The sequence below is a fragment of the Podarcis filfolensis genome (genome assembly GCF_964270895.1).
Source record: "Podarcis filfolensis genome assembly, chromosome: 10".
Classification (NCBI taxonomy): domain Eukaryota; kingdom Metazoa; phylum Chordata; class Lepidosauria; order Squamata; family Lacertidae; genus Podarcis; species Podarcis filfolensis.
This window is the reverse complement of record NC_139612.1, coordinates 2,776,139-2,836,092: the sequence shown is the minus strand read 5'-3', so window position 1 is coordinate 2,836,092 and position 59,954 is coordinate 2,776,139. Positions and strand designations below refer to the sequence as shown.

The 59,954-nt window shown below is 46.2% G+C and overlaps 2 protein-coding genes and 1 long non-coding RNA gene across 9 annotated transcripts; 2 read left to right on the top strand and 1 right to left on the bottom strand.

Moving 5' to 3' along the window:
• Positions 1–1,465: 1,465 nt before the first annotated feature.
• DMTF1 (cyclin D binding myb like transcription factor 1) lies at positions 1,466–31,320 on the top strand. 3 transcript variants are annotated; one of them, XM_083575166.1, is made up of 17 exons: positions 1,466–1,583; positions 8,162–8,278; positions 10,405–10,527; positions 11,048–11,142; positions 11,672–11,786; positions 12,487–12,563; positions 14,241–14,398; positions 15,868–15,900; positions 18,914–19,023; positions 19,993–20,221; positions 21,098–21,249; positions 22,742–22,957; positions 24,552–24,637; positions 25,866–26,024; positions 27,261–27,647; positions 28,864–29,008; positions 30,141–31,320. In XM_083575166.1, the coding sequence occupies exons 2-17, from the start codon at positions 8,170–8,172 to the stop codon at positions 30,248–30,250; spliced, it is 2,304 nt and encodes a 767-aa protein (XP_083431292.1). In that variant the 5' UTR covers positions 1,466–1,583; positions 8,162–8,169; the 3' UTR covers positions 30,251–31,320. The 3 variants fall into 3 exon arrangements, with proteins under 3 accessions (XP_083431292.1, XP_083431290.1, XP_083431291.1); XM_083575164.1 differs by having other exon boundaries at positions 1,468–1,583; positions 8,162–8,301; XM_083575165.1 differs by lacking the exon at positions 8,162–8,278 and having other exon boundaries at positions 1,470–1,583.
• TMEM243 (transmembrane protein 243) lies at positions 31,037–49,832 on the bottom strand. Of its 5 annotated transcripts, none has more exons than XM_083575401.1 (5): positions 49,681–49,832; positions 47,516–47,855; positions 34,376–34,426; positions 32,353–32,400; positions 31,037–31,675 (listed from the first exon to the last, which is right to left on the bottom strand). In XM_083575401.1, exons 2-5 carry the CDS (start codon positions 47,591–47,593, stop codon positions 31,553–31,555), a joined length of 300 nt encoding a protein of 99 aa, XP_083431527.1. In that variant the 5' UTR covers positions 47,594–47,855; positions 49,681–49,832; the 3' UTR covers positions 31,037–31,552. The 5 variants fall into 5 exon arrangements, with proteins under 5 accessions (XP_083431527.1, XP_083431524.1, XP_083431526.1 ...); XM_083575398.1 differs by having other exon boundaries at positions 32,296–32,400; positions 49,681–49,830; XM_083575400.1 differs by having other exon boundaries at positions 49,125–49,764.
• LOC310744286 lies at positions 42,863–47,507 on the top strand. Its single transcript, XR_014539495.1, has 3 exons — positions 42,863–44,736; positions 45,101–46,632; positions 46,860–47,507. It is a non-coding gene; the product is annotated as an uncharacterized lncRNA (long non-coding RNA).
• Positions 49,833–59,954: the final 10,122 nt, after the last annotated feature.

Sequence of the window (59,954 nt, the reverse complement as noted above, 5' to 3'; positions counted from 1 at the left end):
TTGGAAGGAGATGTATTGTTTGCAGTGAGCAAATGTTCTCCAAAAAGTATGTGAATAAAACATGGCTGATCCACAGTCAATCATGCCCATGGCAGAAGTCTTCTTCAAAACAGCAGACTGTAGCTCGGAATTTTGTTTTTCCCCCTTTTGTTTTGTTTTGTGTCATTAGACTGCAAGCCTGAAACCAAGAACTGTTACACCATTGATCTTTATGAGATGCTGTGGGAATATTTGTGGCCAGAGTAGAAGGACACCATCGCGGCTTCTAAATCTTTTTGTCTTTGTCTTCAGTGGCACTGGAAGAGGATGGAGCTGCACATCAATGGCCACCCGAAAGAGCACACATGGAGACTCCTGGGCAGCCAGCAAGGAAGACGGGCTGGAGCATTTGGACTAAAACCTGGAAAGCCAGGATCTGAATCCACACCCAGTGATGAAGACCACGGGGTGGGGGTGGGGAGCTTGGGCCAGTTGCCATCTCTCAGCCTCACCTACCCCAAAAGGGTTGAGGCAAAATGGAGAAGGGGAGAAGCTCCTGGGAGGAAAGGTGGGATTAGGAGTGTAACAATATCAAATCATCTGCCTCCACAACAGCACATTCCCACCATTCCTAAAAGAACAGTGGCAACCGGCTCATATCGCTCTGTAGGTACGGCAGGAGCCTCTTAATCTCGGGTGCTTTTGTCGCTGGGCATTGCAGAGGGTTGGACTAGATGACCCTCGGGGGTCCCTGCCAACTCTGCCATTCTATGAAATGTCTGCAGATTCCTGTGCGTGGTCCCGTTGTGTTCAATGTGGCAGCCTTAAGATGCTGCAACACTTTTTATATATTGCTTTTTAGAAGGAAAAGAGAGAGGCTGTTGCGGTAGATTCTCCTTTAGAGGGAAGGAAACTCTGCCGCCTTTCCGTTGGGAGTTTTGTTCTGAGGTCGAGGGAAACTTGGGATATTTTCTGTCACGTTCTATGATTTCATACTCATTCACAGAAACGCTTGATTTCTAATATATATGAGAACTTGCTATATATCCGTAATAAGTCCCTGGAGAGGCTGCTTCCTCCTCCCGCCCCAGCAGAAAACACAGTACAATATTATCCTATCCCCGCGTCTTCTCCTCCTCACATCCCGGGGGAGGCCCAGTCCCCGCTTCTCCTGCGCTTCGCTGAGGGAACAGCCGAGGCGGCGGCGGCGGCGGCGCCATTTTGCGAGGGGCGAAGCGGCGCCTCTTTCCCCTCCCCCACGGGAGAAGAGCGACGGGCGCGGAGGCGACGAGGCCGCCAATGGGACGGAGGCGGAGGCGGGCGGACAGGAGGCGCGCGACGCGGGACCTATTTCGCGCGCTTCCCGTCGCGCGTCTCCCGACCCCGCTGGGCGACTTTTGTGGCGCCGGAAGCCGTAGGCGGGACTTCGCGGGCGGCTTCCTCCCCCCTCCCCCCCCCCGCGCCTTGGCCCCTCCTCCGCCCCTCCCTCCGCTTCTCCTTCTGCGTCCGCTCGAGGCGGGCGGGCGGACTCGCTCTCTCTCCCTCCATCCTGGTACTTGGCGCCTCCATCCTGGTTTCTCAAGTGCCCGGACCCAAAACAGGAAGTAAGCGAGGCGCGAGGCGGGCGGGCGGGCGGAGAGGCGGCCGGGGATCAGGCCGGGCGGAGCGGAGGCGGCGGTTGGGGGGCGGGGGGGAGGGAAGGGGCCTTGGCTGCGCCCGAAAAGCGGCGCCTCGGAGGGGAGGGAGGTCTCGGGGGGGGCGCACGGGAAGCGCCTCCGTCCTCTCCTGGGAGCCCCTCGGGGCCCCGCGAGGCTCCCTGGGCTTCTCCTTCCGCCCTTGAGCAGCGCTGTGAGCGACCCGAGGCCTTGGGGCACGAAGGGCGCTCTGCGCACTCGACCAGCGGCAGCAGCGACAGTCATGCCGGAGTCTCCTTCCCCCCGGGGGGCTCCGGGTCCAGGTGGGCTTGCGCTGCCCAAGGCTCCTCCGGGGCCCGAGGGGGAGCGGGGCTCAGGCATCCCCGCGCTCTCACGCGCCCCCCCAATCTCCGCAGCACCGGGAGATTCCAGGATTAGGGTCCTTTACTCTGTGGTCACATTGGAGACCAGGGGGTCCTTATGATAAATGGCTTATTGACACCATATCTACCACCTGAGCCTGCCACCCCAAAAGGCACCAGGCTGGCACCCGACTTGTAGTTTAACATGCTAAATTAGATGGGGAGCCCAGGTACCCCACAGACTACACCCTCCGAGAAATGCATACATTTGACCCAGGTGTGTCTTTAACAGCTCTCCTATAGAAAAGTAACGGGAAGGTTCCCACTTCTGACATCCTCCATCTCTGAGGGGTGTGAGGTTCCAGGAGGTCCAGGGGTGCTTGCCCAGGGTTCTTATTTGGACATTGAGGCCAGTGAGGGGACTGTGGTGTTTATTTGATAGATGGTTTACACATATATACAGCCTGAGCCTACGACGGGGGCCTACAGCATTACGCTCTCAAAGAGTTCTTGCTTCTCCCATGGCTACAGTCTTCTTATTTGGACATTGAGTCTACACAACATTGGACGTACAGTCTACAGAAATCAGCCATAGCCCTCTATCCCAGCTCACTGCCTGCAGACTGACACCTTTTTCTTAAGCTCACATCAAGGAAACTGCAATCCTAAAAACAGCTTTGACTAACAGAGCTGGAGGAGGGGGCCCACTGCTCTGCTACATGGTACAGAGTCTGCTAAGGGCGCATATCCCTGCCTTTATTTTCTCAATGGCTGCCATGGTCAGCCATTGAATCCCTGCTGTATCTGAAGATTCATGGGACTTGTTTAAATTCTAACTTTCCTGCTTCCAGAAATTTTGGGGAGTCTTTCCTCCCCTTCACAAACTTATAACAATACCATAAAGAAGGGGGGGTGATCATACAATACATCAATATATCCTCTATCATCTCATTTATAAAAACCCAAAACACCCGCCATATAAAAAATAATAACAAACAGTGTTAACTTACATTGCCCTGTGAAATGAATTTTGAGGCAGTTCACAGGGCCATGGAAGAGGAGCATGAGAATAAAGCAGATGGGGGAGACAGGGATAAGATGCTGTGCAGCATCTATTTTATAATGCAGAAATACAGTGTGCTTATGTGTCGGGGTGCCATAGGAGAAGAGGAGGAGTTTGGAGAAAAGGTTGTTATCCCATAAGTAGCCAGAACATCATCCTGCTAATTATTCTTTACTCCTTTCTCCTGTTGCACCCCTACACATATGCACTGCATTTCCATATTATGTAACGTTGCACGGCTTCAAAACTCACACTGTCTCCAATTGTTCTGGCACCTCCTGTTCTCTACAGAACTTGGAACAGAAAAAGAATGTAGCGCTGCCAGTTTATCCCCCCCACCCCCAGCCCTCTTCTTTTGCACCCCTGAAGTATTGCATAATGCTGTCAGAATGTAGTGTGACACCTCCCCCCACTCCATTAACAACTTTTCTCACAAGCTGCACCCCATCCTACAGAAAATATTAACGCTCCAGCATTCCATTCCTCCCTCCCTAGTGTCAGGCTGGTTTTCCAAACTAATGGTATCTTTCCATCTCAGTTTTGTGTGCCCTGCCCATAACAGCAAAGTCCTGTGGCACCCTAGAGGCTGATCTACTCTAGGTTCAGTTTTCAAATTGTCTTATGCTTATGGGTGGGGGTTTCATTCCCTCCGAAGGACCAGGCAGTTGGGGAGTGCAACTGGACCAACCTTTGCCAGTGGGTCTAGCCACTGTTGCACATGCTGTGGTCACATCTGGACTGTGTATAAAGGCTATTTTTGAAGAGATCTCGGACTGCAGCTAATGCTGAACACTGCTGCCAGGTTACTGGGGGGTGGTCATTATTCAGAGCTCTTACTTCAGTTGTGTTCAATCTGCGCTGACTTGTGATCCATTTCTGAACCCTGCTCAAAGTGTTCATTACCATCTTTAAAGCCCTAAATTATTTGGGCCCAGGCTTACTTGCTTCTATATGATTCTGCTCACCCATTAGCATTGTTGGCCATGAGGAGGGATTCTGCCTGGCATCCTGTCTCTTCCTGAGTTATGTCGGTGGGTATGCTGGTAATGCCCACCGGTCCTTTGCTGGTGATGCCCAGTCTTTGGAGTTCCCTCCTTTGGGAGATGGGCCATACAGGGCTGTCCTCCTTGCAGGCTTCCTATAAGCATGTGGTTGGCCACTGTGATAGCAGGATGCTGGCCTAGATAGGCATTTGGTCTGATTCAGACAGGGCTCTTAGGTTTTTATTGGTATGCTATTTTGTCTGTACTGTATATTTTGTAAGCTGTTGTGAGGTCCATCTCTGGTTGAAAAGTGACGCAGACATTGTAATGTAAAATAAGTAAGTAGTGAGATCTTCATATACAACACCCTGAAGTCAATTGTTTCTGTTTCACTGCAACCCAAAATGCACAGCATGTCACTGGCTTTGCACCCTGGAGCAGAAGTAGTTAATATGGTGCCCTCCAAATATTGATGGACTGAAGCTTCCACCATCCCTGACCGTTCAGCATGTTGAGGGAAGCGGCCGGCCTTGTTCTGCATTCACCTACTGATGAATGAATAAATAACGTTTCTAAAAAATCTTCTCTTCTGCACAGAATCTTACATGCTGTATTGTATTATTGTGGTCACACTTAGTGCTTCAGAAAGAGAAACCCTCAGCATCTTTGTATGCCCCCTTCCAGGATGAATCCCTTCAATTAGGTTCTGTTTCCTCAAAAAGTGTCACACAAAACGTAGCCACTTCCTGCAGAACTTGTAAAGTCTTCAATTAGCCCAAATGGCAAAGAGCCTCATTGCATTTTGAAGACATTTACTGAGATATTAGCATTCATGGGCCAGAGTCCGCTCTGCCATTTGCATGATCACCATAGACTTAATTATTAGCTCATTGCATTTCTTTTTATATCTTATAGCAGAATAGAACTGTTCCACTATAAAAAAGTGGAGGCAAATCCGTAATAGAAGCAGACATTGATGCAGTTCTGATAGGCTGTTCAAGAAATAATTAAGGAAGAAATGAATGAAAAGTGCAATGAGGACACTGCCAGTTAACTTTGGAAAGGACCTTTGCTGAATAGGACTAATACAGATAAACATAGATAATTATTAATGAATAAGGCTATCAATGATGGTGATGGCTGCATAATTGAAGCATTATGCGGTTGAATACCTAAGGCAGGGGATCATGAATTGTTGATCCTAAATGCTTTAGCTATGGCGAAGGGCAGCGCTGAATAAGAAACTGCTCTCTTAAGGGCTGGGGGGGGGAACCTCTGTTTTAATTCTTCATTCATTTTGGAAAAATAAAGGGCCATGATGTCAAGGGGACCTCATTATTCAAACTAGTATTCTGTCCCCACTAGTGCACTATATTTATACATGTGTTACCCACAACCATCCTCTGCCACCCTATAAGAATACACTCTGCCCAAATACGCCTGTGCATTCAAAAGCCTTTGTTACTACTTTCTCATTGTAATCTCTCATGCCCGTTATCCATATTTTAAAGGAATTCATTCTCCCTATAAAAAGGTTCTATTATGAAACTTTTATCCTCCATTTTTTTATATTGCTTTGCACATGGGATTTTTAAAAGTCAAATTCAGTGAAAAATGCACTCCTGTAAAAGTGAGCATTGTGATTCTAAAAATACTATGAAGGGGGGGGGGAATAGCTGAAAGTTCTCACAGAGTTTTAGTTTATGCTGTCTTAAAATTCTGGATACTTTTGCATGCTTTGGCAAAAGCCCTGACAGTAAATAAATAAAACTATGATTACAGTAGGCACAAGTCAAAATATTCCTGCTACAGAAGCAAGAATCCCTGTACAAGTTTAGTGAGCTCCAGAACCTGCGATATTGCAGAGAATTCCAGATCAGAGCCTCTGTTCATGCAGGGAGAAACACTTAAGATCTTGAACTCATCTGCTTCCAGCATGGTGGAATCCTGGCTCTGTAGACAGCTGCTGAGTCAGCCCTGGGTGGCATTTTGTGAAACATGAATGACACTCATTATATAACCTGTGACAGAATAGTTACTCAAAAAGAACCGTAAATAGTACAATGAGGGGGGGGGAGTATTTGATCCCCTGCTAAATTTGCCTGTTTGCCCTCTGATGAAGAAATGACCAGTCCATAATTTCAATGGTAGGTTTATTGTAGCTGTGAGAGACAGAATAACAACAGGAAGACCCCCAGAAACCCAGAAGACAAAAGTCAGAGAGTGATGTGCATTATAATGAGTGAAATAAGTATTTGATCCCCTATCAACCAGCCAGATGTCAGACTACCTGGTATCTTCACTGTATGTAATGAGCTGAGATTAGAAGCACCTGCTGTAAGGGAGAGGTCTTGCCTGTAATCCCAGCTTGTTACAGTACCTGTCCAAAAGACACCTGTCGACAGAAGCAATCAATCCAGCAGATTCTAAAGTAGCCACCATGACCAAGCCCAAAGAGCTGTCCAAGGATGTCAGGGACAAGATTGTAGACCTGCACAAGGCTGGACTGGGCTACAAGACTATTTCCAAGCAGCATGGTGAGAAGGTGACAACATTTGGTACAATAATTCACAAATGGAAGAAACACAAAATAACTGTCAACTTCCCTCGGTCTGGGGCTCCATGCAAGACCTCATCTTGTGGAATTGCAATGATCAGGAAAGCAGAGATGAAACAGCCCAGAACTATATGGGGGGAAATTGTCAATGATCTCCGGGCAGCTGGGACCATAGTCATCATCAAAACAGTTGGTAACACACTATGTCGTGAAGGACAGAGATCTTGCAGAGCCCGCAAGGTCCCCTTGCTTCAAGAAGCACAACTGAGACTGCTTTCACAAGAATGAAATAGACATTTAAAACAATATACAATAACAGCTTATAGATTAAAATTAAAATAGTTGCATGAACTCAAAAAGACCTAAGGTTAAACTAACATGCAGATTGCCTCTGGGATGCCCAGGAGGCCAGCTATGGCAGTTTTCCTAGCGATCTATTTGTTCCAGGGGGTGTTCTACGCCTACAAATCTGCGCGCAGAATCTGGTGACCATCTGGGTCATTTTTTGATCTTTGTCTAAGAGGAGAAAAGTTAGTTTAGGCTTGTCCGGAAGGTCAGCAAGCCTCACTAGATGGGGGGTCGATGGTATCTCTACGTGCCTCATCGTAAAAAGGACATCTAAAAAATAAGTGTTCAGGGCTTCCTGTTTCCCCTAATGGGCAGGCACAGTCTCTGAGCATACGGGACTTTCCCACAAGATCCTTACAGAACCGGCGAGGGCAGAGCCAAACTTCTGGCAAGAGTAAAGGCCCTTCTTGCATTTCTGGATACGAGGAAATGGAGGTGTGCTGCCGGGACAGCAACATATCTCTCGTGTTCTGCAATTATATAATCGGGGAACCTCAAGCAGTCCTGTTGCACTAACTAGCGTTCAATCACCTTCCAAATGAGACTTGTGGTCAGATGTATTTGCAGTATTGAAGTACCCTCTATTCAGCAGCTCTTGGTTCCTGGGAGAAAACTAAGTGTGACTTGGGGTGGGACTCCTAAAGGAGTTTTGAGAACACAGCTACCCTGCTTTCTATTCTGTATGATGTATTTTTTTATGGTTCATGAAAGTGCTACTCAGCATTCCAAGGTTTAAGCACTGCTGCTCACCTGGTTGCCCATGGCAAATAAGAAGAGACTTTACCTAATCAGACTGTGCAGTGGGGGGGGGGGCTCCTTTTTTAGGCCAGAAATGTGCGTCTTTGTACTTTGTCCTGAGTTTCTTTCTCTGTTGTGCCTCATTTCCTTTCCTTCCTCTTTTGTGTGGTTAAGACCTTTAGAGGTTTGGGCTGCAATCCTAACCCCACTTACCTGGGAATACTTCTACACAGACATAGTTAGGTCTGCACTGAGAGTAAGCATGGCGTGTGCTTTGAGTTCGTTGTCCTCCACCACAATGGTAGTGGTTGTGGCTCTCTTAGCCAGGTCTGTGCCTTGGCTATAATGTGGTGGTTCTACCTGGCAGGCATGTTTTCTGTACCCAGGATTTAAGCAGCACATGAGATCATGTTGATTCTGGGATAATAGACAGCTTACAGACTCAAAACAGGTGTGGTCATTTAAACATTACTAATCTGTGATCTGTTCTCATTCAGATTTGAGTATGAGCACAGTTAAAGAAGAATCTGACACAGTGACAGTAGAAACCGTGAATTCTGTGACTTTGACCCAAGACACTGAAGGAAACCTTATTCTTCACTGCCCTCAGGATGGTATAGACAACTGTTATTTGACTGTATGCTTTCTCCATATTATTTCAAATTATAGTTAACCAACAAACAAAGTAGGATGGGATCTGTTTAATATTTCCTTTGGATATTTGTGTGCTGCAGTTTAGGTAGAGCAGATTTTCCTGTGGGATTTTTGCTCTAGAACAGTGGTTTTCAAACTGCTGAGGGTTCCCTGGAAGCTTTTCAGCAGCTTCTAGATGCAAAGATCAGCCCTGGTTCCCTTTAGGAAGCTGCCTTATACCAGGTCAGACTGTTTCTTCATCTATCCAAGTTTTGGCTTCTCTGACTGGCAGTGACTCCAGAGTCTGTGCAGAGATCTTTTCCATCACCTGATCCTTTAAAGCTGTAGATGTCAGGGATTCGCATTTGGACCATGTGTGCTCCACTGAGCTACCGTCCTTCCTTCAGAGACAGCTTGCCCTCTGCTAAGAAAGCGCCCTTGCAATGTACAGCTTCTGGGTTTTGTATGTTGTGTTCTCAGAAGGTGCAGAGCAATGCCTGGCACACGACCCCCTCAACTGGGGATTTATGCTAGAATTGGTCTTGGATTTCTTAGATAAGAAGTTAGCATACAAAGGGTTTCATGAACAAAGTATTGTGGAAATTACCCAAATGTATATAGATTTCTGCACAAGCTTTTCAGTCTGATAAACTCTTCACTAAACATTGGTACCTTGGTTCTCAAACTTAATCCGTTCCAGAAGTCTGTTCCAAAACCAAAGTGTTCCAAAACCAAGGCGTGCTCTCCCATAGAAAGTAATGCAAAACGGATGAATCCATTCCAGACCTTTAAAAACAACCCCTATAACAGCAATTTAACATGAATTTTACTATCTAATGAGACCATTGGTGCATAAAATGAAAGCAATAATCAATGTACTGTCTATACAATAAATAAGACAGTATTGTAGATGATAAAAAAAAAAAATTTAAATTAATTTCAAGCCAGCACTGATGATAGTCATTGTTTGGGGGGGGGGGGCTTTTATCCATTTCCGCAGTCACACAGTCAGTCAATCAATCAATCATAAAATGAAGAATCAGTCACAAAAACGCAAAAGCCACACAAAAACGCAAAAAATAGCAAAAACAAAAACACCAAATATAAGCTCCAAATATCACCTCAGAACACTGCAATAGGAAACGGAAGGCTTTGATTACAGTGCGGGGGGGGCGCAAATTAGCAGCGCAACAGTGAAAACAGAAGCTCAGGAGCACATTCAGCTTCTGAAGCAAAGTTCACAAACCGGAACACTGACTTTAGCAGCATTCAAGTTCCAAGTTGTTCAGGAACTAAGCTGTTCGAAAACTGAGGTACCACTGTATAGCATGGCCTTTTCAACAAAGCTTCCACTTGGGTTTCTTTTAAATATCAACTCATTGTTTCACTTACCTAATGTGCATAGTGTGATGTGTAACATCCATTGGAGTTCCACAAACCAGTATACGAGGGAGTGAGGAGAAACTGTTCCTTATTTCTTTAGAGCAGCTAAGTGGTATACCCTTTTCATTCAGAGTTTAAAATTTGTAAATAATTATTTTAATGTTGTGTACAGTATTAAAGTATTGTCCACAGGAGTCTCAGTCACATTGCCATATAGAACAGTGGCTCTCATCTTTTTCGAGTATGGAGACCCCCTAGCTCAAATTCATTTGCTTTGGTGATCCATCCATTTATTGTCACATGAATTTTGGTCTTCCGTGTTTAGCAGCCATTGGTTTTATGTATTTTAATTGCAGGTTTGTGCCTGTTTTAGAAGCATTGTTTGAGACATCCAAGCAGACATACCGTACTTGATGCCTCTATTGTGGAATTTATTGAAATATTTATAGTACTTACAAAGTTATTTACAGTTGTGTTCATAGGTATGTAAGAATACCATCTAACAGCAAGATACCTGCTCCAGAAGCTTTAAACATTTATTCTAAAAGCATAGTTACTCAAGCGATTTTATATATAGCAAACTATAAATATTTTCCAAGCCACAGGTTGGGAATTGCTGATATAGAAGTTACCGTACTTGCAAAAAGCATTTAAGCAGTTGGAAAGTGCTCAGCAAGCTTTCCTTTTAAGTTTCATTCACAGCATTTTGTGTGTGTGTGTTTAGAGGCAGATGAAGTAGACTCTGAAGACAGTGTCGAACCTCCACATAAAAGGCTTTGCTTATCATCTGAAGATGACCAGAGTCTTGATGACACGACTCCATGCATTTCTGTTGTTGCCGTTCCAAGTAAGTCGGTCACTGCTAATGGAAGGCTGAAGGAATGCAATCCGGAGTCCAGTTCAGAAAAGGACTTGTAGGAATATGGGCCTTGCTTCTGCAGGTGAGGGGTGGTTTAGTTTCAGATAGGGCATTGAAGTGGCAAGAAGGCAAGAGGGTGATGCCCATGCCTGATGACAAATGGTCTGTGGTTGGACTTCTTTCTGTGAGCTGCACAAGGATATTAAATGAGTGTCTTGTAGTTTGAGGAGCAGCTGGCAAGGAGGCATGACCCCAGTGGGAGATCATTTAGGGAGCACAGACCTCACCCTGCATGTAGGAGAGGGAAAAATGAGACCCTCTGGTCTTGGTGGGATATTAGGATCTTGCTACATAAGATTATTTTTAAAGCGGAAGCATGCTTACTCGGAAATACATCGCACAATATTCAGTGTGAGACTTACTTGCAGGATTACAGCCTTAATGTATGCCATAGGTTGCAACAGAGATGCAGGTGCTGTGCTAATTTCACATTTTGCATATTCTTAAGTTTCAGAAAGTGACCAGAGCTTTGAGGTGACTATGACAGCTACCACTGAGGTAGCTGACAATGAGGTCAACGAAGGGACTGTGACTCAGATCCAGGTACTGCTTCTTTATTTAGTTGCAGGTTTATAAGCAGCCAGCTGCTACTAAAGTGGTGTGCAATAAGATAAAATATAAAATGCCGCATGGAACAGTTGCCCCTCTCCTTCCCCCATGCACTGTTCTGGGGGCTCTTCGATTTCAGGGGACGAGCGGGGAAAGCCATGCTGGGCCAGCAGGAGTCCTTGCACAGGGCTCCCGTGGGTGAAACACATCAAGTGAATCCCACCCTAAGACTTCATGTTCCATCTTCTTCCTCTCTAACCAGCGTGGCCTAAATCTTGGGGATGCTGAGAGTGGTTGTCCGACAATATCAGGAGGGCCAAGGGTTCCCCATACAAGGCAGAATAAATGTAATGCTTAAGGTTGCATGTTTGATTCAACATAATCCGTGGGGATTTCAGTGTGAAATAATTCAGAATGTAAGTGCTTGTGAGGTGGCTGCATCATCCTTCATTCATGATTCTTAAGGACTTCATGAGAGCAAATGTCAATTTGGAGATCTCCTTTTTTATTTTACCTTCCCCAGATTCTCCAGAATAAACAACTGGATGAAATCTCTTCTCTAGGCAATGAAGAAGTGTCGGCAGTTAGTCAGGCCTGGTTTACAACCAAAGAGGATAAGGATTCATTAACAAACAAAGGTAAATTCACATTCTCCTGTTTATCTGTTGCGTTTTGATGTGACATCAATTGACGTGTGCCTACCCAGAACAAACTTAGTTGGTCTCTAAGGTGCTACTAGACAATTTATTTATTTATTTCAAGCACTCTTGGGCGTCACAAACATTTATCATATACGGCAAAAACACAAGAATTTTTGTAGGATTGCTTTGATACAGAATGGCCATATGCTTCGTTATAATCATTCAGGGAAAACATACTAAATTTGATTTATATTTTACTCGCGTAAGCAAATGGAATTTTATACCTTCTGTTGCATTGGTTTCAGCCTTTTTACTCCTTTGCTACTGTTTGGCAACGTTGGAGGCTTCTTATTTACGAGTATTAGGCACAATCCATTGATGTTAGAAGCTTCCATTTTCTCTACATATAGGATTTATTTTTCTGAAGATGTTGTGTGTGTATGTGATAAGCCTTGTTGATAAGTGTTTGTTGGAATCAGGACTACAGATGTAATGCTGTTCCACATGGCACCTGCTTGGAGAATGATGGGAAGGTTATGCTGTTTAATTTATTGCCCTGTTAAGCATTTTTTTCCTTTGGCTAGTAATGGAAATTTGCTTCCTGATTTCTTCACTGGCTTACCTAGCTGTTCTTCCTGATGCTGAGTCCTTCCAGTGATGTGCAATTTGCGTGATAGTGTCTTCTCCATTTTTTAAGGTCATAAATGGAAGCAGGGAATGTGGTCAAAAGAAGAAATAGACATTCTGATGAGCAACATAGAACGCTATTTAAAGGTTTGTTGCATTCAATTAACCTACTGGTTTCAGTAGCCGAACGGGGAAAGTGCCATTGGCTAAGGGGCCTTTCACTTGCGCAGGATCTTGATACAAGCTATTAATGTTAATATTTTAACAGCTTCCTCAAACAGCCTTTGAATAATTTCAGTCCTTTGAAAGTACACGTTAGGGAGAAATGTACAATTATTTTGATAGACAATATTTTTAGTAGGCCTACTATGCCTCAGAATTTAAGTTTTTCAAAAAGGCTTTTTTTAAAGCTTTAGCATAACATTGTAATAAATTGCTGGTCATCGTCAGCCATAGGAGAAGAAGGAACATGTGGAGGGAGCATTGCAGGCAGCCTCTACTCTCTAAGCAGCCTTAGTTCTCTTCCAAGCAACTTTTAAAATTCCTCCGTTGTTTCATTTTCTTATTACTTTCTGTTGTCACAGAGATCCAAACAGCGTTCTATTCTAATCTGCCACAATTTATAGAATGCAGCCAGTTTTCTTTGTGTCACTTTATCAGTATTTGCAATCTCACCATGATAAGATGTTTTGTCTACCCAAGAACCATCATGCCTTGAGGAATGGGAAGGTGTAGCTTTCAAAAAACATTTTGGTACCTTGTAGCTCTTTGCTTTTTTACCATTTTTAACTTAGGCTTGTTTAAAGTTTTTATGTAAACCCCTTTTGTGAGGTTCATTTGACAAACAGTATATAAATATCTTAAATAAATAAATGGGTGACTGTAGAGTCCTCTGTTTGTTCAGGGGGTTATTGGTTGTAATAAACCAGTGGATCCTAAGATAGGATACAATGGTACCTCGGGTTACACACGCTTCAGGTTACAGACTCCGCTAACCCAGAAATAGTACCTCAGGTTAAGAACTTTGCTTCAGGGTGAGAACAGAAATCGTGCTGCAGCGGCGCAGCAGCAGCGGGAGGCCCCATTAGCTATAGTGGTGCTTCAGGTTAAGAATGGACCTCCAGAACGAATTAAGTTCTTAACCCAAGGTGCCACTGTATTGTAATATTTCCAAGCCTTGCATCCAGGGATAGTCATTGCAAACAACTTCCCTTACTTACTGTTTTCTTAGTTTAACGACCAGTTTAGACAGACTTCTTTCTTAGGCTTTCACTAGTTTGCACCTTACAGTAAGCCATGGTTAATAACTGTAGACAAGTGTTCTCCTTGTTCATGGTAAGCCATTAACTGTGGCTTATCATGATTTGCAAACTGGTCTGATATATTTAACTTTGCTGATCTCAGGTACTGAAAAATAATATTAGTTATATGAGCATCTTATTAAATGGGCATTTAGAACCTTAAATGACCATATATATGCAAGTTAACAAAAACCAACATGAGGCACAGGTACAGAACCTTTCTCCTGTCCTGTCCGTTTGTTTATAAAATGTAAAAAGAACAAGTGCAGTCACTTGGGATCTCCTGCATCACTTTTTTTTAAGTTCTTAAATGCATTGTAACTTGTTTTCCAAATTTTGAATAGAAACTGGGCATTTATAGTCATATTTAATTTTTTTGAATAGCTAATGATAAAAAGTCATTTGGTCACATTTTCAACATTCAATACATAGTTTTGCAGAGCTTGATAATAAAGTATCAGTCTTGATCTATTGTAAGATGTTGGGAAACTTAAATTTGTCGTCCAAATCTTGATGTGACTAGGCACGTGGAATAAAAGATGCCACTGAAATCATCTTTGAGATGTCAAAGGATGAAAGGAAAGATTTCTACAGGACCATTGCATGGGGTCTGAACCGGCCTCTCTTTGCTGTTTATAGACGAGTACTTCGCATGTATGATGATCGAAACCACGTTGGCAAGTATGAAACCTCCTAACATTTGACCAAACGGTATGAGAAGGGTTAAGAATGGCCTGGGGGCCCTTTTAAGTCCTAGCACCATGTTATGTACGGCCAGAAGAATCAAGGTGGGGGAAAACAATGTTGAGCCATGAAGCCTCGGAGGAGTACATTTCTCCAAATTAAGCACTTGCTTAATGTTCACCATTAGTAAGTTGACAGTCTCATATGATACTTGAACTCTGCTTGTGGCAGAGCCATGGGAATGAGTCATACAACATTGCCATTGCTGCAGCAATAAAACTGCTAGTATATTTGCAAAGCTGAGCCGGGTCCATCATGGTTTCAAATTGGGTGGGGGAGCATGTGTTGAGATTGCTACATTGCAGGGGGTTGGACTAGATGACCATTGGGGTCCCTTCCAACTCTACAAGTCTATGATTCTGTGTAGGACCACACCCATATGTATGTGTATCCACTGTGTGTTGGACAAACTGCACTCAGATTCTTGATCAGATACGAGGTTCTCTATAGTGGAGGGGTACATGAGTCCAAGACTGGCTCCTGGACCCCTTCATGTGTACAACCTGCATGATGGGGACGTGTGTGGAACTCCCGGGCCTTTTGGCTCAATATAAGGGTTATCAGTGCTGCTTTTTATCGTATGCCCAAATAGATGAATAATTGGTAGTTTATACCAACACAGTGGGTGGCACTGTGGTCTAAACCACAGAGCCTAGGGCTTGCTGATCAGAAGGTCAGTGGTTTGAATCCCGGCGATGGGGTGAGCTCCCGTTGCTCGGTCCCTGCTCCTGCCAACCTAGCAGTTCAAAAGCACGTCAAATTGCAAGTAGATAAATAGGTACCCCTCTGGCAGGAAGGTAAAGGGCGTTTCCGTGCGCTGCTCTGGTTCGCCAGAAGTGGCTTATGTCATGCTGGCCACATGACCTGGAAGTTGTACGCCGGCTCCCTCGTCCAATAAAGCGAGATGAGCGCCGCAACCCCAGAGTCCTCCACGAATGGACCTAATGGTCAAGGGTACTTTTACCTTTACCTTTCACCAATAGTTACATTATTTTTCTGCTCACTTCAGAAGCTTTATCTAAGCACATACATGGATTTTCATCTTTAATCATGACGCTGGGCACATGTGACTATAGTTTTGAATAATACATTGGCAAGATTAATGACCATTTGGTATGTCTGCTCATTATGGGTAGGGAATCCTACAGAACTTAAGAACCTTGTCAAAGACTATAAAAATTGCTTTCTCTTCTGTGCCTTAACATCAGGTTAGTGTTGGTAACAATCCAGTATGGCATATTGCACTTTGAAATTCTACTTTATTCTGAAAGTTGCAATTATATTTGCCTTTGTGAATAATGTTACATATTGTGTGCTGTGCTGAGTCCTAGTGAGGGGAATTCAAGAAATTGATAGAAATTCTATGTGTGTCTGTTAATTAAATGTGCTGTATGTATATTTCACAGGTACACTCCTGATGAAATTGAAAAGCTCAAGGAGTAAGTTTTATTTTGCATTAATCAGTGTTTTGTGAACAGTTTGGAAGAACCTTCAGTTCTCTTTCCCCAAAGTTGTGTGCAGTTGGCAGCCAAAGGCCCATGAGTTTACTCAGGCTCCTTAGGTTGCCATTTCCCAAGCACCAGCTTATTTTATTTTATTTTTTGCAAAAATTTTATTAGTTTTTACAATATCAATGACAAACAGAAACATAAAACAAACAAAACATAAATCATAACCTTATTGAAAATAACAGTTATTTACTTTGTAAAATGACTTCCTCGTTTCCCCTTAGTTGAATTTCATTGCATATCCTTATAACGGTTTTCCAAATCCCAATTTTAATACCCTTAAGCTTCTTTTAAGAGGAGCCACAGTGTAGTTTGCGGAAGGGGAAGACACAGGCAAGGAATAACAGGAGTGGGCATGCAAAGTGAGCATTCCCAAGTCCTTTTTGCAATTGCATTAAGCTTTCAGGGCAGGCTCTCTTTTTTGTGTGGAGCAAATAACTACCGTATTTTTCGCTCTATAGGACACACTTTTTCCCCTCCAAAAATGAAGGGGAAATGTGTGTGCGTCCTATAGGGCGAATGCAGGCTTTCGCTGAAGCCTGCAGAGTGAGAGGGGAGACCCCGCCGCCAGCCCCGCAAGCTCCGGGGACAGTGGGGAGGCGCAGCGCGTCTCCCCGCTGTCCCCGGACCTGATCTGAAGGCGGGCGGAGGGGAGAAGAGCGCTTCTCCCCGCTGCCTGCCCCGCAAGCTCCGGGGACAGTGGGGAGGCGCAGCGCGTCTCCCCGCTGTTCCCGGACCTGGTCTGAAGGCGGGCGGCGGGGAGAAGAGCGCTTCTCCCCGCTGCCTGCCCCGCAAGCTCCGGGGACAGCAGGGAGGCGCAGCGCGTCTCCCCGCTGTCCCCGGACCTGGTCTGAGGGCGGGCGGCAGGGAGAAGTGCGCTTCTCCCCGCTGCCTGCCCCGCAAGCTCCGGGGACAGCGGGGAGGCGCAGCGCGTCTCCCCGCTGTCCCCGGACCTGGTCTGAGGGCGGGTGGCAGGGAGAAGAGCGCTTCTCCCCGCTGCCTGCCCCGCAAGCTCCGGGGACAGCGGGGAGGCGCAGCGCGTCTTCCCGCTGTCCCCGGACCTGGTCTGAGGGCGGGCAGCAGGGAGAAGAGCGCTTCTCCCCGCTGCCTGCCCCGCAAGCTCCGGGGACAGCTGGGAGGCGCAGCGCGTCTTCCCGCTGTCCCCGGACCTGATCTCAAGGCCGGCGGCGGGGAGAAGAGCGCTTCTCCCCGCTGCCTGCCCCGCAAGCTCCGGGGACAGCTGGGAGGCGCAGCGCGTCTTCCCGCTGTCCCCGGACCTGGTCTGAGGGCGGGCGGCAGGGAGAAGTGCGCTTCTCCCCGCTGCCTGCCCCGCAAGCTCCGGGGACAGCGGGGAGGCGCAGCGCGTCTCCCCGCTGTCCCCGGACCTGGTCTGAGGGCGGGTGGCAGGGAGAAGAGCGCTTCTCCCCGCTGCCTGCCCCGCAAGCTCCGGGGACAGCGGGGAGGCGCAGCGCGTCTTCCCGCTGTCCCCGGACCTGGTCTGAGGGCGGGCAGCAGGGAGAAGAGCGCTTCTCCCCGCTGCCTGCCCGCAAGCTCCGGGGACAGCTGGGAGGCGCAGCGCGTCTTCCCGCTGTCCCCGGACCTGATCTCAAGGCCGGCGGCGGGGAGAAGAGCGCTTCTCCCCGCTGCCTGCCCCGCAAGCTCCGGGGACAGCTGGGAGGCGCAGCGCGTCTTCCCGCTGTCCCCGGACCTGGTCTGAAGGCGGGCTGCGGGGAGAAGAGCGCTTCTCCCCGCTGCCGGCACCACAAGCGCCTGGGGGGGGAATAAATTTTTTTTCCTTTATTTCCCCCCCAAAAAACTTGATGCGTCCTATGGGCCGGTGCGTCCTATGGAGTGAAAAATACGGTAAGCTGCAAGTGCTTCATTGATCTCTTGCACAGCTTTTGGCGCTCTCTGCAATTTCACACTACATCTCCAGTGTCTCTTTCTTTCCCCATTCCTTGTTAGTAGCAGTGGCCTAAGAACGACATAGGACATGTGAACACCTTCCTGTGTAATCGAGGCCCCGTGATATCTGATAAGAACCCTAACATCCTTTGAAATTGGTACCTATTATCTTTGGCTGCATTACCAGATGCAATGGTCTTTATTCAAAATATAATGGGAGGAAAACCCTTCAGCGCTACAGATTCCAAAGCAGTAGTCAAAGGATATGACCAGCTAGTCATTTCAAAATGAAATGCAGCAATGCACTCAATTGAGAAATACAACAATACAGAACTAAGGGTAAGATTCTGTATGCTCACATGCAATAAATACAGTGATGGTTGGCTGAAAATATGTTCAACTTCCCTTCTCCAAAAAAGGAGTTTAATGCAAGCTTTGGGTTCTAGACCTCACAGGGTGTCCTGTGAGGCTTCAGAGTAAACTCACTGTGGAGTGCAGGGATTGACATGTCCTTAAGCACTATTCTATGTCGTTCTTAGGCTACTGTGAGTGCAGCATTTCAAGGAAATCGGTTTTAGAATGATTTGATGTCTGTATGTGTTGTCAGAGAACAGAATTCCAAAGCAGGTTAAAGATAAAATATGAAGTAATCAATTATTTGATCATTACAGACAGTTTGAGATGTAGAGGTGGTTGTTTAAATGGGGTTGCTAAATAGGCCCCCTATACCCAGCCATTCCTTGAGGGGTGATCTGGCTATGTTGATGTATTAATTTGATCTACAGATTTGTGCTTGTTTTAAGAATGTGATTTTATTTTTTATGTTGTGCTGTTCAACCAGCATGCTCATCAAAAACCCAGAACTGAACAAACCATTAGTCAGAATAAGCCCCATCCGGAAACGCCCTGATTCTTAATTATTTTAAGTGGGTTATATTTGTATAGAGTTGGGACCCCCTGGGCTCCTCTAGCGGATGGGCAGGACGTGGACCAATTGAAATGCTTTGCACTCCATGCTGAATGCACTTTTCCCCTTTAGGCTACGGATAAAGCACGGCAATGACTGGGCGACTATTGGAGCTGCCCTCGGAAGAAGTGCTTCTTCAGTAAAAGACCGGTGCAGGCTGATGAAGGACACCTGCAATACAGGTACAAGTATTACAACAGTTGGCATTCCCAATGGATGCACAATTGACTTGCAGAAAGTGTATCTCATAATCTTCAAGACTGTACATCTCAGGATTGCTTTAGAAATTTGTTCTGTCATTACTAAATAGCTAAATAATTGATTCAAACTATTGGAGGGACAGGGAGAGGAAATTGTTTATTTAATTTGTATCCTGTCCTTCCTCCCTGAAGAAGGGTCAGGTGTGCCTGTTTCAGGGACTCTGGGCAGCAGCATCTAGTGCATATTCTTCCCCAAGTCCACCAGCGTTTGTGTGGGAATCACCCGTATCCCGTGAGCTTCCTCTGTGGTTTGAAACGCCCTTGGCGGTAATGGCTCTGGCCGTAACTCAGAGCACATCTAATTTAGGACTTCACACTTTTCAATGCACATATATTGGTTCTTGTACTAAACTTCATCTGCCCCTTTGCTGCCCATTCTTAAAATGTTGAAAGAACCTTTTGCACGTTTGCAAATGGTACAACAAATATACCTCCATAGAAGGTTGGCTAAATTGTTGATGTGATACAGGGAGCCTCCAGTCCATTGCCAGGCTTCTAAAAGCACATTTCTCTCAAATAGGCCATGGGAGAGGTCAGAGCAGTTTAAGAATCTGAAGAGGGATTGCTGGAATCAAACAGAGATAGGAAATTAAATAAGAACATAAGTGCCCAAGCCAGTGTGATGTAGTGGTTAGAGTGCAGGATTAGGGTCTGGGAGACCCTTGTTCAGATCCCCATGGAGCTGTAAAGCTCACTGGGTAACCTTGGGATAGTGACTGTTTCTCAACCTAATGTACATCACAGGATGGTTGTGAGGATAAAATGGGGAGAGTCGTCTGCATGCCACTTTGAGCTTGGAGGATAGGCCGTATATACATCTAATTTTTTATTTTTAAGGGAAACTGTGCTTTTCATTGCCATGTATTGTTTCCTACTTTTTTCCCCCTTCAGGGAAGTGGACAGAAGAAGAAGAAAAGAGACTGGCAGAAGTGGTACATGAATTAACCAGCACAGAGCCTGGGGACATTGTCACGCAAGGAGTGTCTTGGGCTGCTGTGGCAGAGCGAGTCGGGACGCGGTCTGAGAAGCAGTGCCGTTCCAAATGGCTCAACTACCTAAACTGGAAACAAAGTGGAGGCACCGAGTGGACTAAAGAAGATGAAATAAACCTAATCCTGAGGTTGTGCCATTTTCTTGGAAAGCACATCCAGGGATGGGGCAGCAGGGCTGGGGGGAATTTAAAAAGACAAAATCAACATCTCTGTCACTTTGATTTAATACTTTAGGCAACTCTTTAACAATGGCCGCTGCATTCCTTGTTCCCAGATACATTAATCTTCTTGCTTTGAAAGTATAAAGATTGAAATCATAGAGTTGGAAGGGGCACCAAGGGTCATCTAGTCCAACCCCCTGCAGTGCAGGAATCTCAGCAAGAGCATCCATGACAGATGGTCCCCCAGTCTCTGCTTTAAATCCTCCAAGGTTTTTCTGCTTCACCACACTGGGCAGTTACAGTGCAGGCAGCTGACAATGTAAGCTTTGAGAGGAGAAGAGATAAATCCTTGGACACTAAGGCTGCCTATAGTTACTAGTCATGATGGTTATATGCTGCTACCTTCAGACTCAGAGGTAGCCTGCCCCTGAATACTAGATGCAGGAGATCAAATCTGTGTGTGTGTGTGTGTGAGAGAGAGAGAGAGAGAGAGAGAGAGAGAGAGAGAGAGAGAGTTACTACCCTCAGACTCTGCTTGTGGACTTCCGAGACTTCTGGTTTGCCACTGCAGGACGGAATGCTGGAGAGGCTCTTGTCTGGGTTTAAGCCATTCACTCCCTCAGCCTTTTCAGGCTTTGGGCCTCCAGTGACACTGCCCAAAAGGAGGTACGGTGGCGGCTTCTGTGATGTTGACCACAGTCCCCCAGGAATCACTCTTGAGACCACGTGCCATTTGTTGCTGTGCAGTCTTACTAAATCTTAAAGCAGGAGCTACATAACATTCCCTCTGCGCTGGAAGCTGTCTTCTCTAACACACACTTCTTTCCCATGTAATCCTGTCAGAATAGCAGAGCTAGAAGTATCTGATGAAAATGATATCAACTGGGATCTGCTGGCCGAAGGATGGAGCAGTGTGCGCTCACCCCAGTGGCTTCGTAGTAAATGGTGGACGATCAAAAGGCAGATCGCAAACCACAAAGAGGTTTCGTTTCCTGGTAAAGTGTTAAAGGGTTACCTTACCTGCTCGCTGTTTGTTTGCTGGGAGGGTGGAAGAGAGTAGGAAATAACAGCGCTTGCATAGCCCTTAAGAGTGCTCTGCCTGATTTCCATATCTTGTAATCCTTTCCACAGTCTTTTGAGGTAGTTTATTATTCTCCCCAAATTTTCAGATTGGAGGCTACATTTATCTTAGAGTTCATTACAAAGGTGAGATTCAAACCTCGAACTTTTGTAGAGGTTCTTCCTCTAGGATTGCTGCTACTAATAGATGTAGCTTTCCCGAAAGAGGAAGGAGAAGACTTCACGCAGGAAACGGTAACAACAGAAGACTACTGGAGAAGCGTGTTGAGGACTAGACAGATAGGAGCTTTGAATAACCTATGCAGTTGTCCTAAGGCTGTTTTGTGCAGTTATCTCCCCAGCCATCCTTGTTGTCTAAGATAAGGTATTAATTTTTTTTATTAATTCCTGTGTTGACTCATTTGGTTTTTTTATTGCCTTTCTCCAGTTTCAGTGGTCCTGACATGGGTTACAAAATGCAACTAAAAACTTTGAAAAAGCAAAGGCATAAAGTGAAATCTTTATTTTTGGCTGGCTCTTGACATCTAGGATTGAGATTGTAGTGTTTTGAGGTTTTTGTGTTTGTTAAACTTCTCCATATTTAAATGAATATTGCATGTATACATTTTCATAAAGTTTGTTTCCTTAAAAATAGCACATGAACACACACTCATGCATACATACAAAGTAATAAGAATAGGGCAAATAACAAATTTAAATACATAAATAGATATTGAGGGACATCTAACTTTCAATGGGTGTACTTGTGAGTATGACAAATGTTGGACCCCACCCATGGCGGGGTGGTGACTCTCTTGTCTCTCAGGTTGTCAAAAGAAGTCTGCCACTCCCCAGTGCCATAGCTTGGTGGGGGTTAGCCAGGACTTTTGCTAAGTGACGCCTCTGGGGTGGGGGGCGCCTTTGAGGCTCCTAGCCTACCTGCCATTGTACTGTCTGGGCTTCAGGCAGAGTGGCTCTCTGCTCTGTGGGTGAGTGACTGAGTGGGCGTGAAGAGGAGAAAGGGAAAGAAGAGAATGGAGTTGGCTTGCATGCCCAGCCCTGCCCATTCCTAAAAGTGAGCAACCCTCCTCCTCCTTCCCCTTTCCCAAAGATGGGATCCCCTGTCTGGTTTTGCAACGGTGAGAGTCTTCTGAAGAAAGGTTCCCCGTCTTATTTGCAAACAGTTCAGGAAGAGGATGTGGGCAGACTGATTGATGTGCTTGCCTCTGACATTAGGAAGACTAGGTCATTTTGATTTGCCTGATGCACGAAGCTCTTTACTCGAGGTTTTCTTGGAGGGGAATAAGTTTTAATAAAGTTCTCATGAGGTTTGAACTCTTGTCATACACACAGCTTTTTTCCAAACACTTCTCTATGTCTTTTACGTCTAGGAACATTCTGAGTGACCCTTTTGTTTCCCCATTTCAGTTCTTATAAAAGGTCTGAAACAGCTTCACGAAAGCCAGACGAACGCTGCAGGGCACCAGCTTTCAGAGACGAAACCTGTACCTGGGTTGCCAAATGCTCATTCCGGTTCTGGGGTTCAGCACGTGCAGATTCGGGTGGCTCGCTTGGATGAGAATTCAGGCAATTCTCCAAGCCCTATGGCAGCTTTGCAGATTCCAGTTCAGATTACCCATGTCTGTAAGTACCTCTGATCCCTCACTTGTTCCTCCTCCCTCCGATCATTGCCCTTCCTCAAATCAAGGGGTTTCCTGATCTTCAGAGAGAAGAGGATCTCTCTTTGTTCTGGCAGGAAGTTGGCCTGTAGGCTACCCCATACATAACATGCATATGCAGCAAAGACAGAACACAGTATGTACATCATGGTTTATGCGCCATCGCCATTCACGTGGCGCAAGCAGTGAATATGGGTAACCATAACTATAGCCATGAGAACGTGAAAAGTTGGGCAGGCTTCTTGCGTTCAGGGAGGAAAAGGAAATGGCCTTTGGTTTGCTGTGGTCAGTTCTGCCCTGTGTCTGCTCCTGGTAAGGAAGGCAGTAGATTTCATGGCTATGTTATGCCACGCTGGTAGCTTCTAAGACGGTGGGGGTTGCTAGTGGGGGTTTTGTTCCCACCCCACCCCACCCTTTGGGATAAAGTTGCATGTGATTCTAAGAGTGATACGGGAAGAAGGCAAAGGAGGGCAGCAAATGCAGCACTGCCAGTGATTTTTTTAATTTATTGAATGGGGGGGCGGGGCGGGACAACGACGATATCCTGCCCTCTCAGTATTGCTTTCCAGGCAGCTAATGTAAAAAGTGAACATGCAGAAAGTACTAAAACACCTGATTGTTTTATAGCTGCTGCACAGCACATTATATTGGATATAATCTATTTAAGCACTGAAGATTTCATCCAGTAGAGGACAGTGCATGCAGCCAGCACCTTTGGAAGAATGCAGAAAATTGAGGTTGAAGGCCAGCTACTTCACCCACGTTCCTGCAGGCTGAACAAAGGCAGACTGTTGCTGCTGCTCACAAAATAGCCTGAAGACGCCAGAGTGATTCCCTCTACTGAAACTAAGCAGATTTGGCCTTGTCTCTGAACCATACATAAGCTGCTCAGAGCAGTGTGGAGGAAGAGAATCATAAACAAGGAAGGCACCCTTTTCCCACACAGTTCATGTATTGACACACATGCCCCTGCTTTTTTCTGCGGCAATGAGATTTTATATCTGTATTTCTTAGTATGTTACTCGTGTGTAAGTAGTGATACCTCCTCTCCGTGTTGAGCAGCAGACCAAAACCATTCAGGAGTCGGGTGCCTCTTTGGGCCACTTCAGATGACCCCACAGTGAGAGGGAGCCATGAGTTGTTCACACACAGCTGCTCACATGGATTTGGTGACACCCACCATGAGAGCCTACGGGGGGGGGCGGGTGTTTGTCCTGGAAATGCTTGTTTTAAGTTTTAATTAATCTCTGTGTAGTTATCATATGTATTTTTATCAACTGTTTTCCCAATGTAATTAGTAGTAAAAAAATTAGTGTTTCCCAGCTGAAGGATCACAAACAAACTGTTAAGATGCCCACTAACTGCTTCATTGTCCTGGCAGTCCACTGTAGCCTTTGTCTTTCAATACTAAATTATGTGATTGTCTATCAGTTAAATACACCTAGGGCACGCGCGCTCGCGCGCGCGCGCGCTCTCTCTCTCTCTATATATTATTCATTCATTTATAAATAAATAAATAAATAATAAAAAGGGTATGTTTCTCCCTCTTACTCCCATAGCTTCTGCAGATTCCCCTGCTGCTTCTGTTGACTCTGAGACGATAACTCTAAATAGTGGGACACTGCAGACCTTTGAGATCCTGCCAGTAAGTTCTATAGATTCCACACCTACCTGGTTTGATGTTTTGTGTTTTTCAGACTAAAGTTTGAGGAAAGGAGCATCTCAATGGTGTCCTTATGGCAACATAAAGTATTATAAAATGTGTGAGGTTCAGTTAGCAGGATATTACAGCATAATATAACTGGAAGCTTTAAAATCATGCAAAACAACTTACTTTATGGTGTCACATTATCTGCATACACCAGGGATGGGTAACTGGATCCAGCCAGCCCTCCACTGGCCACTTTGGGCAGGCAAGTCAAACTTCAGAGGAAGAATCAGGAGCACTCTGAAAAGTAGGATTGCCATCCCTATGGCTGGACGACTGGCCAGTCTCTTATGGAGCACCTGGTTTCTGCAGGGCTATTGGGATTCTCATGGGAGAGTGTTGGATCACTCTGGAGTTTGGTCTGGTCCAGAAAGGTGCTTCTTATGTTCTCAGTGCTTGGAATCATGAAACAAAAGATGTCTTAATGTTATGACTTAACATTAAGAGGTCCTAATTATGCACATCTTTCTTTTCGAAATGTAAAATGTATTAGTAGACCACTAAGATATTAGTTGTTGTTGTTTTAAAGGCCATACAAACCTAAAGTCCACCTGTCCCTGTGTAAGAAAAATGATGGTGCTCCCTCTTCTCCTCCTTTAAGAGAATGTATCTTATGCAGGAGTCTCAACCCCAGTTGTCTGACAAGATAAATCAATAGGAAATGGGCATCCTTCATACCTCTTATCCCAGCTAGCTGGGTTAACTGGTAGATGCCAATGGTCAAATTCCAGGCAGCCTGGCACATTTCAAAGCAAGGAGGGACTTGCCTTTCTATGCAGCGGGTGGAACACTTCCATGTCAGAGCCATGTAGTCTATTGAAGAGGGTTGGACTGGAACTCGGGAGACCAGGTTGGAATTCCTCCCTGACCATGAAGTCACTGGGTGCCCCTGGGATAGTCCCTGAACCAAGCCTATCTCACAGGATGGCTCTGAGGATAACACGGGTGACCGCAGGCACTGCCTTGTTCTCCAGGATATGGACATTCTCCTTGTGGGGAGAAAGGAAGGACATGGGGGGGCAGTTGTCCTACATTTCTAGGGTTATTTCAGTTATGCTGCATTTAGGAACACAGTTTACGTTTTGAGTCTGACTTCCTCAGAGTCCATGTCCTTCATGAGTCAGTTGCAGAGCACCCTCCCATTGATCTTCCTTCTTCTCTTGAGTCTTTCCATCTGCAGCCCACGGGGACTCCAGGCACATACTTACTCCAGACAAGCTCCTCCCAAGGCTTGCCTTTGACACTGACCACCAGCCCAACAGTGACCCTCACAGCTGCCACGGCACCAGCCTCACCAGACCAGATCATCGTCCACGCCTTATCCGTAGGTGTCTCGAAGGAGAAACTGGAGCGATAAAGGCCGGGGGGGGGGCTTGGATTTGCTGCTAGTCAGCTGGAGCAGCTGTGCTGCATCAAACAAAACACCAGTGCAGAACAGTTTTGACTTGAATGTATTTTCTCCAGTGAAAATCCTCTGCAGTGTTAGTTGTGCTAGTTGTGGCAAGGGACAATGATTTATGGGAAGTCAAATCTTAAAATGGTGCCCATCATACCTTGGGGTTCAGCTTGATGGGCTGTGGGAGGGGCATTGTGCACACAGGTTGCATTCAGCAGCGTCAGAGTTGTGGCCTGAACGGACAGAGCCTCAGACCGACTCTTGGGGTGAGTTCTACAGCCTTTGGAGCAGCGATGGCCCCTCAGTATCTCTCAGGTGTCCCACCCAAACCAATGCCAGCGTGCCACTCCTGAGGTGCCTGGTTGATCCCAACCCTTCTCGTCTATTTCTGAAGCTTTTCCTCTGACAGACCCGTCTCTCCCAAGGAAGTCAGGGCTGTGCCTTCCCCACCCTTCATGATCACAATAAATGCACAGTAGTAGGTGCTCATCTCTCAAATTTTGTTTATTGATGTCTGGCGTTACTTCTCACTATTTTGTAAAATATAATGATCAAGGGGGGTGAGAAAAATCAATCAATATACATTGAAATAATAAGATTGGAACATTACTAAATTCGTGTTTTTAAAGCCCCAAATATGAACGTTTGTGATAAGGCAGGTTTATAAGAGCATAACATAGAAGCCTTTGAACCGCCTGCTGGTTCCAGCTGGTAGCTCCTCTCATCCCACATCCTGCTCCCACAGGGGCCGCCCAAGATAAAGAGACTAGAAAGGGCTTTGGTCTCATTCAGCAAGGTTCTTCTTGGGTTTAAAAAGCTTATAATTGGGAGAGGGGAGGGAGTTACAAGGCCCAGAGCCAAAAGGCTGGAGCACATTGTAAAACTCTCACTGTTAGTGCAATTTGGCTAATAGAAAAAATGTAATGTAAAGCTTATTTGTTGAGTATTTGAACATACTTTTTCAGGAAAATAGAGAAGATGTTTTTTATGTGATTTAGCAAATAGTGAAGAATGGGTAATTTTGTGTGCAATGTTACAATGTATGTATAGAATAATTTAAAATAAAATGCATCGTTGGTCCCCTTTCACCATTGCTGGAGGGGCATAATGAAGTCAGTCACAACACTATGTGGCGCTCATCAATTTTGTGGCCATTTCTCACAGCCAGAACACTTGCTGAACACCAGTGACAATGTCACGGTACAGTGCCATGCACCAAGTGTCATAATCCGCACTGTTGCAGCAGAAGAGATTTCTCCCTCCGTAACCCAGGCAGAACTTGCTGTTGATTCAGACATTCAGCCAGTTAATCTGGTGGAGCCTCCAGCGGCTCTGGAAGCAGACGCCTTTCCAGAGGACATCCATCACCCCAAGCTGGCTGTGGAAGAGCAGTCTGCATATAGCGAAGACAACGCCTCCAAATTTGGTGGCAGGAGTAGCAGTGAACTCATGGACAGGGTCATGGCGAGAGCCGGGGGAGAGATTTTGCACACGGATATCAAGTGTGAAGAGGATTGTCGGTCTGACTTAGCTGGCACCTACGTTTCTGAGGTAAGGAAAGCAGTACTTAGCAGCATGAGGGTTTGGCACATGGCTGGATCTGTAGCAGTTGTTTTTGAGGCTCAGCAAGTGCAACTTCATGCAATTCATCTTTGATATTTTAACCATGTAAAACAAACCTGCTTTGTGCTGGTACACTCATCTGAGAACTGACTGCAGCTTCCCGTGGAATGCGCACTCCATGGAAAACACCCAAGTTTGCAAATTGAGTTTGCGTGAAAGGGCCGCAAGAAACATTCAGAATTGCTTTTGGCCAATTTGTACAAGTTGCTTATGCATTTCTCCGAGGGGAGATCATCTTAAGGTGGTGCATTCTTGGCTCCTGTGTGCCCTTTGGTGTTCCTCATTGCTTCAGACAAAAGTGAGAGAAGTGCCAAACGTTCAGTGATGAGAACATGTGTGAGAATGGTCATGAACACACATGATCCTGGTTCAAGTACATATGTGTAGGGAGCAGGGAATGAAATGTCAGCACCTCTGAGCAACTTAAGAAGTGGGATAATATAACTCTAGAATATGCTTTGTTCAGCCCCTGCATCTGAGGTTAAAACGTCGTCAAGTAGCAACATGGAGTGAGATGCCTGCCTGGGGAATATTGCTGGTTGAACTGGAATTGTGGTTTACATGGACCGATGGTCCGAATTCGTGTAAGGCAGCTCTTCAATGAATCCATTTCCTAACACTTGCTGGCGGTTAAAAGAAACCAGCAATTCTCCTGGTGGCTTGTGGCTGTTAAAAACACTCAGAAGTAAACTAAACAAACCTGCCCTTGAAAGCTCTCTTTTCACTGGGGAAATGGCATTGGAGTGGGGAGAACTAGTCTCCTGTCCCAATCCCCCTCTCTCCCCCCTCCCCACCAACCCCTTTGCTTTCAGCTTCCATCTGCTTTAGTTTAGCTCTTACACCAATTTAAAAATGCATCATTGTGAGATAGGTGATGGATGCACTGGGAGGTCTTCAGTCTACTTTGTAAGTCAGTCCTCAGTCATCCTTCAAATAAATCTAGTAATTGCTCTGCCACAGTTCACAACTAAGGTCAAAGCATTTTGATGTTAAAAAATTGCCGTCCTCCACCCACAGTGGTCATTCAAAGCAAGCAATTTTGCACAGCACTTCATTTATTTGCTATTGTGGACTTTTTTTAAAAAAAAAAAAAGCATGTTTCTGTTCTGTAAACACTAGTTGAAAAATGCTGGTTTTCACACAGGATCTCAGTTCTCCAACGACAGAAGAACAAGTTGAGGCGTCTCCCATGGATGACACTGTCCTCATTGTACCTTCGCCTCATGGCTTTATCCAGACATCAGATGACATAGACAGCGAATCCGTTTTGCCCCTAACAACACTAACAGGTAACTCGTGAGGCTGACACAGCAGCCCTTTTTTAAAAAAGTACAAATTTCCTGTGTGTGCAGCAATGCTGTTTCTGAGTGATTCTTGTGAGAAGCCCAATGTAACTGGACCAGTTTCCCATTATGGGAACAAGCCTGTCCAGCCCTCTGGATTGCATGCTGCCCTCTCTGACCATGTCATACAAGAGATTCTGAAATCTTCCAGGTTAGAACCAAGTGCATTTTCCCCATGTCTGGATGGGGGCGATTTTAACTTCTTCTAACTATTGCTAGTTGAAATAAACGAGGCTATCAAACCGTGGTTTGACTAGGATTCCTTACTAACCAGTTGTGGAACTGTGGCATTTTCCTCTGCTCATACAGCTGAGGAACTGTGCTTAGTTCTAAAGCAGCTTTCCATCATTCCTAGGGAGGGAGAAAGGAAAGAGAGCCCAAGCCCTAAGCTTCCTGTGATACTCAACTAGCTTACAAAGAGCAGTAGGATCACACCTGCAATGGCAGTTGTGCTTTGAGCAAAACATTTCTGGAAAGTCACAAGGGGACTTTCCAGAGCCACTGTTACCGCAGTACAGGAAACCAAGACTATATTGATGTGAATAAAGCAACAAAAAGAATTATGCTGAAACCTTGCTGCACATGCCACTGATTCAGATCCCCAAACAGCCAGAGTTTGTCTATTTCTTTACTTGTGCTTTGCTGGTCGGCCACATCCATTTTGGGGCAGAAACCAGGGTGGGAGGCAGGAGAGATCACAGAAATGCTCCCCATGGGAATGAATAGAATGGAAATTGTTATGCAAATGCTCACATAATGAATGATTTCCAGGGAACACAGTGTGTTCGGTAAGCAGGACCTGCATGTACAGTGGTACCTTAGTTTACGAACTCAATCCATTCCAGAAGTCCATTCTTAAACCAAGGCGTGCTTTCCCATAGCAGCGGGGGACTCAATTTACAAATGGAACACACTCAACAGGAAGTGAAACATGTTGTTATTCCAAGGCAAAGTTCACAAACCAAAACACCTACTTCTGGGTTTTCAGCATTCTTCATAAACTAAGCTGTTCTTAAACCAAGGTACCACTGTATCTCTTTTAGAATGTTTGTTTTTCACAACCATTTTTTCATTACAGATCCTATATTGCAACACCATGGAGAGAACTCCCATATCATTGGCTCCTCTTTGGATAGTCCTGGTTCTGAAGACTCCAAGGATGTTGAAGATTTAGTGAGCTGCCACTGAGCATATCCCACAGTGCTGCAAAAAATAAAAAGAACTGAGTGCTGAACCACCTTTTCCAAAGAAAGAAAAACCTTTGCTGAAACAGCTTCAGCCCACCTTTCTGGGCAAAGAAGAGGTTTAAAGAAGTTGTGGCCGCAGCTGATCAAAGGTTTTTTGCTTCTTAAGTTGTTCCTCTTGAGACTGGAACCAGATTCTGGTAAGAAGAGAGTTGGATGCTCTAGGTTAATAGTGCAGTAACAAGCAAGTCTTGCAAGCAAAGATAGCAGCTCTTGAGCATCAACAGGACAAAATAGAGCCTCAGTGCAGGAAACAAGGAGTGGCAGGAGAGTTCTATTTTTCCAGTCCTTTACTGTTACTTCTAGTGCATTTCATATGGAAACACTACTAGTCTGAGAATACTAGACTTTAGGAGGTTACAAAAGAATTATCTGTTGCTGGCGATGGATGAAGTAGCCCCAGAATGATCAAATGCACCGAATCCGTTCCCCACAAGTATAGGAGAAAAGGACGCCTGAGACTGTTTACTCCCACCCTGACCCCTGCAATGAACTTAAAGCCCTTTCAGTGCTTATTCTGAACTCTGCTATAGAAGCCAAAACCACCTTCACAATTGAATTCATCACCGCAAGTGTGGGAGGTCAGTGCTGTCTGGACTATCCTGTCTCCCAACTTCAGTGATGGCTGCTGGGTTTTTATTCCTGCCCCCATGCGAGGGCTGTAAAAGGAGACACTAAGTGGAGCTTAGAGTCCAACTTGGGTAGGAAACATGACTCAACACTACAAAGATATGTAGAAAAACAATATTTATTGCTGTAATTAGCTTCCTCAGAAGTCGATTTGTCTTTAGTCTGTGACTTTCTCTGTTCATGTGAAAAATGACAGTAGTTTACAAAACAGTTGGTTGCTTAGGGAGGCAACAGAAATAACTGTTCAATTTAATACAAACAATAACCTATTTGTCTTCTGTAACAGTAGGATGCCTTTTTATTTATACTGTAGTACAGACATTTGCAGTGCTGCAGTTTTTGTACAGTGTAATAAAAAATGAATTTTTCCCTGCAAGGAAAAAATTTCGTGCCATTCTGAAAAATGTGTAGAGTTGGAATGTTCATTAAGTGCACTGGTAGCTGTTTATCCCTCCCCAAAAAAACAAAGCTGTCATGGCAGATGGCAAACGCAAGTCCCCATTTGATGCTTGCTCAGATGAAGCCTTCGCCTGGGGTAGTAATCCATTCCGAAAGCATTTCCTATGGTGTTGCCCAGAACCCACTTGATGCATCCATAGGATATGCCCTCAAAGAGTCATTTCCCCACTTCATGGAAGTAGAGATTGGCACATATACACAACATAATAATCGAAAACAAGATATAGTAAATTAGATTCCTAAATTTGGGCTCGAGGTCTCCTTGTCGATACCAGTAGATCTGAGGAGAGGGAAAAAACTAGTTAGATGAGTATTTCAAGCAGGCACAACTAAAGGTTAAGACACTCCTTCACCTACAAATTCTATGGCAAAGCAAGTACCATGTTGCACTAGGCTCATTTTAGTGAAAACAGGCAGTCATTTTTATTTTTCCAAAAGACGCTGCTCCTTCCACGTAAATTAAAACATCAAGTATGGGAGCAGATACCGGCAGATGCTAATTTGCTTCTCCAATGGGATTTAGATCATGATATTCAACACACAAAATAGGTCACTCCCCACCCCTGGTGTTATCCATCACTGTACGATTTATGCATCAATCCAGGGCAGCTCTTCTCATTTCCATGGGAGTTTGTAGAGAACTTTCTAATGTATTAGGCCCTTAAAAGAACCCCTCCCCATTCCAAACACCCACCCCATAGACATGTTCAACATTTCCTGAAACAACTGCTTTTTCTCCCTACGGAAAGAAGTAAACTTCCATTGTGGCTCAGATGCCATGTTACCAAAGAGGAATCCACAAACTACTGTGCCGTCTTGGGCTTTGGGGTGCTGCTCTCCCCTCCCCCCAGTTTGAGCAGGTCCATTTAGTCTTAGCATAGCAAGTGTCACAATACTTACAAGAATGCCAGCCGAAACACTACACAAGGAGATGCAGAAAGCAAAAAATATATTCACCGGTTTTGGAGGTAGTTGAGGAAAGACAAAAGCACTGATTAGAGTGACCTAGAGGAAAGAATGGGAGGGCACAGCTATTACTTCTCACACCGAATATGAAACACAGTTCTGATGCACTGCCTAGCAAGGAATTCCTATTACATTTCCATGCAATGCAGCCCAACCCATCTCACGCCTCTATTTAAACAGCATCACACCAGTTGTAGTCAGGAACTGCCCCTGTTCCTTTGAAGAGGACCATGGTGGTGCTCCATTTCCATGTAAAGTTGCATGCCATTCTTGACAAAAAAACTTAATGCTGCTTTCCAATGTCTACACAAACGACTGGTCAAGGCTTAATTATGTTGGTCATTTGGTTAAAATGGGCGTGTGGGGAGGAAAGGATCCAGCCTCTGCCCCCGTTCCTTCAGAGGGCAATTCTTACCCCAAGTAGGCAACAACATGAGTGCTGGTTTACAAGCCAGACAAACGCTGACTGGTTCAGCAGCTTGCAGGGTTGTTGAGCAAGGCTTCTACAACAGGGAGCTCCTTTCCGTTCATTCCTCAAAGGGGGGCAGGGGAACCTCACCAGCTCAGCAAACATTAGCTGGTGTTGCCAGACCACACACACAACAGGATTTCTCCACTTCAGACCATCAAGCCCCAGCTGCACGCTGGATTCCTTGGAAATGCAGGGTGTCTGTGCTGCAGTGAGCACACTGCCTTTGCCAGACCATCTGGCTCACTTAAGGAATGCAGAAATTGGAAGCCCACCAAGGGTTGTGGCTGAAGTGCATTTGTGCCACACCAAATAACATTTTCATGCTTTGACTATTTTTAAGGGCACATACTTGAAGCAAGCAATTCCACTGGCTCAGGAAGGGAACACTCATTTGGACAGTTCATAGGTTTAGGTGGACATCTCTTTTGTACCAATGCTAAAACATCTTTTTACATGGGTCTTAGCAAATACTGAAAGGGTGTTACAGTGATGCTTAAGTTATGAGGAGCTTTGAAATATATAACTAAAATGAGCAAGGGGTGGGACATCTTCCCTTGAGGAAAAGCCCAGGCATACGGGGTTGTTTATATTATGGTGGAGTTGAGATGAGAGCTGACAAAGTTTTATGACAGGTCATGATGCAAAGAGAAATTTCCCTCTCGAGATCTTGGTTGAGAAGCCATAGAGCGCATGCTTCCCATCAGCATGTCAAGTTAAAAGGCTCCGAAGCAGCAGGGCTGGGGGGAAGCCGGCTAGGAGCTTCTGAAAGCCAGGCAAAGACCCCTTCTTCCAGCTGGGAAATCTGCTTGGAACTAAAATGTCTTTCAACTGTTTCCAGAAAGTGCAGGAGCTGGGCACTTGGCCTATCTCAACAGGTATGATTATTCCACAGAACAGCGGCAGCCATGCTGAAAGCTCTGCCCTGGGATAGTGCAAAATGGGCTGCTGAAACCTTTGGGACTTATAGGAGAAACATTCCTGTAGAAGGCAGCCTCTCAAGTCACTTGGTTCTGAGCTGTATGGGGCTTCCTATGTTGGCACCAACACCTTGAATGGGACCCAGTAGCAGATTGGCAGCTAGCGCTAATCCTGCAAGCGAGGCGTCCTGTGCTGGCATAGTTTGCCCCCACAAGCAAGTTAGCTGCTGCCTTTTGCACCACCTGCAGCCTTCGACCCAGCCCCAAGGGAAGCCCCACAGGCAGTGCACTGCAGTAGCACAACTGTGAGGCTATCCATGCATGGACAGCTGTGATCGAACTATCTTTATCCAGGAACAGCCACCACCGTCTTAGCAACCAAAGCTGGCGAAAGTCACTCCCAGCCCCTGAGGACCCCTGCATCTCTAATGGCAGAGGGATCCAGGCAGATGAGTTCATTTAGAAATAAAACCCAGACCATTCAGCAAGAAACCTCTAAGCCAGGGATGTCATGACTTGGTTTGGGGACTTGCTCCCATCTACCACCAAACTGAACAGGACTTACTTCTGCATATATAGGCATAGGATTGTGCTGTAAGTTTGCCATACTGATTTGAATACTTACTATGAGCAGCAATGATGTGACGCTGCCAACAGCTAAATTGATTATTCTATCCTGGAAGAAGAAAGAACACAGTGTTAGCCGTAGCATTCTGACATTTCTATTAAAGCCTTATTCTAAACAGCTGACATCTGGTGCTAATTGTGCTAGATTTGCATTCAATGCCCAGGTTTTGATCTTAAGAATTTTAAGGCATACCAGAGGTAGATGCAATAAAGATTTAAAAATAGAGTGGAAAGACTATAGTCTTCAAAAGTGAGTTCTCCCTTTAGTAAAGGCAGCTCACACCTTCAGGTGCCAACCATCCATGTTTACACCTGTGTAAAGCAGCCATTTGTTAACCACCTGGGCAAATCCCCACGCCAAATATGTTTAGCATTGAAAACTGGCTACCTTTTTGGTTTGCTTAATTCCAGAAAAACAGGCACTGTTTAAATAAACTTTGAGAGCTTATTTTGCACGTCCAACTGGTTGGCAGTTGAATCCACATATTATTATATCATTATAATTATTAAGCATTACCTGACATTTTCAGAAGGTAAAATTAAAATTATTTGATTTCCCAAAAGCAGTTTATGTGCTTCTTCATCAAAATGTAGATTTACCAAGCTAAATGCTGTCCGATCACAAAAATAATAGCAGCTTTGAATGGCACAAACCCAAAAGCATTTTTATGAACCCTCGCTGAAGCAATCTGCAAAAGCTAAGCTTTACCTCCTAAAATGATACACACGCCTGACTGCCTGAGCTCACAACTCCACAACTAGTACAAACAGCAAATGGAAACCTTTTGCCCGGCCCCAGCTTGCCCTGGCCAAAGGGACCTTCTGTGTGGCTGGAGACTTAGGGAAGAGAAAAGCGACTATCCTGGGTTATGAACAGTTCAAGAAGAACCATCTCACCTGTCAACGACATTGGAAATGGCCTGGTGCCTTCAGCGTTCACACAGATGCTTGTAAAATGGGTGTAGACGGGAGGCCAGGATTTCTTTATTCACACATATGATTTAACTTTTTTAAAATCTGGGGGGAAGAGACTGACACTTGAAGAAGGGCAACCCAAGTAACCAACTGTGGCATTTAAAAACAGTTTGCCCAAAGGCAGGGCAGACGAAGTAATTCACCCCAAGATAAGATACCACGGACAACTGGAGTATTCCCTTGTAAAATAGGGAAAACTGTAATGTTTGCTGTTTGCATATTTGTTCTTGAGGCAAAATATCACCAAGACCATTTTGGGGTTGGGGGGGCATTGCATCCCCAAACTGCTCTTCCAATTCCTGCCCTCCTCCCTAGTCGGTGACAGACCCTGAAACCAAAGTATTTTTATGGGGGGGGGGCTAGGCAGGGTGACAAATACAAAAAGCAAGCAAGCGAAGGTGAGGCAGAGGGGGAAGAATTAGGAATACCTCACTTTGAGGAAAATAAGTCAAGTAATGCAAACAGAAGCAAGCTGGCCTGCCCAGCTGTAATCAGGGCCCAGAACAGGATTAGGATCAGTTGTTGTCATAGCATTAAATGGGATCTGGCAGCCTCTGCAGGGAATTAGCAGTTAACACTCACTGCCTGTCCAAAACTACTCCATGCAGCGTCCCAAAGAAAGTGGGATTGTTCCTTACCATTTTTTTGCCGCAATGGGGACCACCAAAGGAATGGGAGTCCCCACCAGGGACAAGGGGGGGGGACTCACATTGGGGAGAAGCATAGCCCCAGATATCTCAAAGGTATTGTGTGCCACACAGAGAGAGAATGAATATGCACACATTAGCTTACAAAAGTGAACTAGACGGATATCTGCCAGCTTAGAACCATAGAACTGTAGAGCTGGAAGGGATCCCAAGATCTGCCATGCAGCTTAAAATGTTTCACTGAGGGACAGGCAATGCTAGTATCATAAGGCACAGTGACATCTATCCATCCTTTTAAACAATGGTGTCCGCATTGTGTGGGGCTGCGCCACAAGGAAAACTGCTTCCACGCACTACTTTGAAGATGTTCCAGGTTAGGCTTGCAATAGTTCTCTGGGAGTTCGCAGCAGAGCAGCTGATAAACACGAGAAGAGATTGGCTGGATGTGACCAAAGGCTCATCTACCCCAGTGCCTAATTCTCAAGAGTGGCCCACAAGATGCGCATAGGAAGCCCAGAACAGGACAGGCGCCACAACTGCCTCCCACACTCATCCTCCATCAATCTGCCCCAACTCCTCTTAAAGTCAGAGGTTTTCCCCTCCTCTCTCCAAACGTGATTGGCAAAACTTGCTGCCCACCACCCATCCGCAGCATGACTGGAGAAAGGCAAGTCCCCACTGGCACCAGTATAGGGAAACTGGGCTGCCATTAGCTTGGTGGCTTAAGAGGGATGCCGCAACAAATCCCATCTGGAAAGGGAGGAGGGGACAACGGTCGTCTGTCAGGCGCACACAAAGGATGCAGGGTAACCAATTAAGAACACTTAACCCCCAGAGGTTTGTTTATGGATTTGCATGTTCCAGAAAACCAAACAGTAGATCCCTCTTAAGACTGCACCTCTTCCGTGTGCAGGTGGGAGAACCACACATGTGGCCATTTCCTTCCAATATCTCTCAAGAAACTATCCTCTGTGTTCTGTGCACCCTCAGTCTCTTGCATGTAGCCAATTCAGCAACTCAGATATAAAACGGGAACTGCTGTATTTTTCGCTCCGTAAGACACACTTTTCCCCTCCTAAAAAGTAAGGGGAAATGTGTGTGCGTCTTATGGAGCGAATGCAGGTGGGAGGCTCTGCTCAGTGCTCCCTTTCACGAGCCGCGCGGAGCATGTGTGCAGCTCTTGGGGGCTTTTCTACAAGGAGGGAGAAGGGCAGCCAGGCAGTGACTGCCCCCAACACAAGTTTTCCAATATGGCCATTTTGAAAAATGGAGGTCAAGGTGACCCCCAGGGTGGCACTGGCAAGCCGAGAGGGAAGCACCTTCCCATGGACTCAGAGCCCCTCAAGGCACACACAGCCCCAGGAACCCAAGGTTAGAAGCCATGGATCCAGGAGTCGCAAGGCTGATCTCAGGAGGTCTTTCTGCAGCGCTTTGAAACACAATGGTTTGCTGGCAAGCTTAGCCCAGGGAAAGGTTAAAAATACTCCGGCAAGAGAAGGCAGCTTAGCAGATCAGAAGCAGAGACTCAGGCTGGATTGCTCACTAGGCGACACACAAACCTCAGGAACAGGGGAAAGTAAGAGAGTTCTCAAGGAGTAAGACTCTGAGGCTGCCCAAAAAGGCACTGGGGTGGGGGAAGCCATGAGGGTTTAAAGTGGCATGGGACTGCTTTAAATGCATAGTACAGATGAGGCCTAAATCACCCACCCACCCCGCTCGCTTTGCCTGAGACCACTACCCACCAAATGGAAGTGGGTCAGTCCCAGGCCTTTGCAACATGGTGAAGGAGTGGGAGGCAGCTAAGCACCCTAAATGTAAAGTAAAAAAGCAAAAAGCTAATTGGTCACCAGTAGCTAATTTGATGAGGTACCCCACTGTAATAATAATTTAAAAAAACACCTGCAAATATACATCTAATTATACAAAGTTCAACATTGCTGTTTCGTTAAGGAGAAAAAATGCCCTGGAGACCCTGAGCCAGGGAGACCAATATTTTGACTCTGTATAAAAGCATGTTCTATTAAGTCCCCTCGGATTCAATGGAAAAGATTACCATAGGTGCTTAACTCTCACACTGAATTTCAACAGGGTTTTAAATGTGCTAAACCTTTCTACAAACCACTATTACCTTATTTTTCCATGTAGAAGACAATGTTTTTTACTTCAAAAAATTAGTCAAAAATTGGGGGTCATCTCATACACGGATGTTGAATGCACAGGGGTTCGGGTTCGATGTCTGGCGTGGGCAGCTCAGGTTTGGGCTCTGGCCTGGTTTCTTAATTTTGGGTTCAAAAAACAGGGGTTGTCTTATACATGGAAAAATATGGTATGGTTTGGATTTTCTTGGTAAGTTTCCTTGGGAGCCAAGCTATGGGATGGTTGGGCAAAAATATATTTAACAAGCAAGCAGGGCTGTATGGTGCCTCTTGCTATATCAAGGGGGGGCTATTGGGTTGTCTTTATTTTTATTATGTATTTTGTAGTTTTATATCTTGATTTTGTTCTGTGAACCATCCTGAGACCCTCGGCATAGGGCTGTATAGAAATTCAATCAATAATACTGTACTCAGCAGGTGCAATGCTGCAGCAGAAAACTGCAGTGGAAGGTTGTAGGGAAGCTTAAAAGTTAGGAGGCCAAGTGGCCTGTCGCCGCCCTCCTTGCTTAGCAGAGGCCGTTGCTCAGGGATGAGTCACTCTGGCCCGGCCACTGCTTGGTCCCTGAAAGTTGTTCAGCTGTCAATGCATCACTGCAAAGCCAAAGAGAGAGAGAGAGAAAGTGGAGTTTTCATGGCTGCAGCGCTCGCTCCCTGACAACTACCTTGCTCTCCCCAGATTCTTGCCAGCTGCCAAACCAGTTCAGATGTGAGGAAGGCAGGAGCTCTCCAAGGCTGGCCCTGCGTTTCGCACAGCAGCTGAATCTCAGATTTATGGCACAAGATGGAAGGACGGGGCCAACTCTTGAACCAAAGACGATAAAGCAAAGTACGTGGGCAAGTCCACACCCTTCACTAAGGGCATTAAGGGACAGAGAGGAACACAAGGAGAAATAAAAAGGCTTTGAAAAGTTCACAGAAGCCACACTGCAAGGCCTCTGTGAATTCCAAGAGTTTTGATTTTAAGCAGAGGATGGAGGGTGTAGCTGAGATTCTTACACTGCAAGACCCTTGGGGTCCCTTCCAACTCTACAATGCAATGCAAACCTATTCCAGGACTGAGCTATGAAACAAGGACAGCTCTGCAAGTTTGAGCAGAGGCCAGAATGCAAGTCTCCTTGTAAGACAAAATGCAACAATCAAACAAGGAACAGTTTGTGCAGCACATTTTAAAAACACCAGCCAGAAGCATGGAAGGAAAGGCAAGACTGACGTCTGAACAAGTTTTCTGTTCACTGGTACAAAAGTCTGTCATCTTAGTATCCAAGCTGAGCTCACTCTGGAGCTGGGGGGTGAAAAGGGAGCTCCTGTTTTATACAAAGTCTGTATTCTCAAGGTTAACAGAATCATTTTCATAGTAGTGCACTCTAACACACCCACATTTGTGTGGGACATCAGTTTTCCAAATCTGCCATAATCTGGGTTTTTTCATGAGGGAGGCCGGACAGACATCATCCACTTACCAGCATCTCTTTGGTTCTGCACTGCGAACAAACTTCACACACGGAAACCGAGGGAGTGGAAGAGCTGTCAAGGAGCTGGCCGTGTCTCTTGGTTTGAAAAGGCTATCCAGCCTTTCTTAAGGCTGCGTGTCACAGAGCTGCCTCTCCCTCCCCACCAGCCCCACAAAGCCTGGCCACCGGAGGAACTGCACTTCCCCCCCAAGGGGGCCCAACCTGTAGCCTTTGTGATGCAGCTGGACCCCAGAGTCCTCCGTCTCTCTCTGCTAGTACGGCCAGCAATCGGGGAAGATGGGAGCTCAGGTTAGGCAGCCCCCTTTAAGACCACCAGCCTGAAAGAGGGCTTTGCATCTCCCGGGTGAAGAAATTCTGCAGCACTAGGCTAGCATCTCTCAGTGTGACCGGAGGCACTCTCCTCAGCTGCAAGGAGCACTAGAATAGTCCAGACGCCCCTTTCCACACATCCACCTATGGGAAGCAGCAAGCCAGAAGTGCAAATGCCACAAGGCCCACGTAAACGAACCAGCTATTTAGAGACATGGAGGGGGCACTGCCCATGTATCCGCCTTGCACATGGGCACACTTGCATGATCGCCACACCCCTCTGCAGCTCCAGAGCTGGAAAGTGGATCATTCACAGCGTTCACCAAACAGCAGCTCCACACTCACCACGGCCAGCAGAGTCGCAACACGGAGACCAGGGACCCCATACAGCCGCTGGCACTTTAAGGGGCAAAATTCCACACAGAGCATCAGGCGCATCCACATGGCCTGGGAGGACAGGGGAAGGCCAACAAACTTCACCCCTCCAGACCCATCTGCTCAACTGGTCGGACAAATGCCTCAACACAGGCCCAAATGGTCACTTGCTCCCCTCAGATACATCCACTTCCCCAGCTTCTTCGGCTTCTTGAACAAGACTCAGCAAGTACCAACCTGGCGGCAGGATTCAACTAAGCTGACGCATGTGTGGCACAAGAATAAGGTTGACTCCACAGTGTTTCTGCACAAGGCTGGGTCTGTGCCCCAAGTCCAATGAGCAGGGGCAGCAAAACCCCTTTGGCCACTCAAGGTAAAACAGCAACTGCTGTGCCCGCTGCCAGAAAATGGCACCAGCACCTCACCAAAATCTCGCAGGATCTCACAAGATTTCAGCAAGATCTTGCCAGAAATTGGCACCAGGGGAGGTGACAGTGCAGGGTGTCCACAGGGCGGGGGGGGGGGCGGCTCAGGGGCATCCACCAGCCGAGATGGCTGCTTAACCTGGGCTGGCCCTGGGAACAAGACACATCAGAAAAGGGACAGGAACCTTGGACGGTGTGTTATTCTCCAGAGCTTCTGTGCCAGAAGTGACTGAAAGATCAAAAGGCTTCCAATACAGTAGAGAGGCAGCCAGGAGGAGGCAGCAAACAGGAGGGACACCCCAACCTCCATAGGTGGGCCCTTTGTCCTCGGTTCATTTCTCAGAGAGCCCTTGTGCACCGAGCACCATGGAGGAAGGATCAGAGCAGGATGAAAGAGGTAAACTGCGACTTAAAGCTGCCTTGTGTTTATCAGCTTGACTAGTCACCCCAGGCGACCAGGAATCCCATGCAGGCAAATGAGCAGAAGAGCAGATCCATCAGCTTCTGCGCTCACCGTAGAGGAAAGGAAGTATCTTCACAGCCATCACAGAAACAATAGCAGGATGTGGGTGCCGGAACCAGCCTGCTAAGAGCCCAGAAAACTGTTCTTCTTGGTACATAAATGCTGCAAGCAGTGTTAGAAATTCAGATAAATAAGCTAATCACCAAATGATTTCAGTCACCACAGCAGAATGTCTAGGCGCCTTTTTTTGCAATGCAATTTTTTACTAGAATTATTTTTCATTTAATTTCTATACCACTTTATATTTTAAAGGAAAAAACCTCAAAAGTGGTTTACAACACATTAAAATTTCAAATAAAATAATCCAGGTCTCAAGGAAAATATTTCAGATCCTTCTCTAAGTGGCATTTTGCTTTCCCCATATTTATTTACCTACTTAATTTATCTCATAGCAGAAGTACCCTAGGAAGCCAGTGGGGTGTAGTGGTTAGCGTGTCAGATTGGGGTTCAAATCCCCTCAGCCATGAAGTTCACTGGGTGACCTTGGAGCCAGTCACAGCCTCTTAACCTCCCTCACAGAGTCAATGCAGGGATTAACTGAGGAGGGACATGAACCAGGCACTCCTTGAAGAAAAAGGTGGGAGACAAATGCAGCAAGGAAGCTCTTTGCTTGCCTACTTAAAACTGGAGATGTCAGCTGCCAGCCTGGCACCCAGAGATCACCACATGGTCGCAACTGGACCTGCGCCAGTCGCAAAACGACCTGGCTAATTTCTAACACTGACTCTAAGTACGTAAGCAACAGATGAATAAACAAAAGGCTGACTGGCTGGCCCTTCCCCTCCTTCCTGGCCAGCATCAAGTCTCAGGCTAATCACAAAAAACTTGAGGACTAGTAACTTTCCCAGGCTTATTTGCAAGGCTGGCTGGAAGTGTTATTAAAGGAAGAAGGCAGAATCACTTTTCACATTATGAGCCGGCGTGTCCTCCCAACACAAGGAAGGAAGGAAGGAAGGAGTGTTCTTGTAAATAAAAATATAATAATAATAATTTATTATTTATACCCCGCCCATCTGGCTGGGTTTCCCCAGCCACTTTTCCAACAAAACACTAAAATACAATAACCTATTAAACATTAAAAGCTTCCCTGAACAGGGCTGCCTTCAGATGTCTTCTAAAAGTCTGGTAGTTGTTTTTCTCTTTGACATCTGGTGGGAGGGCGTTCCACAGGGTAGGTGCCACCACCGATAAGGCCCTCTGCCTGGTTCCCTGTAACTTCGCTTCTTGCAGCGAGGGAACCGCCAGAAGGCCCTTGGCGCTGGACCTCAATGTCCAGGCAGAACAATGGGGCTGGAGACGCTCCTTCAGGTATACTGGACCAAGGCCGTTTAGGGCTTTAAAGGTCAGCACCAACACTTTGAATTGTGCTCGGAAATGTACTGGGAGCCAATGTAGGTCTTTCAAGACCAGTGTTATGTGGTCTCGGCAGCCACTCCCAGTCAAAAGTCTAGCTGCCACGTTCTGGATTAGTTGTAGTTTCCGAGTCACCTTCAAAGGTAGCCCCACGTAGAGCGCATTGCAGTAGTCCAAGCGGGAGATAACCAGAGCCTGCACCACTCTGGCAAGACAGTCTGTGGGCAGGGAGGGTCTCAGCCTGCGTACCAGATGGAGCTGGTGAACAGCTGCCCTGGAATAAATCAGGAATGCAGGAGGTGAATGCCTGCCATAAGGTCAGCAAGTCGAGGCCGGCATTGCAAGATCAGCTGAGCTGCATTTTCCTAACCTACTTATACATATTTATCATTTCCATGCTCAGACCAAGGAATGGTAGCCACTAATGCAATTCTCCCCAGAAGAGAAAGGCTTGTATGGTAAAGACCACATTGCAGACAAACCATCAGCCAACAGGGAAGAATCTTCTCCCCTTGGACAGTAATCCCCCCTCAATACAGTAGCATTTACTCCCAAGAAAACATGTGCAGGCCCCTACCGCTGGCTCCGGTAGGATCTGCTGATGGCTGACTTTATCCTGCAAAGTTAGGCTGCAATCCCAAACATGCCTACTTGGGAGTAGGCATCCATGAAAAACCATGGGCTAGCTCCCAGAGACAAGTCTAAGATTGCATCCGCAGTCTCACACTCACAAATTAATAGTAAGCAATTCAAGCAAGCTCCTTGCTCTGGGCTGGCTCTTCTTTTATCCTAGGAGTCCGTCCGCTGGGCTGCCAAAGTTTAGTTGTGTCTCCTCTGACTGGCAGTGGCTCTCCGGGGTCCTGGGCAGGGGACACCACTAGTCCCAACAGGAGATGCTGGGCACTTCTGCAAGCACAGCAGCCATCGTCCCCCATGCAGCTATCAATCCCGAAGCAAGGCAGGGCTCAGAGTTTTCAGAAACACAGTCAGGAGTTCTGAAGGGGCCCACAAAAATATTATTGACGGCTGCCTACAAGCAAAGTCAACTGGAACTAGCAGTTATTCAGCATTCAGCACAGAAGCCAAAGGATAAAATGGCATTTTTTTCTGCTTCAGCTACTACCTCACCAGAGGTCTTTTGCATGGCTTCAGACAGAGCCAATCTGCACAGAAGGAATGTCTGCGGGAAGAAGCACTTGCATCTCTGTCTACTGCAAAACTCCCCAAATGCCCAGCATTTCAAACCAGCTTTTTTAAATGCAGTGGTACCTTGGTTCCCAAACTTAATCTGTTCCGGAAGTCTGTTCCAAAACCAAAGCGTTCTAAAACCAAGGCGTGCTTTCCCATAGAAAGTAATGCAAAACTGATTAATCCGTTCCAGACTTTTAAAAACTCCTAAAACAGCAATTTAACATGAATTTTACTATCTAACGAGACCATTGATCCCCAAAATGAAAGCAATAATCAATGTACTGTACTATAAAATAAATAAGACAGTATTGTAAAGGATAAAAATTAAAATTATTTTTTTCTTACGTGCACTGATGATAGTCATTGTTTGGATGGGGGGCTTTTATCCATTTCTGCAGTCACACAATCAATCAATCAGCAGCTGAACTGGGTTTCCACACAGTCACAAAAAACGAAGTCACAAACCAGTCACAAGTCAGTCCCACAAAACAAAGAACAAGTCAGTCAAAGCAAGCCACACAAACAAAAACGCAAAAAAATGGCAAAAACAAAAGCTTCAAATATCACATCTACACTCAACAGGAAGCGAAACATGTTCAGCTTCCAAGGCAAAGTTCACAAACCGGAACACCTACTTCCGGGTTTGCAGCGTTCTATTTCCAAGTTGTTCATAAACTAAGTTGTTCTTAAACCACTGTAGAGGAACATTGTTTGGTTAACAAAATCAACATTTCTCAAGGAGTTTAGTTTTCAATATAAGCTGCAACCATTGCTCTCTTTCTCTCTCCTATGAATTACTTAGCTTTCCTTTCTTTTCCTTTTGTTCTTGTGTCTGCTCTTCAACGATTTTTAAAATTATGTTGTCATTACTATCTGAAATACTATTGCTTTGTGATATTATAAATGACATTTATAAACACGTTAGGGACGTGGGTGGCGCTGTGGGTTAAACCACTGAGCCTAGGACTTGCCGATCAGAAGGTCGGCGGTTCGAATCCCCACGACAGGATGACCTTCCGTTGCTCGGTCCCTGCTCCTGCCATCCTAGCAGTTCGAAAGCACGTCAAAGTGCAAGCAGATAAATAGGTACCGCTCTGGTGGGAAGGTAAACGGCGTTTCCATGCACTTCTCTGGTTTGCCAGAAGCGGCTTAGTCATGCTGGCCACATGACCCGGAAGCTGTACGCTGGCTCCCTCGCCAATAAAGCGAGATGAGCGCCGCAACCCCAGAGTCGGTCACGACTGGACCTAATGGTCAGGGGTCCCTTTACCTTTACCTAAACACGTAAAGAAAGTAGTGCCCAATAAGCCCTCATGTTTTAAACCATTTTTAGTGAACACAATAAAGGGGCAGAGACCCCATCTTCACGCTGCCAGCCAAGACCAAGTGTGGGAGGGGGAGAGAAGGCAAGGAGCAAAGCTCACCATCACGTTTCACGACCAGAAAGAAATGAAGCACAAAAGCAGCATGGTCTCAGAGGTTTCCTAGAAAGCATCTCTAACCACAGCCAAAAAAGGAGGGAGGGGATGTCCTGGCCCAAGTGGCAGGCGAGCTGAGAAGCATTACACAGCATGCTTTGCAGATCTACAATGCATGCTGGGGACACAATTCTGGCTTCATGTGACATCAGCCAAGATGTGCCTCTGAAATCATGCGCTGCAGTCTCCTGGGGCTTATGGGGTGTTAGGGGACAGGACGTGGTACCTCTGGTGGGACACATGTTGTGCTCCTTCTGGGGTAGTATGTCCACCTTGGGTCCCGACCCTGCACTCAGCTCTCACCTGTGGCTCCTAGAAGGTGAGGGTGGTTGATGGGTCTCAAACCCCCGGGGCGTTAGGGGCTTCCCCTGCATGCAAAGACAGGCTCTGGTGCATGGAGCAGGCGAGACCAAGAGTGGGTCCAACAGTCAAGGAGGTGGTTTCTGCATGTGCTGTAGAGGGAAGCGAGGGGCAGATGGGAAGGGAGCCCATCCAGGAGAAGGAAAACTCTGACACTAACCCTCTGCTGCCTTGCGAGATATCTTTGGGAGACGAAAAGACTCTACACAAATCCAGAGCAGAGTCCTCAAGATGGCGCCTTGTATGTCTCCTTCTGGCAGCCAAGCTGGTGCCCACTGCCATGCTCAGCTTTTCTTTCGACCCCATCACTGAGGCCGAGAGGGGAGTCTTGTCATCTGGGCAGCCCAGGACCTCCAGACACACCGCACAGGCTTGCACCCCAAAGAGATCACTTTGGTACTGCCAACCCAGCGTTTGACTTTACCCCAGACAAATGCCAACAATAAGTGTCTCCTGCAACATCACCAAGGATGCTAGGAACACCTCAAAATTGCTAACACTGACAATATACCCAGCACAGACACTATTTCCCATAAGCCACCTTGGGTTCAAGTGTTAAAGGCAGTGTGGCAATTTTGTAAAATGTATGTTTATGCATGCGCACACTGTTGGAAGAGTGCCACGTAAACCAGCACCATTGGCGGTTACTGAGAGCAGTGCACATCAGAGTCTACATGCAACGTACTAAGCTTACATTTTTTGTGGGCTGCAGAATGTGCAAGAAGTGCAGAGCCATGCCAAGTCTGCTGCAACCCTCCTGCTCCCGCACCCCCCGAGACCACTCAGACCAAGGAACCAAATAAGAGCCTAGAAAATGATCCAACAGCCCCAACAGATGCCCACCACTGGTCTACGCAGCTGATCTCTTACAAAAGAATAAGAGAGGTCTTGATGGGAAGAGCGAGTTAAGAAGCACTGTGCAATCAATGATACAGCGTTCCATAAATAATTTCAAAAATAAGAATTCTTGCATGGTATGGTCAATACAGTGGTACCTCGGGTTAAGTACTTAATTGGTTCTGGAGGTCCGTACTTAACCTGAAACTGTTCTTAACCTGAAGCACCACTTTAGCTAATGGGGCCTCCTGCGGCCGCTGCACCGCCGGAGCATGATTTCTGTTCTCATCCTGAAGCAAAGTTCTTAACCTGAAGCACTATTTCTGGGTTAGCGGAGTCTGTAACCTGAAGCGTATGTAATCTGAGGTACCACTGTATAAGACGAGCACGGGCATTCATATGGAAGCACTGCATTGACTAATGCAACGTTACAAGGTTCAATTTGCTACAGGAGAAAAGGCCTTGAAATAATCTAACCCAAGACAAGAGAATTCCAAGGTAGGTTTGTCATAGGAAACACTTTCGTGCTGCAGGCGTTTGACTATGTGCTCAGTATCAGAAAAGCCCACAAGGAAGCAAGGCTTTTCCATGCTGCATGATATGGGCATGTGATGGTGCAAGGCTTGTACACATTGCACAACTATAATGTGTCCTTGACACAACACCTCACCAAGGATGTGAGTTGCCAGCCACAAGGGGTGGGGAGAGAGAGAGCAACGAATGCCCGCCATCGCCCATACTTCCAATGAAACTCCCCAACACTTACACAGCTGCTCAGGCAGTCCTCTGTTCAGAGGTGCCAACGAACCAGCAGAGATACATCCCAGGATCTTTTTCAAAGCAGCAACCAGCTGAAACTTTTGGGCTTGCGCACAGCCAGGCTCAAGCGCAGATGCAGCCACCATCGCTTGCAACACTGCGCTGGAGCTCAGGGAGCACCAGCGCAGCCCTCTAGCAGCCCCCCACTGCCCTGGGCCAGCCCCGCAAACAAGCCCACTTCCTGGTGGAGAGAAGGGACACGAAGGATTTCGTTTTACCCTTGGCGAAGTCTCTCCAAAGAGAGGTCTGTTGTCCAGCCCTCTGGTCCCATATGTCCGGGTGGTAAAGTCCTCCATTGTTCCCCCAACTCTTCTCAAGCTTGGCTGTGATCTCTCACTCCCACATCGGCAGATCCTCTTAGAACAGACCCACTCCTTGTCTCAGAGGCCTGGAGCCCGGGGCAAAAAGCAGCCGCAGCATCAGGCGGAGGGAAGAGTTTATTTATGGAAAACACATTTCTCTTGTTGCTCCGCAGGCTGCGTACAACTTGGGCGTTCAAAGCCAGGGAACCCAGCCTCCTCTCCTCCAAAGCACGACTCCCTTCCTCATGATCAAGAGCTGGGAAGAAGAAGAAGAAGAAGAGAAAGACGACTCAGTAGGAACATGGCATACACGACCCACCCAACAACACGACCCACGGTTCCAAAGTTTTGGTTCTGCTCCTGGGCAGAACTAGCAAGGGGCTGCTCCATTTCAGGATTATATTGCACAGGTGACTCTTCTCATTCTCGCCCCCCCCCCTTCAAGCCCCCTCTTTGGCCTGTTTTACACACACAGAAGAGGTGCAGGAAGGATGCATCTCAGAGGCACAGCAGCCGCTGCTCTGCATCCCAAAGGTTCCGGGTTCAATCTCTAACATCTCCAGGTAGGACTGGGAGAGACTGGAACCCTGGCCAAGGGGCTGCCAGCCAGAGCAGACAATACTGAGCGGGACTAATGGCCTAACTCAGAGGCAGTAGAATGGGCTGTTGCGACCACTTCAGACTGCAGAAAGAGAGGGGGGTTACGGCTCCGAATGCTGCCTTGCGTTGAACTCTCCCTGCAAACAGAAAACCAGAGCATCCCATGCAGAAGGCAAGGCTGCAGAACCTTCCTTCCGGCTGGGAGCATTTCCCTTTCATTCTCACATGCAGCAGCAACCTCCCTCAAGTCCATCCTACTGTCTCAGCACCCTGTCACCTCATTGCACTGCAAGCGCAGCAGATACAAATTCTTCTTTGCCAGGAGTCACAGGCAAGAGCCACCTTTCCAGGTGAAGCGCCTCTGCCTATGGAATGGGAAAGGGAGCCCTTAGACCCCAGGCAGGAGAGCGCAGCCGCAGTCCGCAAACAGACACGCTCCTGCTTCCCGCCCCTGGCAGGCTTCCTTGGAGGCAAGCCCAGAGCCATTACTCCCGAGGAGCTGTGCAGGGGCTGTGGCCAGAACTGGGAGGGAGGCCCAGCACCTGGGGGGTGGGGCAGATTGACTCCAGCTGCAGAAGCAGAGGCTGCTGAGCAGACTCTTCCGCTGGGGGGCTGTTTAGAAGGTTTTGTTGGTGGGTGGAGGGCGTTGCTGTTTAAATATTTTGAATATTTATTTTAGACCCTGCAATTTATGCAGCTCAGTTTGGTTGTGTATTTTTTTAACATTTAATTTATTTATGGCTGCTTTAGTTACGTTGCAATTATACATTTTTTGGGGTGCCATAAGCCACCTGGAGCACGGTTTGAACTGTGAAAAGATGGCATGCAAACCATTTTTGAGGAAATATGCACAATGACAGGAGAGCTGTAGGGGCAGTTTAACCTCGTGAACAGAAACCCCGGGATTGAGAACAAAAAACTGCACCTGGTTCGACCGAAGAACCCAGCCAGAGGGATCCACTGGCGATGAGATGCGGGAGCCACCGGGCTAACCGACGAAGAGACGACCGACTGCTCCTACACATCCTGCTTACGTCTCCTCCCCCGTTTTAAACCAGGTTTTCTTACAGCCGGGTACCGGCGGCGGCGGCGGCGGCCCCGATTCTCGAAGGACCTGTTCCATTTTCAACCGAAGCGCCACAAACTTTCGCTGTCCCTCGAGCACTTCGATCAACTAGGAAGGCGAAGGTCCCTCCTCCTCTTCCCTCCCCCGGGAAAGCAGCCGCCGCCGCCGCCGCCGCCCGCCCAGGACTGAGCAGCCCTTCTCTGCCCGGGATCTGCGGCAGCAACACCGCCCCCGCCCCCCCCCCCGCGCCGGGCAGGATTCCGAGGAAGAGCGCCTGGCAGCGCTTGGCAGAGCTCGGTCAGGAAGACATTTGCAGCTCCCTCTCGGCTTCCGAGGGGGGAGACCACGTGCGACCCCCCCCCAAATGGCAACGCCACCTTCCGCAAAGGAAGGCCGCCTCCCCCGCTCCCCCTACCTGGCGCGAGGCTCCCGGGAGAAGCAGCCCCTCCGGGAAAGAGCAAGTGCCCGCTCCCCTCGGCCGGATAATCCTCCCTCTCGCCAAGTGTCGCAAACCAGCAGCAGCAGCAGCAGCAGCGGCAGCCGCCCTTCCTGCCAGCCCGGCCTTCCTCTGTGAGCTCACGGGCTCGGCTCCGCCAATGGCGACGCGGGCCAGACCCGCCCCTTGCTGCAAATCGGGACGGGGGTTTCCGCGGGGAGTCTCGACCCCGCGGCCCGGAGAGGCAGAGAGAGGAGAAGGAAAGCCGCCCGCGTCCCGGGATCCTGATTTCCTCCGGGCGGGGAGCGAGGTGCCACCTGGGCAGCGCCTTCGCGTTGCTTGGGCAGAGTTTTCAAAGGAAACGAGAAGAAGGATTTTTCATCCTGGGAGACTCATTCCGTTTGTTTGTCTGCCTGCTAGCTTGCTGCCTGACTGTTGCACGTCCGTCCGCATGCATACAAACGGGCATCTCGTTTGGAGAAAATGGGCTCTACAGACACAATATATGCACCTGGGTTTACTCAGAAAGAAAAATGATCTAAAAGTAATAACTTTTTTAATGCGATGCAGGAATCTCAGCACACGGTGCTCCCATCCAATTCGAAACCATACCAAGCTCTGCTTAGCTTTGCAGATGTGCTAACAGTTTTATCCCTGATATTGTAAGAAAGCGGTATACAAATACCTTTGTAAATTAATAAACATTTTAAGCATTTATAAACCACTTTTTTAATCTGTTAACAATGTACAATATAAAACAACATAAAAGCAATGATGTAGTAGTATAAAAGTGTAAAGAAAAAGTAAAAGAGGAAGGATTCCAACACATAAAATAGGGTCTGCCCTTAAGGGCTAGGGAAAGCCTGAGTGAAAAAATGTTGACATTTGCTCAGCATTTTCCAGAGTGAGTGTGACCTATAAGATTCAATACCTGATATGCTCAGCATTGCATTGTTTTTTGAGCATGTACCCCCTTTCAAAATAGCATCACACACAGAGAGAACTAGTGTTGCAAGTTTGCAAAATGAAAATGTTAACTCTCGCATCAAGGGTATAATTTACTCTGTTATAATTTGTTTGTTTGTTTTCTAGACACAGAGATGTACATTTTTTTAAAAAATGACAAAAATGGGGAGGCAAATATACTGCAGTACTTTTGAAGTGGTATAACCACAACAAAATGGAACTTATGATACAAGAGAAGCGGACACGGAGCAATGGATCCAAACTACAAGAAAGAAGATTCCACCTAAACATTAGGAAGAACTTCCTGACAGTAAGAGCTGTTTGACAGTGGAATTTGCTGCCAAGGAGTGTGGTGGAGTCTCCTTCTTTGGAGGTCTTTAAGCAGAGGCTTGACAACCATATGTCAGGAGTGCTCTGATGGTGTTTCCTGCTTGGCAGGGGGTTGGACTCGATGGCCCTTGTGGTCTCTTCCAACTCTATGATTCTATGATTCTAAGCAAAATGATGCATTCCAGCATGATATAGTGGTTAAGAGCGGTGGACTCGTAATCTGGTGAACCAGGTTCGATTCCCCACTCCTCCACCTACAGCTGCTGGGTGACCTTGGGCCAGTCACACTCCTCTGAAGTCTCTCAGTCCCACTCACCTCACAGAGTGTTTGTTGTGGGGGAGGAAGGGAAAGGAGGTTGTGATCTGCTTTGAGACTCCTGAAGGGGAGTGATAAAGCGGGATATCAAATCCAAACTCTTCTTCTTCTCCTCTATTTTAATAAATTGTTAGGGATATATAATTGACCTCAGCTAGCTTGAATGCTTGATATTTTCACTTACCAAATCATTTCAGCAGGAGTAAACTGAACCCCTGGTAGCTTTGTGATTTAACCATAATTTTTTAAAAGGAAAAGAGGGAGGGAGGAAAGAGGAGACAACAGGAGACTTGGCCACCTATAACTGTTGAGTGGTTTAGATTTTGCAAATAGGAGCAACCTTATTGGCTTGGAAAGCTGATGACACTTCTAGTGGGTGCCTTGGCACATCAAAGAGCCCATCTTGAAAAAGTTATTGGAAGCTGAGTGAGCCTGAATGGTACCTGACCTCTGAGTAATTCCAAAGTACAATTTGTGAGAAATTTCTCGTGTTGGTATCCACTTCCTTAACCTCTCAAGCATCATCATCTTCGCATGCTGAGAGCATTGTTCACTCAAGTGGTGTTTCTGAAGTCTGACGAACCCCTTAATTTCATATTGACCATCCAGTCATGAAACTGCTGGGCAAAGAACAGTGCACCTTGACTGGAAGTGAAATCAAACTGGTGACAGGTTCCTGGCACACCCAAAGATGAAACACTGTGGTGTTTTCTGTGTTTAACCAGCACGTGATTCCAATCTCTGTGAGGATCTCTCCAGACTCATCATGCCCCAAGTGCTCTTAATCTGGAGGATTTTGGGAGTAGCCCTGTTGCTTAGCCCACAAGGAATCGCTTGTATGTTCTGAAAAGGCAGAAAGTTATCAAGTTACTAGATCATGATTTGTGCGTCAGAAGTACTTTGTATTTTACACATGAATTATATATGCAAAATTAAAAATACCCATTATTGCAGGCAATACAACAGCGTTTAGATGATGATCAACATATTTGAGTTTGGGGGCATTTGCAATATTTTCCAAGGGTGGTCTATCAGCACATGCATATCTGTATTCACTAAACATTAGAAAATTCCTGTTGCACAGATATGAGTAAATAGTCATAATGGAACCAGAAAATCCAGTGCTCTGATCTTGTGATGGTCTGATCTTGAGGCCTGAGGGCAAAATCAGGCAGACCTCTTTGAAGCACCAAATGATCCTCACATTCATCATTGTCCTCCCCACTGAGTTTGTACCTGTTCCTGCTGTTTCTTGGTGGCTACTAGCACACAATCCCAGACCTCATGACGGTGCGCATACATGCACAATGCAAAAATCAATCATGATAAAGATGCCCATGGCACCAATGGAAGCAGCATGCTGTGATGGCCTTGGACTCGGACTCGGAACCAGAGGAGACTCAGTCTGCACCGGATCCTTTGCCTCAGGTGGCAGCTGAACCTAGTCTGGGGCCTGATCCTGAAGAGCACCAGTCTGCACAGGTTCCCCTGCAACAAGCACCAGCTGGGCTGAGTCAGGGGCCTGAGCCTGCCCTGGCTCCAGATTACCTTGCTGCCTTCAGCTGGGCTATCGCTTACAGCTGTTCCACTACCAGTTTGGTCAGGGGAGGCTGAGGAGGCCCCTGGGTCTAGTAACCTACCAACGTCTCCCGAGCTGCAGAGACTGAGGTCTGAGAGAAGGAGAGACCTGAGTACTCGCAGGAAGAGTGCTCACCTTCAGGCGAAACAGGGAGGTGAGTTGCTGGGGGATGAGGACCGGCCGCTACCCCGACAAAGATAAAAGGCTGTCGGGCCCCGCCCCAGGTTGTGGGAACAACATTGCTGTATGCCAGATCCTGCACCTGTCCTTGCTTGGTGTCCTGCCTTGGCCCTGTCGGACTGACGACTAGCGGAACCTTCGGATTCTGGACTGGTCCTGGACCACGTTGCATGGGTTACCCCCAGGCCCAGCACACATGCATACCAGAATTACAAAGGCCCCACATCAACTGATGATGTCATGGGACTGGCCCCATGGAGGGCAAGCCCAGAAGTCAGAATGGTCCACCCACTAATTTAGTGGGGGAAAGCACTGACTTGAGAGCTAAGAATGTAGTCTTGCATCCCTATTTCTCCCTCTCAGCCTTCGGTTTTTGTTCTTCTGCAACACAGCTCAGTGTTCCCACTTGTCCTCTTAGGCCTCTTTGTGGCTCTTTACACTGGCTCCTTGTTCCATCTGGACCTGTATCTGTATTTTTTATTGTTCTACAGTGCCTTATGCAAAAAATAATATCGCTCAGAGGTGAACACAAGGTAGTCCTTATGTTACCTAATGCATGATCAGTTGACTAGCAGCTTTAGATTCCTGGGATTCTTGCAAAGAATGGTGGATTCGGACAGCAACGTATCTCAAAGACCAGCCCCAGCCAGCATGGCTGGTAGTCAGGATGATGAGTGCTGGAGTCCTACAATATCTGGAGGGTCACAGATTCCCCATCCCTGCTTAAGAGATCTTGATCATGCCCTCTTCCGTTGAAAATATATTGCACATGCCATGGACCACTGGCTTTCCAGCACAGGAATAGGTAGATCACATGAGACCAAAGTGAGTCTACCCATGCTGTCTCCTTTCTTTCTTTAAAATGTCCTGGTGCTTTTTGAGTGCCAGTGCAATTCCTTAGCATATTTTCCTTTTCTCAATTATTTCAGGGGACCTGAGACTTTGCTCTTCATTTCTCTTTGTGGTTGTTGTTTTTTTCATTTGTCACCTACCAACACAGAGCAACATAAGGATGGCTATGATAATGGTGATGATGAGGATTGATAGCCAAAAATGTGCTTTTATTGCTGGCACTGAAAGCCAGGGAAATTAGTATGCCATGACCTTTTCAAGGCAGACACTGTGAGGATCTCAAAGTGCTCTGTCAATGATGAATAAACATGATTCAGAGCATTCGGCTCCTGAAATAACTCTCAGTGCAGTGATGGAATTTCCTAGGAGTTTGGCACACCAGTGCATTAATAAGTGCAAAATACATTATATTTCTATCTTAGCTACATACAGGTCAGTAAATGAAAGAGTAAGAGCTTGGGTTGAATGTACCAAATATATCCATTGAAAGGGAAGGTGGGTGAAAACGGCATTGGTCTGTGACTTCAGCAAACACTTCAGGAAACTTTTCATCATCTCATGTGATAATTCTGAATCAGAAGTGGGCCAATTCTTTGTGGTATCTGCTGAGCCCCAAGGACGTAAATTGGGCAAGCATTCCTAATGAATGAATGGATGTGTTTGTTTACATGTTGGCAATATGCTGTCACATGATAAGGAATATTCATAGGCAAAAATATAAGCCCCAAATATTAACCATTGAAAACTATAATTCACAAAGTAAACGCTCTCTGTTGGTTCTGCTCAAAGGTTATTGGGATCAGTCATATGATGCATAAAATCAGTTTGAATAGGATATAATACTCTGGAAGAGGTAATCTTCCAACCTGCCCATCACAATGTATTTATTTTATGACTTGCTGTATTTATACTGAGCCATGTGGTCTGATGGGCACATCCTCAACTCCATTATATTGGCAAACCCGCACGACTACTATGTTACCTAAACTCTACTAATGAGCAACTGAGGCAGGGATTGCCTCACTAGCAGTGTCTATCAGACTTGTTTGAAAGCTCACCCGTCTGGGGCTGATCTGCAGATCTCATTCTTTTGTGAGGGCTCTGAAGGGGTTGTTGCTTCTGTTAGACAAGCCTGAAGCCTAACACAGAACTACAGTTCCCAGGATTCCATAGGGAGAAACCATGACAGTTAAACCAGTTTTGAAATGTAAACACGCCTTCTTCTCAAACCCTTCCAAACATCACTGAGGGAATTGTAGCTCAGTGTCAGTGTCAATTGTCTCCTTTTTCTTTTTATCTGCTTCTTAAGTGGGCTAAAGGCTGAAAGGATAGTCCAGGTCAGCGAAGCCCCTTTGGCAGTGGCAGTAAGCCCTGTAGTTCAAACTGAGGCAAAGTACTGGACTCTCCAGTTACTGACACCTTTGCATCTAACCTTCAATGCAAAGAATTTAGAATAACATTATAGTCTCTCTCTCTTTTTTAAAGAAAGCACTATGAGATAGCTTGGAGTAAAAGATTGTGATTTGGTTACAATCCTGCAGGGAGCTTCTTATACCTGGGGATGCTTCCAACCTGTTTATTGAGCATTCATCCTCATTTGTTTGCAGAAAGATTAAACAACATTAATGAACATTCATCCTGGTTTGTTTGTACAGAAGTTAGATGAGCAAGTCTCATCTCCCAGTTTTCAGTGCATTTTCTCATCCTTTTTTTAATCACAAAAAGTCTGATTTGGAAAAATGGGTTCATTGCACAAGAGCTCCCAATTAACCTAAATTTGCCAAAACCTGATTGACTCCCACCTGGAAATAACGGCAGTCTGGAAGCACCCTATCTGAACCTGAGATTTCCATGCCCAAACCTGACCCTGCAGCCACCATATGGAGAGAACAAGACTAGGCTGGGGTCTGTGCCCAGGGATCTTTATGCTCATCCGTCAAGCACTTAGCTGGAACCCCATACCACCTTTGATTGGGTTACATAAAAGGCGTCTTTTATATTGCAAGTTGGTGGTTTCTATCTTCAGAGCACGTTCCACATCAGCTTGTCTGCTGAGGAACACATGGGCATCTGCCACAGAAAGCCTGCGCATTGTAGACTACATTCAAGGGCAGCACTTTTCAAGCTGTGCTTCACGGAAGCCCCAAGGTCTGTAGGAAGACATAATGGGTTCCTCAGTAAGACAGACCATAATGGCAGGGAAGCTTACATGAAAGACAGACATTCTTTGCTGCAATCTAGAGTTCTAGTGGGTTGTGGGTATATTTCTAAGGTATGTTCTCAGTTGCTGCAGGGTAACATGAATTGAGGGCTCACCTCAAAATCATCTGCAACTTGCAAGGGTTCCATGGCAAATGCTTGCGAGCTCCTCAGAAGAGAAATCAGTGTGCAATGCATGACCATTTCTGGAATGCACATACTCAATTCACACTGGCACAATCAGCATGTATGTATTGAGAGTGCACTCAAGAAAACTCCACAAAGGCTCCCTTGCAAGGGGAGATACGTATGTGGTTTGGGGGGAGGATTTCCAGGGTTTGAAAAGCAGCACTCTGGGTAAGCTGGCAACTTTAGTTAGTTTAGAATTGGCCAGAATGCAAAACCCTGATCAGATTCTGATTGGGGACAAAACAAGGAACAAACATGTTTCCTCATCCCTAAGTCTGCTTGATCCAGTACTGTTCCCAAAAGGATCCCAGGGTAATTCTAATTTGATTATTACAAAACATTTATTTTCAATAAAATTGTTTCTAGTCACAATTATTTTTCCTATTCCATCAATATTTACCTAACAATGTGGTCTCAAAACCACCCCAAAAAAGTGTCCTCATTTATCTGATTGTTTTGTGTAGTAAATTCTATAGATGAGCAAGCAATACTTTTAGCACATATGGAACAATTGCCATGACTGAGCCTTATTTTTTAATGCCATTTATTATTTCAGGTTTGTTCGGCTCAGTATCATGACATCGGAGGACTTTGGTACCCTTAGAATTAAGGAAACAGGAAGCCTCTGAGAAAATGTTCAGCCCATAATTTGTCTCAAGTCCTTTCACACAGATCCACTTCAGCTTCCCTTGCCCCACACCACACTTTCATTTTAGTTAACAGGGTGGAGAGAATTTTTGTTGCTGCTAATCAGTTTTTGAAAATCTCCCACTGTAGTGAAGTTGGGAAATCTTAGTACAGTATGTTAAAACTTTGGTTCACACAAGAGTGAGGCATTGTGGGAGAGCTGAAACTGTGGAATTCTGGGGAATGGGCATCTGGTCTCTTTAACTGTAAAACTCCCTGTCTTTAGAAGTGTAAATCAAATTGCCTCCTGACTCTAAGCAGGATGGGATGTTATCTGATTTACAGATCCTGGCAGCTGGGGGCCTGAATGTGGACTAGGTGTGAAAAGGCTATCAGGAGCCTGGGATATGTCAGAATAGTCTGAGAATGGGAAGAGGGCTCTTTTGATCTCAAGGTCTCTGAGAATAAACAAAGTTCAGCTGTGTGGGTCTTCTGACAATCAGGAGTTATTGTCTCATCATACAGCCATTGGCAATTTGGTAATTAACCCAAAGAAATGATTGGTTCCTAAACCTGTATTCCACATGGGGTTTCTCAAGGATAAAGGCTTGGGTAATTCAGACGCAAATGGCAGACTACCTTGCCGTGGAGTTCGCCTGAGGGCGTTTGACCAGAAGAACGGACTTTGTGACTTCTTGCTATGCTTTGAACTACTGATACTTTCTGAGTATGTTTTAGTTAGTGATACTGTGCAACATTTTTATTTTCTTGTTTGTAACCTTTTAAGAAATGTGCAAGCTTTTACTCTCTGAGTAGCTTTTTCAATAAATTTGGAAAAGGACTTTTGCCGGACAAGCCTGAGCACTTGGTACATCTACCTGTTGGATTTCTGTCTGCATCACGGTACAGTGACACAGGTCTGGGCAACCTGGTAAATATTGAAGGGGGGTCCTCCTCCTTGGACCCCATTTGAGGGTTGTCCCAGGAAAGGAGGTGTGGCAGCTTACCGTTTGGTTTGTGACTTGCGTAACTATCTCTCTCCCTGCCAGGTCCTGCCACTGTCTGGAAGACTGGTTGGGGGGGTGGATAGCCCGTGCGATTACTACACCCACTCTTTTTCATCTGCCCAGCTCTCCTTTAAACTAAACACATTAGCAACTATGGCTGAGAAACTGAGTCCATGGCTGAAATGAAAATCCAGTTTTCAGGCCCTGAGCCACCTTTCACACAAACATACATTTGGAGACCCATTTCTTTTTATTTTCACCATATAATTGTATGGCAGGATTGCTGCTCTTGCAGCCCACTTGAGATCAGGCATGGCTACCCAGCCACCAGCGGAAGGCTGGGGCTCCCACCAGCTGGGGTACAATCAAGTTTGGGGTCAGGCTCTCAGATGGAGACCTTTGGTTCTACAGAGGCTCAAGCCATCCTTGCATGAACAGTCTAAACATCTATCAATTATGATCAATTGAATCAATATCCTGCCAAAATGATGCCTCCCCAGGTGATTTGTATTCAGCAAAAGTTTTATTGCGGCTAGGATATAAGTCTTCTATCAAAAGGGCACAACACAAAATTGAAGCAAGAAAGAAGTCATGGTATAGACTGACTGGATATTCTGTTAATGTCTCATTGATGTTTTCACTGTGGTGTCCAGGACTGACCAGTCTCACCTTCAGGATTCAACAGCACATAAGGCTATTAGATTGCACATGCAGAACCTATGGCTCTGCCACGGCTGTGTTGTAGTAAATAAAAATATGCCCTTTTCCCTTATGGGGTATCCAAGAGCCCATATAGAGTCCTTACATAGGTTCCCTATTGGTAGGAGAAAATAACAGAGGTCAACCAGAGAATATTTGAGAAGCAAAGCAGCTAGTAAGCTTGATCTTTATTCATCTGTTGCAACAGGGTACTCCCCTCACACGCAGGAGAGGAAGAGGACCCCTCAAAAATGCTGTGCCAGGGCTTATAAAGACTTCTGAAATTCCCATCCTCTAGATCAAGACCACCCCCAGAAACATTATGCATTCATCACAGAAGGGGTGTAACCTAAGACCACCCCTCAGATAAGGCGGTCTAAAACAGAACATTTGCATGTTGTTTTCTCCTGTCGCTTTGTTTATTTCCTGTCTGGCAGGTTACTTGATTGGATTTCTTGGGGAGCCTGGGCAGTCTTTTGTAATGATAAGGCTCACACCCTTATTCAAACACAGATTAAGACAGGATTTGTGAAGGAAGAGACAATGGGGAGGCTTTTCCATTTTGACCATGCAGAGAAACATTTACTCAGTTTAGGAATCAAAATGGTTCCAGGTTGGCTTTCCTGTGCTGATCTATGTATGTGTGGTTATGAACGTTGCCATATATCTAAGACCATAAAATTCCTATCACAGTGTCTAGCTTAGTCCTGACCATTCTGACTCACAGTGGCTCTCTAGGTCCTGGGCAGGGGTCACTCTGAGCCCAAGTGCCTGAGTTTCATTTAGCTGGAGATGTCTACACCTGGCACCTTCTGCATGCAGTGCATGTGCTTTGCCTATGGAACTTCCCTGAGAAACTCTTCTCTTCCTTGTCCTTTTTCCATGCTGTCCCCGAAGTGCTAATATCCGAAAGGTAGAGACAGAGTGTTCCTTCCAATTCTGCAGGAACACTGAGGCCATAATCCATAAAGCTACATTATATATCAACGTAACCAAGTTTTATATTTTATTTATTCCAAGACTCATCATCATCATTGTATTCAGCAGGCATCATTTGATATGCCAAACAATTCATTACTATACAACTGGCGCTCAAAGTAGAAACCCAGGACTCCTTTATAGGAGCCAACAATGCAGCTGCAAACTTACTTTCAGCTACCATAAAAATGGAGGACAGTCCTTTCTCGTAACTTGTTAACCAATTAAGTTTAGCTAAACTTCTTGTTCTGTTTCTCCAGCACAACTTGTGTTGCCCCAGAGACCCATGCAAGTGCTGACACATGCGAGCATTCTTCAGTAACATTTTATC

What these genes read in the sequence shown, in the direction of transcription:
- DMTF1 (XM_083575166.1), top strand. Translation starts at nt 8,170, where the DNA reads ATGAGCACAGTTAAAGAAGAATCTGACACAGTGACAGTAGAAACCGTG. An exon ending in GGACTGTGACTCAGATCCAG is followed by an intron (nt 11,143 to 11,671) that starts GTACTGCTTCTT and finishes TACCTTCCCCAG; the next exon opens with ATTCTCCAGAATAAACAACT. An exon ending in CTGGCACCTACGTTTCTGAG is followed by an intron (nt 27,648 to 28,863) that starts GTAAGGAAAGCA and finishes GTTTTCACACAG; the next exon opens with GATCTCAGTTCTCCAACGAC.
- TMEM243 (XM_083575398.1), bottom strand. Translation starts at nt 47,593, where the DNA reads ATGGAGGACTTTACCACCCGGACATATGGGACCAGAGGGCTGGACAAC. An exon ending in TTGGAGAGACTTCGCCAAGG is followed by an intron (nt 34,427 to 47,515) that starts GTAAAACGAAAT and finishes TTCTTCTTCCAG; the next exon opens with GATAGAATAATCAATTTAGC. An exon ending in TCACATCATTGCTGCTCATA is followed by an intron (nt 32,401 to 34,375) that starts GTAAGTATTCAA and finishes TCTTTCCTCTAG; the next exon opens with GTCACTCTAATCAGTGCTTT.